The 60,948-nt window shown below is 43.2% G+C and overlaps 1 protein-coding gene across 2 annotated transcripts; it reads right to left on the reverse strand.

Moving 5' to 3' along the window:
• Positions 1-4,828: 4,828 nt before the first annotated feature.
• Positions 4,829-60,653, reverse strand: LOC133346572 (serine incorporator 5-like). 2 transcript variants are annotated; one of them, XM_061558230.1, is made up of 13 exons: positions 60,476-60,653; positions 53,206-53,373; positions 51,390-51,568; positions 49,066-49,148; positions 47,710-47,803; positions 34,805-35,016; positions 22,747-22,842; positions 18,181-18,310; positions 15,201-15,284; positions 13,102-13,171; positions 11,583-11,622; positions 9,327-9,474; positions 4,829-6,687 (listed from the first exon to the last, which is right to left on the reverse strand). In XM_061558230.1, the coding sequence occupies exons 1-13, from the start codon at positions 60,500-60,502 to the stop codon at positions 6,537-6,539; spliced, it is 1,482 nt and encodes a 493-aa protein (XP_061414214.1). In that variant the 5' UTR covers positions 60,503-60,653; the 3' UTR covers positions 4,829-6,536. The 2 variants fall into 2 exon arrangements, with proteins under 2 accessions (XP_061414214.1, XP_061414215.1); XM_061558231.1 differs by lacking the exon at positions 15,201-15,284 and having other exon boundaries at positions 60,476-60,651.
• Positions 60,654-60,948: the final 295 nt, after the last annotated feature.

Raw genomic sequence — 60,948 nt, forward strand, 5'->3', positions numbered from 1 at the left:
GCACCGAATCGTGACGATTCATCAGATCGCTGTGCCGGCATGCACCCTGAGCGTGGCGGTGTACCGTCTGTCATGCTGCAAAGAGACTCGCAAGTAGTGGCACCTGCTGCTACTGCTTTACCACATTCAGCTGCATCCTCGCCTTCATAATACAATGGTGTGGGGGGGGGGGAAGTAATATGGAAGAAATAGCTGTCGGCTGCGATTTTGGTGCACCGCGTGTCGTTTGGCACGATGTTTGTCTGTTGATTTTTTTCGCAGCGTACGTAGCCAACCCTGCTAATCGGAGGTGCGAAATAATCTGCCAATGCCCTCAACGTGCTGGGGAGCTTCAAGTCGCCTCTTCAGGAGCTCCCAGCACGTGCAGCGAAACGTCGAACACCACGCCCAGTGACAGGCCGCTTCGACCCGAACCACACATCGCAGAGCCATACGGCACAACTGTAGAAGACCTCGCGGCAGGGTGTTGGGTGCCCGCTATTTATTTATCTTTGAACATTGTGCAATGGCTGTCGGGAGTCCTCTCTTCCCTGCCGTCTCCCTGATGGATGTGACCACATAGCACGCGCTCCACAGATAATAATAGATCCATAACAAATAACATCCACGGCATACTGCGGGCAGCTATTGCTTCAATTGATTTTAAGCGATTAGGCACCGAGACCACACCGGAACAAGAGAGCCACGTAATTCACCTTTGGCGGTCAGCGTAAAATAAAAAAGCCCATAAACTAACGGGCGAGCTGCAGAGTCAGGGCTATTCATTTGAAAAAGCACTTAAACTAGTAAATAATTTTGGAGCGCGACAAATTACGAAAAAAATACGAATTGACAAACTGAAACTTTACGTGGGTGCCCGTTTCACAGCGGCGATGTGTTGTTTTGAATGGATACATTAACCACCGTCCACACTCAACTCTCAGCTAACAGTGATATATTTAACCAAAGGTTGTTGAGTTATTTTCCAAAGTTCAATCCATCTACCCAACATAGTCACGGAGGTTCGAGGTTTAGGAGATTGATGACTGCGGATGGGAAGTTGAAATAAAATCGCTTAAAATTTCATTTCAAATAATACCGAATATAAGCACAAACGGCATTAACTCAGCAGTCAAAAGCAGCCCACTGCAAATAACTAGATTGAGTACATATTTTACTTTTGTATCACAGGCTTTGGATGTAATTATTAAGATATATACATGGCAAATGTTGTCGTACAAAAATAGGAACCTGAATTTAAGCCAGATACCAAATCCGCTGGGGATGAACCAGCAGACACCGTGGTTAGGGCACAGTTCAATTCCTGGACTTGCCTAACATGAGTGACGAGTGAAATATGAAGTGGTCCTGACCCCACCGGCCCGCTTCACCAACCAGCATTGACCAACATGGTGAAGTATGGGCCAAACGACCCCCATGACTGCCACGGTGTGAAGAGGCCTTCATTCAGCAGTGGACTGATAAAGGGACTGACATATACTTTTTTTTTAAACCATGATGTCAGCTGGTCTGGTTGCTACAACGTTGAGACGTGTAGTGGTGATACGCGCTGACAGTGGGGATCGTGGGACAGCGCGTGGTGATTGGCTGTGTGCCGGTGACGCGCGCTGACGGTGAGGGATCACAGGGCAGCGCGGGGTCATGGGTTATGTGGTGGTGATTGGCTGTGTGTTGGTGACGCGCGCTGACAGGGAGTGATCGTGTGGCAGCGCGGGGCGATTGGTTGTGGAGTGGTAACACGCGCTGGGAAAACGGATCGTAGGAACAGCGCGCCGTGATTGGTCGACTAGTGGGTGCTCACATCGCGGTCCGCAAGAGGGCTATATAAGGCGGTGTGCGCGGGCGCTCGGGGAGTTGGTGACCAGCGAAGACTGAAGACGGCGGAGGAAGAGATAGGGCCCTGCGGCACCTAGTTCCGCTGTCCTTGTAAGGACCGGGGCTCTGTGTGACCCAGAGGCGGGACCCTGGGACCTGGGGCCGAACGTCCATGTGAGGGCCGGCTCGCGGGACCCAGAGGTTGTGACCCACGCCCAAGCTTGGGGTGGGTCTGTAGGCTCCATGGACGTTACGGGGCTGGAATGCAGTGTGAGCATGCAGCGTAAGCTATAGTAACTACACGTGTCAGTGGAGTGTGTAGCGGGAGAAGTAGTGACCACACGTGTCAGTGGAGTGTGTAGTGTGAGAATAGAGACCACACGTTGTATCGTAACAAGTCAAGATTTAATAAAAGAGTGTGCTACCCGTCAAGTGGTTTCCTGCCGTCATTCCGAATACTTCACATGTACAAATCTGAAAGGTGCATACATATCTTGCTGTTGAGTCAGAATGTAAACACAAAGCAGGTCATATCTTCATCTAAGAGCCACTCCGATACCACCACATCATGAACCACATCACAATCATAACCAGTGATGAATGTTGCCTGTAACGAATAACACCAGAAAAGAATGCTTTATTTAAGCTGTCAACAAACACAACAAATGCATACCTGAAACGTATAACTTCATATTTCAAAAGGCATTCGTGGACACATCAGTTGCCTCCGCACACCACTGCACCGTGATGGTGATGAGGGTCGTTATAGAGATCCACACATCACAAAGGTCAGCTGCTGTGGCGTAATTAACAGCGAAGCAGCCGATAGGATTGCGACAAATTTGACATTAGTTTCCTCTCGGGCCGCAGACAGAGGGTCAGAGTGGGCCGTCATACATCCACAGCCCTGAGCCTCAGTACCGGCTCCCCCCAGGGCTGTGTACTGAGCCCCCTGCTCTACTCCCTCTACACATATGACTGTGCCGCCGTCCACCATAGCAACACCATTGTGAAGTTTGCTGATGACACCACAGTTGTGGGGCTCATCTCTGGGGGGGATGAGTCTGCCTACAGGGACGAGGTGGAGCGGCTGACAGCATACTGCAGGGGCAACAACCTGCTCCTTAACACCGCAAAGACCAAGGAGCTCATAATAGACTACAGGAGAAAGAAAACGGACACTCCACCACTAATCATCAGCGGGGACTGTGTGGAGAGGGTGGCAGACTTCTGCTTCCTGGGAGTCAACATTGGGGAGGGCCTGACCTGGAGCGCCAACAGCACTGAGCTTCTGAAAAAGGCCCAGCAGAGACTTTACTTCCTGAGAATTCTCAGGAATAATAACATCACACAGAAACTGCTGGTGTCCTTCTACCGAGCCTCCATCGAGAGCATTCTTACATACTGCATCTGTGTATGGTACACCAGCTGCACAGTGGCTCAGAGGAAAGCGCTCCAGAGGGTCATCAACACAGCCCAAAAGATCGCCGGCTGCCATCTCCCCACACTGGAAGAACTACACAGTTCACGTTGCATCAAAAAAGCACAGAACATTATAAAGGACTCTTCTCACCCTGGACACTCACTGTTTGAGCTGTTGCCATCAGGCAGACGATTCAGATCAGTCAAAACAAGGACAAACAGATTCAAACAGAGCTTTTATCCTACAGCGATCACCACACTCAATAATGCTAATTAATTATTAAGTAATAGCGTTTACAATTGACTGTGAAATAGAGATGTGCAATGACAAAATGTAACCTTATGTGGGTATGTGGGTATACTTGGGCTGTTTTTATATATAGTATAAATTGATTATCTTTCATTTAATTTTATTTTTATTTTCTTGTTTTATTTAATTTAAATTTATGAATGAGGCCCTGACTGGTGAGCATTTTAAATTTCGTTGTACTGGTGACAATGACAATAAACGATCTATCTACATTAACCTCGTGTGCGAATTAACGATACTAAACGACACAGTATTATTCACAGTATGAAATACAATTACTGTGAATGATAAACGAAACTTTTGGTTTCCTCTGAGATCTCTTTTACGAGTGGCAAAATATAGTAGTAGGTTTTTACCCTTTTAAACTGGTACAAAACTGACATCTTTATTCAATGCATCGTGTTTTCAATAACCACAACACAAGTAGTCAAAAAAGCAAACATAAAGAAGCAACTCTGATAATGATAATAATATGCACTGTCCTATTATCATTATCAGAGTTGCTTCTTTTTGTTTGCTTTTTTGACTACTTGTGTTGTGGTTATTGCAAACATGATGCCTTGAATAAAGGTATCAGTTTTGTACCAGTTTAAAAGGGTAAAAACCTACTACTATATTTTGGTTTCCTCTACTACCATTACAATCAATAAAGGTACAAACACGCAAAATATTTTACCTCTCCAATGCATCGTCGCACTCAGTTACCGTGAATGCAGAGACCGATGTCTTCAGGCTTGTAGCGACGCATCAATTCATGACGAATGTTACGCTTTTTCTTGGTTCTTTCGGTAAAGTCACGTAGAAGGGAAGTAATAAAATAATAAAAATAAAACATAATTCTCACGACGTTTCGGCCACAACGCAAGCAGCCGTCCTCATTCTTCACCTGAGGACGGCTGCTTGCGTTGTGGCCGAAACGTCATTCTTCACCTGAGGACGGCTGCTTGCGTTGTGGCCGAAACGTCGTGAGAATGATTTTATTATGTTTTATTTTTATTATTTTATTACTTCCCTTCTACGTGACTTTACCGAAAGAACCAAGAAGATGAATCCCTGCAGTCACGAAAGCTTTAAATCGAAAAAGAATAGTACGCTTACGTCACCGTCGTTGAAAAGTTCACATCAAGATTATTTATAAGGTTCATTTATGCAAATTGAATTTATGTGAAAAGTTATTTAGATTTTTGCCAATTATTATGCTTAGGCTAAATATTGTGATCAACATTGCCACGCAAAGACATTTAAAAAAAAATGTAGAAACAATGCAAACGCGATGGTAAAAACGAGACACAAAGTTAAATATGTTTTTAATAAAATCGCGGATCATTACATGCTTGTTGGTTTTATAACGTATCTTTATAATGCAAAGCATGAAATGCACTAATGACAACAAATACATATAAGTTAAACGAGTAAAAGCATACACGCTTCTTATTTAACATATTGTACTAATAGCAATTATAATGTTAAACAATTCTATCAGGAGTGCTTGTAAGTATAGAAAATAACTTAAAAGTTCATCAGCATATTCTATGAGTGCGATGAAAATCTATGCAAGCGATTATGGGACAAGCAGTTAGGCGAAATTAACTGTGGCAAACGTATCGATATGCTGAAATCATTGTTCTGGAATATAAACCATTTGCTTACATTAAAAGATATGTGTAAATAGAAAGCTGGATAAAATGTATCAAAAAATTGCCTCCAATTGCAACATGTCACTGAAAAGTCTTTATACATTAACATCATTAACAAGAACTTTGAAGATAAGCACTGACCACGTTTTAAGTGTTTACACAGTTGTTAATTTGGTTTAATGTCAAGTTCATTTTCAGAATGTAACTACATTCACATTACTGTGTGAAGTTTCCGGTAATTTACACACAGTGTGTATCTAGTTCTCTATTTGCTCCTCAAACTTTAACCTACTTTTCTACGTGCTATGCTAGTTAATTCATAATTAAAGGGTTGACATCAATTTAATCAGTTTGCTCTTCGAAGCTATTGAATCTGTTTATTAGGACATTACCTGCAAGTTCCATATATATTTTTCTCTCCCTACTGTGGAGATACAGTTTTAATAAAACATTGGCCTTCAGTGGCAACTCTAAACCAGTGGTGGAAATTCTAAATTTACATGGCAAAAGGCCAATCTTCCCAAGGATAAGTACTGTTGACCTCCGACAAAACGGTACTTATTATTTCAACAATGGAGTGATGATAGGCCAAGTCGGTTCCTAACACGGGACTTTAACTGAGAAGTTTCCAACTTTGAGTGAAGTGCCTTAACCAGAGCGTCACCGTGGCCAATTGAAACTCAACACTGGTGCATCATAATTGTTAAACTCGGATTGCAAGAATATAATCATTATGTGTTGCCGTGATGCATTATGGGTTAACATAATTATAAGCGTAATCCATTCTGTGTCTCCACATAATAATACAAATATATTTTAGTCCATCGGCCTATTGGCAACATTTATTTAACAAAGCCTGACTCTACTCTGCTGACGAGACCGAGAATGTTGACACCAGTCCAGCATTTGGCCGCTTAAACAATTTCGCATGATACTATTTGGTCTGGAAAGCCAATACACTGATGGACTAGGAATTATTTGTATTTTTACATGCAGACCCAGAAATGAGTTCTGCTATTTCAATTATATATCAAACACCTGCATTTATTATCTAAATATGTGAAACTAGAAAACCTGAGACAGAATTTGAAGCTTCCTAAAATTATGACCCATAAACTGGTTACGTGGTCCAATTACCAGGGAGCAAACACTCAAATTTAAATCAATGTAAAACATCTCGTATAGAAGCATGCAATATTTACCTGATGGCAAAGTCAGCCATTTTACAGGGACAACAGATTCGGTGCATATAACGTGGGTCACTTAAATCGTGGTAGAGCAGAAATCTGCAACACATGGGGGCACAGCAAAGGCAGGTGGCAAGGTGGGTTGGCATTCCGGCGCGGGTGCATTTAGTCCGAAAAGTCACGACCAGGGCAGCAGAGAGGGGCAAGCAGAGTCCACGTGTAGATGGAGAGGCACACCCAGCATGAAGCCATCTTCACCCAGAAGGTGGACCAACTGCCTTGCGTGAATGCCGTGTCGAGCCGGGCGTTCTCGTAGCTGCCGGGATAAACGTTCAGGTGATGATTCCGTGGTGGGGGAGGCACACAGGGTGGGGGTGTGGTGGGATCCTTCACATTAGAGCTGTGGCCTTATTATAGCTTAGCTCTGGTGCAGTGTGTCGACAAAGGATATCTAATTATGCTTCTTACAATTTTCAAAACTAAATGGCAAGTTGCTACCACTGCAATAAAATACTGCGAGCACCAAACACAAATGTCCCAAAGGAATTTAATTATGAGAAATGTGTTTCACTAGCTATCATAGAATGAATGAAAGTTTATGCAAATAATTGCTGTGTCCCATTGTGTACTGCAGACAAATGATATCAACTTAAACACACACTTAACAGTATACTTACAGCTAAACATTTTTTTTGGACAGATAATGTAATCCTGAACATTTTTATATACATACACATTAAATTACGTTAAATTATGTTGCAACATAATTCCGGCCTCCGTAGTCTTCACCGATGGTTTCTACGACTAATACCAGATGACCAGGCAGTAGAGTTTACCACCTTGCTGAGGAGACACAGTTAAGGTGAAACTGCTATCAGGTTTGCTTTGATTTAAACAAATAAGAACGGGATACACTGATCAGGAGAATTGGCTGCTCAACGAATCATAATAACATTTTGGCAATCAAAAAACCCAACTGAGAGTCAACTTACTTATGCATAATACAAAAAGATAAGGTTAAACATTAGACCAAACGATCCTGCAAATAATCAAGCGTGTAATGATTTACCCCCGTCATAAATTTGCTGAATCATCAAGTTTTGTGGTCAACCTGATGGTAAAGTGAGACAAGTTATTTTTTTTTATCAAGTTGTCTTATTGTTTCTTGCTTTTCGGTCTCATTTGTACAGGTTTGTTGCCCTCATTAACCTGAATTAAACATTTGCGCATATTTGTATGAAGTCTAAATAAGAGATTCACGTATCTTGAGCGAAATAATAGACTTTAATAAACTAATGGGAGCATCATTACACGCCCAGTATTAGGATGGACACTCGCTGCTGAGATCTTTGAAACTGCTGAAATACACGTTAACAACTGTGACACCCCACAGCCAGCTTGCATATTACGTAACAACACCAAAGTGCTTAGGATAACACACCCTGTACTGCTGGGCTTAGTGACACAAAAGTGCTACAAAAAGCAGGCCACACCTTGCTATACAATTACCAGCTGGTGCTTATACTTTTTGAAAAAGCGTTAAAAGACAAAAAAACCCAGAACCATTATATATTCTCAATTGCTGAGACACTGGTGGGCTAAAGCAGTGAACTATTTGTCTTTTGTCAACGTGACACTTTTTTGCTGATTGGCCGTGTCGGGTGGTGGAAGGGTTACGACACATTTATAAAATAACGCAATCTAACCCAAAAACGTTTATTATGAATAATATTGGTCGCGAAAGCCTCCTACGTGTTAAACGGACATCTGTTTAAATCCGCTCGTGTGTTAAAACGCCGCTCGGCATCGATTGTTTTCTCCTCGTGGCATAAATGCAATTTTGTTTAACAATTGAATTACGCCGTGAAATTCCCGTAATGGAATTAACCCTTCTGATTGTTTTGAAAGAGAAGCTCGTCTGGCCTCTAGAGGTACTTGTAAAGGTTGTGACAAGAGGCGGCCTAAATTTGTAGTTTATTTTTAAAACAACGTTATAAGCAGCAACAGGTCCGCCCCCCCTTCCAGTGACCCAGCGGCAACTCCAAGTCAACTTATAAACCGCCGCCCCAGGTCAGTACATCCTAAAAAATCGGTATCCGCTGTGACGACTGCTGGTGATGACACAAGAGAGGAGCCAGTGTGTGGACCTGACCATGTCATCAGGGTCCGTGGCTAAGGAACAAGCATCCGCTAGCAGCGCTCTCTGTTCACAGAGCCTCCGGGATTAAAGCAACAGGGTTCTTTTATCCTTACAACCAACAAACAAAACCGAGAATGTTGTAACCCTGAAATCAGTGGATAATCTACTGCCAAAGACACAGTAAGCTTCTGTAGATTACTCCTTCTCCAGCGCACTGTGTAAGCGTGTCAGTGTCGAGGAAGTGCAACAACTGACGTGTTTTGACAGGCCTGCCTGCCCTGAATACACCCGAGTGCAGCGTGCCTCTCATACTTTTCTCAAAACGTGAGTGGCATTGTACGCCAATGTGGCAGAACGCAACAGTCGCCGTCTTGTCGCATTTAGCTGATGCAATGCGTTTCTCTTGCTGGATATATGTATGAATATAGAAAGCCTATGGGATATATAATTTATTTGACGTGATCAATGTTTTGCAAAAGCAAATTATGTTCATACTATATTAACAAACTAGATGAATAGGCACAAAAGACACCAACATCAAACACGCACACGATGGATGAATAATATTCATGTAAAAGGTAAAGTGCAGCCCTTGATTTGCTTGATCATGCCACTGCAGGCATAAGGCCTTCCTCGTCAGAGGCAGATCTCGAGTAACCCCATCTCAAGAGGGTATTTTTGCCGACTCTTCCGAACCATGTCCAATCGTGATTCCTGGATTTCCTGTCAACCTACGAGCAGCAACCGATGACACATAATGCTGCCCACCCCCCAACAGGAATAAGATGAGAATGCCCATCGGGTCGGTGACTCACCTGAACCAATTGGTGAGTGTCATCATGATGTATAGCGAGGCGAGGAAGTAAACGAAGTGGAAGAAGGAGTAGCTGTACACCACGCCGTCACGTTCGTTAAAGACCACCTTCTGTCCTCCCCCATCTTCCGGCTCTTCGTAGACCGCACCTTGCGAATGGAAACAACGATGGTGTAAGATGTAGCGTAAAACCACGAGGACAGTAATGTTGTTGTTTTTTTCTTTGATCTTACAATGTGCTATCGGTGTCAGGTCGTGTGATGAGGAATGCGTTTGGGTCAGAGCAGTGAATCGCCGTTTGAAACTAATTGTAACATACCGCTAGCAATTTTTTAAACACATAGCAATCCAATTTTTTTTCTCACAACTACAATTATTTATTGTGATTATTGTTGTAGCAGACATTGGTGACCAGGCTGAGACCATTGATTTGCTACACTTCAGAATCCAATTAAATCACAAGGAGATTGCCCAGATGAAAAGCCTGGTCTCAGGTGGTGGCAGCTAAACAATGGAACCCCTGAGTCACCTGGCCACCTCCTGTGAATGCTTAACAAGAAATACAAATACCCTGCAAGCTAACTTCAGTCATCTACTGGGATTATTAGCTCCGTTACAGCATGCTGCATACATGATGGTTTTCAATGGGTTACACAAATCCAGCTGCATTGCTAACAATGCAAAAACTTTTTAAAGACAGATCTTTCATGGATATTGAAACATTTTGGCTGCAAAACAACCGTTGTGCCATGAGTGAAATGCCATCTTGCCATTTTTCCGACATCAAAATGAGAAATGACAAAAGAACATCAATATAAATATGTTTAAACATACAACTGTGCATTAGAAAGCATTATTGCCTTGTGGGCACTGTTTTTGATCTTTATTCATAGCAGTGTGCCAGGATTTTAAATACATCCCGCAGAAGTCACATACTGTAGCCTGCTTCGCCGCATGTGTTGTGAAAGATTACAGCTTAGGGCCCTTAGCAAATGGGGTCAGCCAACTGCACGTAAGTATCGGTAATTCAAACAGATTCACATATTACATTATCCGTGACACCTCAGACATAAACTAAAGGGTTTTCATAAACATGCATTTGGTATAGAAAGGTCTTAAAACAAGGTATGTATTTGCTCCCCACCTTTTCAATTTAGAATAATTTGGGAGATTATTGGATATGTATAGACAAAGAGCACATAACTTATACATTTGGCAAATGCTATGCTATAAAATGTATAACATGTAGCCAACAGCTGTGTCACTCTCAATTGTTGCTTGCTAACACGTGAAACACAACTCATTGCTCAAGCAATCTGTTACTCGAATACAACTACAGATGACAGTATCCCTTTTGTGTACACTCAACAGTTAAAGGCAGCCACTACCGTTTTAATACATTACACATGTACAGAGTGCACTCGAAATTGCTTGGAAAATACAATGAACGCTATTTAATGGAAAAAGGTGATCCCAGACCCAGACCTGTTGCTCAGTCGATCATATTTAGTCTGCATTGTCATAACCGGTCAGGCAAGCTGCCAGCATAACTGACGTGCAAAAAGGTCCACATGGAATGTTATCTCAGAGAGAGCGAGGCATTTCATGCAAGTTGCACCTACTCCCCATCGTTTTCCCTTCCCCACAACAAAGCACACACACCAACGCCGTTGTGACTTTGTTTTGCACCTGCTACAACTGTTGTCGAGTTTCAAACGGGCTAAAAAAAATTTTGAGCGTGGAATAATTTCTCAAACGTATCATTTAAAAAAAAAAAGTAAGGTGAGGTAAAGGTGTCCCTTTGTAAAAACAAATGCAATGGTGGGTTGTAAAAAAAAACGCTGCAAAATGTGGAAGGGTAAAACATTTACAGTTAACTGTCCTTTATCAATGTGTAGATTATCTGGGGTGTGGATCAACCATGCTTGTGAAAAAAAATAAGAAAAGATATGGCATTCCACGCCCATGATAATTAGCTGCTCCTAACACGTTTGTGACTTAGTGGACAATTACTTTAAACCAAAATAAAAACCGGCGATACATTCTTGATTTTGACCCCCATCCTACATAGATGAAGGATTCATCTTATTTTTTCTATCTCTGAATATCCCTATGTTTTTCATTATCTGTGTTTTTTTTTTTATCTGGACCGACCCCCCGTCCTTGGCCTGGATAATTAAGCGTTGACTGTTGGAAACTGCCCGTGGTCTGACGGTGCACGCCTTCTTGAATGAGCGCACGAGACATGCGATCTTACCATCCTCGTCTTGGACGCAGCAAAAACAACAAGACGCCTCCTGAAACAGGACGAAGGGGACGTGTATTAGTTTGCAAAATCAACTTTCAAATGTCAGTTCTCTTGAACAAAACCATGTTTTACCAAACGCAACGGAGAAGTTAATCCTGTTCAGAATGTCTTCAGGTTGCCAGGACTGTCTGGTTTCTCTCTCGTCTTGGTCCAAAACAAGTACTTGTGGTTAATTTGTCTCACGTGCCATTTGCAAACTGTTTACACTTGATCATAAACTTACAGTGTGATCAAGTCATGTTCCTGTAACTTAAGTTTACATTCTACTCCTGCTGCATGTCACGAGACATTTAATGCTCTAATTAAAATGTAACGATAAAACTAACATTTTAACGATCAAATATGTCATCCCATGTTACATTAAATTTGGTGTACTCTAGTGAAATTCCATGTTTGACAATTTAATTTGAACGTCTGTTAAAAATAACTCACAATCATCATTGAGCTATCCACTGCTGGATGAAGGCATCTCAAAGCCGGCACCATTATTAACGGTCACATGATACAAACATCTATCTTACTAAAAACAATTTTATTTTACCAGGTAAGGTCCACTGAGCTTTATAGATCTGTTTCAGAAGTGATCTGGCCACAAATGAGAGCTCTACGAAGTGGCATTTTTCGACACGTGGAGGGAAAAACCAGAGGACTCAGAGAAAAGTCCACGCGACCACGGGGTGAACATGCAAACTCCATATATACGAGTATCAGGGGCTGGGATCGAACCCACAACCTCCCGCGAACCAGGCCAGGGAGATAACATTTCACCACCACAGCACCCCAAGCTGATCTCATCACTCTGGCCGTCTTCCCTCTTTTGATGACAATTCCGTTGCGAGTCTCAACCACTGGCCATCATCCTGTTATAGTGACATGTCGGGTCCATGCCCACTTACTCTTCTTAACCGTCAATATGAAGTCTATGCCGTGTGTATATTTCCTGATTCATGTGTTCCTTTTCTGTCTCTCAGCGCAAATATCCTCAAACTTTTATTTTAAAAATCTTGCCATCCTGGTGATGTCCCAGAAGCATTTGAAAAGTCAAGCTGAGGCTATGCTCAGTCTTAAGTGATGAGGGCTGGAAGCACCAACTAAGCGAGCAGAGGCGTGAAGGGACATCCTGGTGAAAATACACCGCACGTTAAAAGATGCTCGCTTTGTCACCGGTCTAGAATTACCAGCAAAAGCGATCAGCGCTCACAAAATCCATAAAAACATCAACAGAGTAACCAACGCCAACTCCCGTGTACCATTAAAATCCAGTAAGTTGGACTTCAATCGTTGACAATACAATGGTGTGACACCACTTTCTTTTGTTTTTCTCGCAGGTCTATTCCTTCTCACTGCCATTCTCAGGGGCAGGCCGTGACATCAAAAACGTGGCACGGTCGGCAGCCGAAGCACCGCAGGGCTCTGAGAAACGCTGACAGTCGGTCAAACAGTCGGTGCGGGGGAAGGTGTCACTCACTGTCGCAGACGGCCGTTCGTCGCTGGAAATACCCAGAGCAGCCACAGACGAGCGCACAGGGGATCCAACACTACAAGGGTAGGGTTAGGGCAGGGCAGGTGCAAGGGGCAGGGCAGGGTAGGCAATGATAGGACATTTCTATATACAGTACAAAGTCGCGTATCCGACCGTCACATATCCACACTGACAAATTAACTGCCGGCACCCCATGCAGTATTTATGCATCGCGTAACCGCTATTTTAAATACAGTAGATGTTAAAAAATTCGATATTTTCACATCGAGGATTTTTTTTCTTCATGCGGCGTACATTAATTTCCCAATTTTAAATAAATCTGTACTTTATTTTTGTCCAGTAACCTCTTTGGGCACGGTGTAACTGTCATATTTTACCGATGTTCACGTATCCGACATTTTCACATATTCACCTATACCTCAGTTCCCAGCGAGTCGGATGAGCGATGTTGTACCGTACAATACATATTTTAAAAAAAGTGCATTACACTTTCTAATCAGAGGCAATCTCTGAAGAGCTGCATCCACAAGGAGTGTATTTGTTTTCTTAGGTTTTTTCGATAAAGTCACGTAGGTAAAAAATTCAAATTAATAAAAGTAAAATAAAAGTAAAATAAAAATCACGACGTTTCGGAGGCAACACAAGATTTGTGCTCCAATTACAGAAGATGTATTAATCGGCCAGCAACGAAGAGCACCGCACTTCCTTGTAAATGAGCTCGTTAGCCAGAGAGAAAGAAAGTGGGGAAAGGTTTGTCAGGAAGTGTAGCCAGACTACAGGGGGGGAGGATTTGGATACTCGGTTGCACGCTGTGTTTTTTGCCATTATTTTTCTGTAACTCTTCAAAGCAAGCACACTTTTGGTGGCCGATATACACGTTCTCAAGGACGGTCACAGCATACCGTGCTTTCGGATGTGCGTCTGCGGCCGTCTGCAATGCTCTTCCTTCCGATATTAGGAAGCCACTGGAGCTATGCACTTAAAGCTAGACTGAAAACTATTTTTAAATCCTTTATATTAAGTTCGCTTGCTTGCTTGCGTGATTGCGTGCTTACTTGCTTGCTCACGACCGTGCAAATCTTTCGGTCGTTTTTTAACACACTTCCCGTGATCCAATCGAGCTGACATTTTCCACACAGACTCGTTGTGCGTGACAATTCATTTTCGTGAAAATTTTTCCCAAAATTTTACATTGTTTAGGGAATTTTTTAAAATATTTAATTACCAATTGCTTAATGCTGGCAGACAATCATCTGACCCATAGGTGGCAGCCATCTCAAGCCAGAGGACGAGAGGACTCTAGCCGCCACGCATATAAAGGATTTAGAGTGAAAAACTTTGTTTTTACGGGTTAATTTTTTGAACTGATTTTGTGTTTAGTTTGTTGTCCTTCCCTTCGCACCTCTTGATTAGCATGGTTGGCTGCTTATGGTGCGAAAGAACTTTTAAATACATTTACTACTGATCCATGAGAAATTTGAAAACGGCTTTGACGTAGTAGCATCAATTTGAATCGGGTGACAACGAATATGGAAATCGGCAAGACGTGGCGGAACAAGAAGCCTCCGCTGAAACGGTGGGCCTGCCTGCCTGACCTCGTGATAAAACTAGGAATGAACTTAGATGGAGATGATTGCACTTTTTATTAGTAAGGTCTAAGAATAGATTACAATAACAAATCTACGTTTTGTTACAGAAGCATCTCATTGATTGTTTTGCTTCGTTAAATAAACAAGTAGACATGTTTGATTAAATTATCGGGAAAGTTGCGACTACGAATATTCTAGCTTACTAAAACTACAGACACTGCAAGGGAAAGGCGGACTACTGCGCAGCATGGTATGCATGTGTTGATCGGAGTGCTTACTTTAAACTCATATTTATACACGTTGATCACCCAACAGGGACCAAAGGCCTGCGCTAAGTAGGATGCTTCATTACTTCCATGTCAGGCAGAAAGGGAAGCAAAGGAGGATAAATACGAAACAAAAGTCAGAAAAAAAGAAAACATCACCATGCACGTAAAAAACAATTAAACACATACTCACTAAAATAAGAATAAAGATGTAATAATAATAATTCACCCGGGTGATTTGGTTGGATTCTTGAGATTCAGGGGCCATGAGTAGATTGTTAAACATTGCAGTGAGTGGTGGCATCTCCAGCAGCTGCAGGGAAGATGTGAACCCACAACATGTAACACTTACACGAGTCTATTCTATATCCATATTCCCAAACCTCCGCTTAGCACGGGTGGCAACGTACGGTGCAAAAGAAGTGCAACATACATAGATACATTATACCCCTACTTGCAAACAAAACATAACTCATCTGATTCATTAATTTTCTCATCAACGATTCGTTTTTTTTATTATCCAGCTATCATGCAACTCGTACACTCACTATGGGGACCTCATTTGCCAGTAAAAATATGATAATTGGTTCTTTACCCTTCTATCTGGCAACAAAACTGACACCTTTTTGCAAGGAGTCATGCTTGCATAGACCGCAATACCTGCAGTCATAATACAAACAAAAGAACATAACTCTGATAATGTGCACTGTCCTTGAAGTTGATTGGTCCACACCCGAGACAGCTTTCCTTAGAGCCTAGTCTCATATGGGTTGGACCAGATGACGCCAAAAGGCGCACAACTCAAGGACAATGCACCATCAGAGTATGAGAGCTCGGGGCAAGCATCTACACTATGGGGACCTCATTTGCCAGTAAAAATATGATTATCATATTTTTGGCGTCATCTGGTCCAACCCATATGAGACTAGGCTCTAAGGAAAGCTGTCTCGGGTGTGGACCAATCAACTTCAAGGACAGTGCACATTATCAGAGTTATGTTCTTTTGTTTGTATTATGACTGCAGGTATTGCGGTCTATGCAAGCATGACTCCTTGCAAAAAGGTGTCAGTTTTGTTGCCAGATAGAAGGGTAAAGAACCAATTATCATATTTTTACTGGCAAATGAGGTCCCCATAATGTAGATGCTTGCCCCGAGCTCTCATACTCTGATGGTGCATTGTCCTTGAGTTGTGCGCCTTTTGGCGTCATCTGGTCCAACCCATATGAGACTAGGCTCTAAGGAAAGCTGTCTCGGGTGTGGACCAATCAACTTCAAGGACAGTGCACATTATCAGAGTTATGTTCTTTTGTTTGTATTATGACTGCAGGTATTGCGGTCTATGCAAGCATGACTCCTTGCAAAAAGGTGTCAGTTTTGTTGCCAGATAGAAGGGTAAAGAACCAATTATCATATTTTTACTGGCAAATGAGGTCCCCATAGTGTAGATGCTTGCCCCGAGCTCTCATACTCTGATGGTGCATTGTCCTTGAGTTGTGCGCCTTTTGGCGTCATCTGGTCCAACCCATATGAGACTAGGCTCTAAGGAAAGCTGTCTCGGGTGTGGACCAATCAACTTCAAGGACAGTGCACATTATCAGAGTTATGTTCTTTTGTTTGTATTATGACTGCAGGTATTGCGGTCTATGCAAGCATGACTCCTTGCAAAAAGGTGTCAGTTTTGTTGCCAGATAGAACTCGTACACTGTTATAGATGACGGGTTTTGGTAAAAGTGCAATAAAAATATTTATTTGCAAATGCAAAAAGGATTTTCTGTAGTGTTACTCAAAAGAGCTGCCAATTCCCTGTTAAGGATTTAATGGCACTAATCACACCTAATGATAATACTTATGTGACTTTTGTAACTTTGAATGAATGCGATTATTAGTTGCAATTTCTATCAGGTCATGACGGCTTTTCCCTTTAACATTCCTATTGCTCTATGCATCCTGTACCATTCCCGTTCTGAGGGCAACATCGGCACGTGAAATAAAGATCGATTGTTTGACTGATTGATATCAGGATGCACCCGCTACAATCTGTACAGCATGGCGTCGCTGTCTGGGCAGACGAAAGGGCATTGCGCAAGCGAGCAAAGAGTGTTTGGGGGGTTTGTGCCAAGCCAACGTGACTCTCGCCGCAGGCGAATACAGGGATGAGTATTACCACGTGGATGCACAGAAGCAAGGAGTGAAAAGCAAAATATTGTTCTAGCGACTGTGGGAGGACACACATGGAGCTCAACGTTTAAACTGGGCCTGCTGGGGGCGAGTGGTGTTTTACGTAGCATACAGGCAGGCGTGTTTGCACACATGCACGCTGCGGCATCGAAAACAAATGTCCCAAAAAAATGAGCGGTTGCATTGTAATCACTGGCCGGGGACTGTGCGGGGCATATATAATATTTATTTGGGCAGCAAGAGGCCTATGATGGAAGCTGCATTACAAGCAGATTGCTATGGAGAAATGTGGAGTTTGAGTATCTGCCCCTCGCATCTGTAGGTTTTCCCAGGGCACCCTGGTTCCTCCAGATCCACAAAAAGCAATCAGGCAAAACTCCACCACCAGAAAAAATGGTCCTGACTCATTTACTTGTGAGGGTTATTGCAGGTCCATGTGTCAAACTCCCTGGATCCCATTCCATCTTGCTCATCACTCTTCACCTCATATCACCACACTCTTGTTCTTGAGCAATTTCTTTATTATTATTATTATTTTGTGATTGTCTGCTCGTCTTGCTCAGACAGATGACAGCCGCTTCATCGGCAGTGCGGAGGGCCCTGAGACCACCTTCGAGCTCCGTTCAGAGGGGGCACTCGTCGGCAACGGGTGACATTGTGATAACGACGAGTGAAAGCGAGCGCAGTTTTGTTATTGTCCTCTCCCTTTGCTTTCCTCAACAGTGATTTTAGGTGATACCTAACAGTTATTGCAAAACCTATCCAGTTCAGTTAACTTTATCAGCTGAGAACCTCCTGAAACTGTGAGTCGCTTCTGAAAACTCTACAATCTCCGCGATGGTGAACGGTAGATTTAAAAACATCTATGGCAGAAAGGAAGCTAATGGGTGCAAGACTTGTTTGAAGGCTAGCAGCTGATCTACCTAGCTGCCTCTACATTGTTACACGAGACTGTGGTAGTGAGGGCCACTGATGGGGAGCCCTCGCGGTGATGAGGCCGGGTGTGACAGAGGTGCGGTCGGGAGCTCACCATGCGAAGAGCACGCAGCCGTACATGATGATGGAGCCCACGATGGCGACCACCGTGTCACCGATCCGCTGCCCATCCTCGCTCGAGCTTGGGAAGCAGATCGTCTGGTTCATTCCGCTCGCATTGATGACTACAGTTACACAGCAAAGGCATCATAACATGTTTTGTTCAAGACGTTCAACAAGTTTCAATATAGTTACAAAAAGTCAAAATAAACAAACAAAAAATATTCAATTCCAAATGGCATATGGATCAGAAACATGGACAAAAGACAAGGAAGATAGAACAACATCTGAAACATGTGCCAAGAAGCATGGAGAGGTAAATGCTTGAAATTAAACTGAGAGACAGAGAAAGAAGGGCACGTGGATTAGAGAACATATGCAAGTTAGAGACATGTTGACTGTGATGATTGTTTTTTTACCCTTCTATTTGGCAACAAAACTGACACCTTTTTTACAAGGAGTCATGTTTGCATCGACCACAATACCTGCAGTCATAATACAAACAAAAAACACAACTCTGATAATGTATGAACTGTCCTTGAAATTGATTGGTCCACACCCGAGACAGCTTTCCTTAGAGCCTAGTCTCACATGGTGTTGGACCAGATGACGCCAAAAGGCGCACAACTCAAAGACAGTTGTGTTTTTTGTTTGCATTATGACTGCAGGTATTGTGGTCGATGCAAACATGACTCCTTGTAAAAAAGGTGTCAGTTTTGTTGCCAGATAGAAAGGTAAAACAAACAATTATCATATTTTTTACTGGCAAATGAGGTTACACGTTGACTGTACCAAAAGTGAGTGGGCTTGGGCAGAACATGTTGCTCAAAGGTACGTTGGCTGGTGGTCAAGCCAAATGACAGAGTGGTGGTCAGAGGGAGCACGCCGAAAAGCGAACCCACAGCAGGGTTTGAGCAACATAATAATCTTGTGTGCAGGAAGTAAAAGGACTGTTACAACGCAAGGCCATGGAAGATAGAGAAGGCTTGGGGAGACGATCAAGGAAGATGATTTGCCCGTCATAAGCATATAAGAGCCATTACAATAACCTCAGAGCTGGTAGTGCTTTTTGTGAAGAAAAAAAAACTACAATAAAAAACAATTGTGTAAATTAACACAGAAAGCCATCACAAAATAAAAGCATTATGGGAAGACACAGAAGGTGTCCCGAATTGTAAGTGCCATTAGCGAGCACCTGTTAAGGTTGACATGGCATAATACAAAGGGGCTATGGGCTAGAATCACACCTTATTTACCTGTCTCCCCAGTGATAATATTTACATATTGCACCAGGTACTCATTTAAGGCCACGCCAGGACTAAATTTGGTATCGCTTGCCACCTGAGATAAAATGATAACTGAATATTTTCTGGAATCAAACTCGGCACGCCGAGCTAGCAGCTCAGTGATTTGACCACTACGTTACCACTCCCCAAACACATACACAGCAACAAATAACGATGAATGTCCCCCATGTAGCCTTACCAGGCTGTTGGGGCAAGTACTGTTAGTGAGCAACTATGAAGGCTGGCAAAGCACACGAGGGGGTGGGTGGCCAGTACCATGCACAACCGCCTTTGTCTCCCCAGTGGCGATGTTTACTATGCATCACAGCAGGTACTCATTTGAGGCTGAGTCGACCTAGGGGAGGCCCAGGACTGCTTCAAATAATTGTCACTGGTGTTGGCCGGGAGTAGGAATTTAACTTTTGTCGCCGAGTTCGTAGATCAGCACGCTAACTGCTGCACCACCGCTACACACAGCAACAAAGAAGAACAAAAACAAAGAACCCCCGTATAGCCTTTAACAGACTGTTGGGACAAGTGCTGTTAGCGAGCACCTATGAAAGCCGGAACGGTACACGAGGGGGTGGGTGGCCAGCACCACGCCCGACCGCCTTTGTCTCCCTAGTGGCAATGTTTACACACCGCACCAGGTACTCATTTGAGGCTGAGTCGACCTAGGGGAGGCCCGGGACCGGTTCAGATAATCGTCACTGGTGTTGGCCGTGAGTGGGAATCGAACTCGTGTCGCCGGGTTCATAGCGCAGCGCGCTAACTGCTGCACCACCGCTCCCCACACAGCAACACACACGCAGCCACACACCCACCTCCCTCGACAGACAGATGCTTGTGCTTGTATTTCTATTGTTTACGTTTGTGAGTTTACAAACAGCGGCAGGTCTAGGAACTGGGCCACACGTGTTGCTGTGCATTAGTCAGGGCCCTAATGGGGGCCCAGTGCCACTGGGAACAGGAAGTGTTTTGAGAAAACAACAAACAAGGTAAAACAAACCTCAGTGAAGATGCTGGGGGGGGGGGGAGGGCTAATGAGAGTTGCCGGTTCAGTCACAAGGAAACACAAACACTCTGCTGGTGGAATGTGTACGATTATGTGACCTTAACACCTGAGACCTGTAGCCTCATCACTCTTGCCTTCGAACACATTGTTTCACCAACCCTGTCCTCAAAACTCGCTATCATTGCGTGTATTCAGCAAAAAAATCTTCTAAATATTTAAAACAAAAAAACAAGACCCTGATGGGTAAAAATGTATTATCTATTCTGTCGGTGAGTTTAACCAAAGCGATCAAAGTGTTTGGTGTCCATTTTATAATTCATTTAGTGTTTTTAAATGTTCATTTATGATGAAAACATTAAACTACTTTCAAAATGAAATTTAAAAAAATAATATTGTCATATAATTGGGGAAAAAATATGATGATACTGTGTACGCTTGCAGTTATAAACAAAGTTCAATACAGTTGTATACTACCACGATTTAGTTTTGAGGAACAAATTGGGATAAATGTTTTACGGTACATTCAGGCCATGCCTGGTTGCAAAGGAAATGAGATGTGAAGAGAAGGGAACTGCACTGCCTGTCCGAGTCAATACTCCCTGCTGGGGCTTCTTTTAAGTGTTGCCAGAAGCCCCAAGCCCTCCCTAATGGATTTAGTGGGGAAATATGATCGGGCTTTGATCATGCAGACTTTAGGATTTCTGCTATCTGTGCTGGGCATTTACAGCAAATTACAACAACCGCCTTAATCCGGGCCTTCTGTCTTTAATAGCGCTATTTTGCAGTCGGTCTGACATAAGTGGACATCTAGAAGACAATGATGGCATGGTGAAACTTTCCAATTATGTCTAATTCATCGTAGGATCAGCTGTAAATGAGTTACACTGGCGATGTAAGACATACCCAGCATGGCAACGAATTGTCCTAAACGAATTAACAGCGATTAGAACTGGAGGTAGCGGAGTTAATGTGCACACAGAAGTCAACTGGAGCTGTAAGTGACAAAGATTTCAAAGGGATTTGTGCCGGTACATTGCTCTGCTGCCATGCATATGGAAGGCTTCCCCTTGCCTACTGGAAGTGGAACTAATTTCTATCACGATTGCTAAGCACAGGCCCCAAAGGCCCAAACACCAAATGACGAGCAACAAACAGCACTACTGATGGCTTGATATGTAAAACAAGGTTTCTTGAATTGACAAAAAGAGGCGTGCTTGACCTGCAGCATGGCATGGATGAGGCGGTATATAGATACCCGCTTGCTACTAAATTATTGCCTCTTCTTCTTGGTTCTTTCGGTAAAGTCACGTAGAAGGGAAATAATAAAATAATAAAAATAAAACATAATAAAATACAATTCTCACTGTGAGAAAATAATAAAAATAAAACATAATAAAATACAATTCTCACTGTGAGAAAATAATAAAAATAAAACATAATAAAATAATTCTCACGACGTTTCGGCCACAATGCAAGCAGCCGTCCTCAGGTGTTCTTCACCTACGTGACTTTACCGAAAGAACCAAGAAGATGAATCCCTGCATTCACGAAAGCTTTAAATCGAAATTTATTGTCACTTCATCCTGCTACTTGTAGACCTACGTTTTACCTGCATGTGCAGGTTACATTAAAATTAATGTAAATTGAGGGCAGAAATACAATGAATGAGATGTGACTGATGGGCCCTGATCAATGGCTTACTTACCTCTAAACACCATGCATGTGTAACACCCCAACCCCTGCTTTGTCTTCCACCTTCTCTCATTCAAGTTTGTTTTGTTAAAATGCTCATCTTGATAAAGATTTGCATTCTGCGGTCTCAGATATAAAATCTGACGAATATGCAGAATCTCTTAAGTTTCGGTATGTTTGGTTTATATTCACTATTTTACTAAGGAAATTACACGTGTTGTATTTAAACTATATAATAAAAAGGAATCACAGCTGTGCTTACTGTTCAACAGTGGCTGGCTATCCGTTGGGAAGGCTGGCCCCTGCCATAGTAATGTAAACTTTCCACCGCTGGCTTTCAGCCACCAATGAAGATGACCACCCCTGCCCCCCCCACCATTGCATCTTGGAGACACACACAAGTGGAGAAACACTCAATTGTGCGTTTTTTTACTATGCTTTTGCTGACCATCTGTGTGGTCATTTCACGTGTCTTTGGCGTGCAATGTGAAAGGGACGGACCTCCGCAAGGCCCACGAGTGACATTTGGCCGACGCAGGGCACCGCGTGCGTGCACGCAAGCACTCACCGGTCTCAGCAGGGCGGCTTGTCACGGCGGAGAACGTCAGGTACATGACATAACAGCTGATGATGGATGCCTGCAGCAGTCCGGACCGTGGTTGCCCTGAAAGAACAAGATCGTAACTCGATTACGACAAACGTGCCAATATGCAGTGGGCTTTATGAAACATGCCCGCTGTACTCCATTTATGACTTCATCTGTGTTGAAGCAAACGGTAACGAAATACGTCCTGCGATATTTTTAAGATCACAGTGAACTCCAGCGAAGACACAATGGCATGTGGCGTGCGTATGAATGTTAGGATATTGTAGAAATGCCCTAGGGCTCAGGCAGCAAACCCATAATAAACTCTGAGTGAACTCTTACAGATGAAAAAATGTGGCCAATGCTCATCAAGCAAATGAAAGTCACATCACCAAACAAAACATGAGAAAACATATTTACACTTGATTTGGAGCTTTCGTGACTGCAGGAATTACTATTTGGTTCTTTCGGTAAAGTCACATAGAAAGAAAAAAAAAAGAATATTTACACTTGAGAGCCAATATTGCAGAATATCTTAGCAATAAAAAGTTGTGATGCATGGCAATGAAATTGTGCAAAAAAAAAACATTAGAATAAAGTTTATTTTGAAATGTCCGAAGATATTTATTTTAAAACATAATAAAAAATCTATATATATAAAATCGCGAATCTGTCTGTCTGTCTGTGTGTGTGTCTGTGTATCGGACCATACGCAGTTTCATTGGATGGCGGTTGCCCCTAGCAACGGGTAGCGACGCCTTCGCCGCTTTCATTGGACGGCGGTTGCCCCTGGCAACGGGTAGCGACGCCTTCGCCGCGGGGTGGACGCCATTTTTAATTCCCGTTAAAAATATGCGCACGCATTAACACGCGACTCTGAGGTAAATTCATCAAAGTTTCACGTCCTCTTCACTCCCCCCCCCACCACAATGTGTGCAATTACTATTATAGGGTCGGTAGATTATAAAATTATAGCGATTAGACAGTATTATTGTAGCGTGGGGGGGGGGGGGGGGAACGGCACCCGTACCCAGCCTCAGCCGGGTGGGAAAATCAGGCGAGGCCGGAGGCTCTGCACGGTGCTAGGCCTCGACACTCACCACGAGACTCTGAGGTAAATTCATCAAAGTTTCACCGTCCTCTACAGAGTGGTGAGGGAGGAGAGTGGTGAGGGAGGGGAGAGTGGTTGAGGGAGGGAGAGTGCTGAGGGAGGGAGAGTGCTGAGGGAGGGAGAGTGGTGAGGGAGGGAGAGTGGTGAGGGAGGGAGAGTGGTGAGGGAGGGAGAGTGGTGAGGGAGGGAGAGTGGTGAGGGAGGGAGAGTGGTGAGCGAGGGGAGAGTGGGTGAGGGAGGGAGAGTGGTGAGGGAGTGGAGAGTGGTGAGGGAGGGAGAGTGGTGAGCGAGGGAGAGTGGTGAGGGGATGGAGAGTGGTGAGGGAGGGAGAGTGGTGAGGGAGGGAGAGTGCTGAGGGAGGGAGAGTGCTGAGGGAGGGAGAGTGCTGAGGGAGGAGAGTGGTGAGGGAGGAGAGTGGTGAGGGAGGGAGAGTGGTGAGGCAGGGACAGTGGTGAGGGAGGGAGAGTGGTGAGGGCAGGGACGTGTGAGGGAGGGAGAGTGGTGAGGGAGGGAGAGTGGTGAGGGAGGGAGAGTGGTGAGGGAGGAGAGTGGTGAGGGAGGGAGAGTGGTGAGGGAGGGAGAGTGGTGAGGGAGGGAGAGTGGTGAGGGAGGGAGAGTGGTGAGGGAGGGAGAGTGAGGAGGGAGGGAGAGTGAGTGAGGGAGGGAGAGTGGTGAGGGAGGGAGAGTGGTGAGGGAGGGAGAGTGGTGAGGGAGGAGTGTGGTGAGGGAGGGAGAGCGGTGAGGGAGGGAGAGCGGTGAGGGAGGGAGAGCGGTGAGGGAGGGAGAGGGTGAGGGAGGGGAGAGTGGTGAGGGGGAGAGGGTGAGGGAGGGGAGAGGTGGTAGGGAGGGAGAGGGTGAGTGGGGAGGGAGGGAGAGGTGGGAGGGGGGAGAGTGGTGAGGGAGGGAGAGTGGTGAGGGAGGAGAGTGGTGAGGGAGGGAGAGTGTGAGGGAGGGAGAGTGGTGAGGGAGGGGAGAGTGGTGAGGGAGGAGAGTGGTGAGGGAGGGAGAGTGGTGAGGGAGGGGAGAGTGGTGAGGGGAGGGGGGAGGTGGTGAGGGAGGGAGAGTGGTGAGGGAGGGAGAGTGGTGAGGGAGGGAGAGTGGTGAGGAGGGAGTGGTGAGGGAGGGAGGGAGAGTGGTGAGGAGGGGAGAGTGGTGAGGGAGGGAGAGTGGTGAGGGAGGGAGAGTGGTGGGGAGGGAGAGTGGTGAGGGAGGGGGAGAGTGGTGAGGGAGGGAGAGAGTGGTGAGGGAGGGAGGAGGGAGAGTGGTGAGGGAGGAGATGGTGAGGAGGGAGGGAGTGGTGAGGGGGAGAGTGGTGAGGGAGGGAGAGTGGTGAGGGAGGGAGAGTGGTGAGGGGGGAGAGTGGTGAGGAGGGAGAGTGGTGAGGGAGGGGGAGGGAGTGGTGAGGGAGGGAGAGGGTGAGGGAGGGAGAGCGGTGAGGGAGGGAGAGTGGTGAGGGAGGGAGAGGTGAGGGAGGGAGAGTGGTGAGGGAGGGGGAGAGAGGTGAGGGAGGGAGGGGTAGGGAGGGAGAGTGGTGAGGGAGGGAGAGGGTGGGGGGGAGAGTGGTGAGGGAGGAGAGGTGAGGGGGGGGGGAGAGAGAGTGTGAGGGAGGGAGAGTGTGAGGGAGGGAGAGTGGTGAGGAGGGAGAGTGGTGAGGGGGAGAGTGGTGAGGGAGAGGGAGAGTGGTGAGGGAGGGAGTGGTGAGGGAGGGGGAGAGTGGTGAGGGAGGGAGAGTGGTGAGGGAGGGAGAGTGGTGAGGGAGGGAGAGTGGTGAGGAGGGAGAGTGGTGAGGGAGGGAGAGTGGTGAGGGAGGGAGAGTTGTGAGGGAGGGAGAGTGGTGAGGGAGGGAGAGTGGTGAGGGAGGAGAGTGGTGAGGGAGGGAGTGTGGTGAGGGAGGGGAGAGTGGTGAGGGAGGAGAGCGTTTTGAGGAGGGATCAGCCTCAAAAACGAAGTAACTTGTGTGGCGTAATTAACATCGCCACTGGGGAGACAAAGGCGGCCGGGCGTGGTGGATACAAGTCCCGGGCGAAGCCGGGTAGTACAGCTAGTATATATATATCGGTCATTCTAATTTGACTTACCAAATTAACAATAATTTATTGTTGTGACTTTCTGACTGTTGTTGTAACTTTCTGACCTACCCCTTCTGGACATTTGTAAAAAAAAGCTCCAGGGCTCATCGGATTTCTTCATCATAAATGAAGATTGTGATTATGAATTGAGAACAACCCTGTGAATAACAACACTATGATACACGATATTGGAACAAAAATAGAGAATGGCAGTCATGTTATAAATATTTATTGTGTTTCGTTTTTTATGACTATACGTTAAATGTAAGTGTTTAATTGGATAAAGGCCTCACGGAGCCAAAGTGTTCACTGGACTTGTTTGACCATATTTCACCACACTGGTCAGTACGAGTTGCTGAAGGAGAGGGTCACAAGACCGGTTCAGATATCACTCACCACCAACGTTAACCGTGGCCGGGAATCCAACGCCAACCCTGGGGTTCATGTTGCAGTGCACAAACCAACACACCATCCATGCACTGCTGCTACACTGCTGCACCGCTGCACTTTTAATTTAATTAACAGTAAAATTAACACTTACATTGGGTACATAAGGGAATGTTTGTTTACATACCTGTAGAAATTATCCAAATACAGGCCTATCGGAAACAAAAGAAAATGCCTGGATGTGTAAATCATTGGGCCTAAACAATACTGCCAATGACGACGGTGGTCATCGTGGTCACTTTTAAGAAACCTAATTCACTGTGACTAACAGGATTTAGTACAATAGGGTGCACAGGGCAAAGTGTTCCTGGTGTGAGTCAACCCTCCTGTAATTAAAGCACTCGAGCGGCTAGGGAACAATTTTCTCTCTTTCATTCTTACCCATTGAGGCCACGGAGAGAGACAATTCCTGCAGTTCCGTACCATGTGGCGCTGCGATTATAAAGTGCATTGTTATTTTCCCCATCTCACCATCCCTGCACATTAACATCTAAACTGCGAGACTTCAACAAAGGATGCTGGGGTTAATGGTCTCTGTATTTCACTCCCCTCCCTCCCGACATTTGGGGGGTGGGGGAGGGGAGTGAGATACACAGCCGCTGAGCTCGTCCTTAATTTTGCTTCAAATACAATCGCCCGCCAAGTGTCGCACAGGCAAAGCTTGAACAGGCAGTTGGTATTTTTAAACAAAGTAACCCATAATTGCACGCGATGTAAAAATATACAAAAATAAATTAGTGGCATGACAAATATCTACAAGGCTCTTTGTGAGAAGCACCTCTCAAAGGACCAATGTTAATTTGTTACAGGAAAGACTTAAATGAAATACAGCGGTTCCAACAACAATTCGCTTTCCCCGAGAGGTTCAGTACTTAGAAGGCTCTAAAGAAAAACGGGGAAATGAATAATTACGCATCGGAAAGGATTAAACTCGAGGAGATTAAAGAAAAAAGAGTTTTATGCTGAATCACCATTTTCGCGGCTCATTCACAAACGTGGATTTTGTGCAGGCTTTTCTTACATGTCCCATTGTAGAGACTAACACAGGGTTTTTTTTTTAAACACTACTGCTGTGGAGATTTATGGGAGTTTTATGTCATACCCCACACTCTAGCTTAATTACCTTTTGTACCTAATTTCTATGTGCACAGTATATACAAACTCTGCTAGTGTCCCATATCTTTGGAATTAGGGGTTGAGTTTAATGACAGGGGGTGAAGGACTTTAACCTTTTCATCAAAATCAGTAGAGAAGACAGTCTTCTGCTCATTAGTCACATTGGATGGTCTTTTGATAAACAAACTAAACTGAAACAAAGCAATTTGGACACTATTTGTCAATGTCTGTGAACTGAAACTCCAATTATGAAAGTGTCTGCTTACTGACATGTGATGCTGGTGCTACTCAACTACTTTGCTGTGGTTTTAATCAATGCGGAAGCTTTATGGGTGAATGACCATTTGATGTCTTTTTTGTATGCATATAGAATACGGTAAACATTTGTGAACACTTTCGAACACAATTCAAACAAAGCAAGACATACAAAATTGTCCCACAAAATATCTATACTAAGCATTGCGTAAAGATGACATTTTATTTAAAGACGCAACATAGTCATACATGTATCCGCTGCTGGGTTTTAAAGGGAATCTTAAAATAAGGGACCCAAGTTACATTTAGTGAGAAGTCAGACGGATGACAATTTACTTAAATGTTTATAGAGAGACCCCCGGAATGTGTGTCTTGTCTAGCGGGTAAATGAATGAGAAAGTATATGGGTGTGTAAGTTTGCATATAGCCTGTTGGTTGGTGGAAGGGGATGGGAAGAGATTCCAAATAAATTAAATAAATATATGCACCTGATTAAACCAAACTACAGGTCACCTCCTGGTCGCAAAGGGTCAGACCACACAGGGTCAAAGTGTATTCATCACAGAGGGGCTGTCACTATCCATTGTGCCGCATGGACCCACTAGACGGAGCAGCCAGCCAGTAGTAGTGAAGATGTCAGTGAAGATAGTCGCCGTACATTGAAGTTATAAAGTGTCTAAATACGACGTGCAAGCGCAAACAGTACAAACTCAATAAGACGATGCAATTTATTCAACAAAACTACTTGCGAGGAGTCAATTAATCATTTCACACAGCTGCTGGAAGATTTTTTTGTGTGCTAATTTGGTAATAAACTGATGAAATTGAATGGAAAAAAAAATCACGTGATGTCACTGGTTAGAGTAAGTCATTGTTTGCCAGTGTCACAGCCAAATCCCCACACGATGTCAGTCTGGGGATTGCAGGTCTCACATACACAATACATTAATTTGACAATACACCTGAACGACCAAAGATGATTTCGATTTAAAGCTTTCGTGACTGCAGGGATTCATCTTCTTGGTTCTTTCGGTAAAGTCACGTAGAAGGGAAATAATAAAATAATAAAAATAAAACATAATAAAATTATTCTCACAAAGTGAGAATTATTTTATTATGTTTTATTTTTATGGTTTATTTTTATTGTTTTACGTGACTTTACCGAAAGAACCAAGAAGACGAAAGATGAGTCCAGTTTTCCTTCTACATTTGCACGTATCATTATCGTTTGCCACAGCTCAACAGCAGTAAACGCGAGCAGTACGCACGCTCACTTTCTCTCTTTCTCAGATGTATTTTTGCATGCAATACTCTCCGTAGCCTTTCCGTGTGAAACATACACTATGAAGCCGGAGATGTTATTTTTACAAGTAATAAAACTTTGAGCTGCAGAATTATTTAAAATGAAGTATGGCCCTCTGCAGAGTGGTACAACTCGTGCACCTAAAAGTGGTGGTGACATGGCCCAGCAGCGCCAGTGAGTTTGCCGCTTGTTGGAGGTTCACGGTTCAATACCACTGGCTGCCCTGATTAATACTACAGTTACATTCATCGTAAAAATATACGCCGTCTGCTTCAAAGCAGACAATGAAGATCGTTCGCAAGAGTACGTCATAATGTGCTGGTGTCAAGGTCCAAATGAAAAAAATACCAACATATTGCTCAAATGGAATTACACAAAGTAACCATCGCACCCACCGCAAAAAACTTAGAGGAACCCTCCTGAATGAAGAGTAATGGAGACTCAGTGAGGCTCTCCTAAACATTCAAAAAAATAAAAACCTGAAATGGAAGACACTTTCATGAATATTCCCGAGAAGAATGCTATTTGTTCAACGCTCCCAAACTCCTGCCTCTATGGGGGGCTGTGCAACTGTATCTGGAATGTAACTCGTAACAACGCACAGGGGTATGAATGACACTGCTGATAAAGCAAACAAAATATTGCGGGCTGAAATTCTATATTCAAGAATGTCAACATAATAACACCACATTAATTTTCTCGAATTTAATACTCCATCTATTTACGGTAATTACACACGCTTCAGCGGCGTGTTCCATTTAAATTTTACACGGCCGATAATGGCCGTGTACGGCAGACCATACCAGGGTCCTTCCGGCTCCGCTCCGCGAGCGAGCGCGGCCCCATGCAGCGAGGACGGCGCACGGCCACCGCGCAGATGAAAGTGCAGGTGTTGGGTATCACGTGCATTAGGCCGAAAAGTGGCAGCGGCGGCGGCAGCAGCGGCGGTGCTGAAAGACAGCAATTTGTCCGAAGTCCCGGCAGAACAAGAGGTGATTGTGGTTCGGAGTGGGCTTGTCTAACAAACGCCATAAATCCATCTTTATGTTACGCATCAAGGAGAGTTGCTCAGTCGGACGGGCCAAGGCACAGAAAGGGACTTCTCCAGTGAGAGCCGCCGGGCGGGGTTGAAAGGAGGAACGTCACTGTTGGGTGATCTGCTAATGACGGCCTCGCCATCAGTGGGGAGAACAATGCCACCCTCTGTCTACAGGTCTGCGCTCAGAATAATAAAATTGACATTCCAAAAGCTAACCTGAAGGTATGCACTATAAATATCGCTTGTGCTTTTATAAACACTTTAATCATTCATACAACTTTGTAAAAAGTCAACAACAGTTGTATGAGCTCCTGCCATAGAGTGGGAAATGTGTACCTCTGGTCACTGAAGGAGATCAGCACTGTCGGCAGTACTCTTTGAGCGGTGTGACTCTTTAGCTTGACTTCGGACTACTTTGTTTTTAAACCCATTTTTCAATATACTGCTAAATGAAGTCCTCCTCACCATACCAGTCATTAGGGTTTGTATTATCACACTTCACCACACTGGTTAGTACAATGTTGGTGAAGAGATTGAGGAGCCCAGGACCGGTGCAGATATTACTCATCACTGATGTTAGCCATGGCAAGGAATTGGACTCGGGTCGCCGGGTTCATGGTGCAGCGTGCTAACCACCGTGCCATCACCGGTCTACCCCGCATATGGTGTATACAAATGTAAATGCAAGCGTATATTAAAACACAAATAAACAAATGCACATTTATTTTGGCACCCCCGTGGAGTGAGCAGTGATTGACATGGACATTTCAACAAAATATCAAACAAACAGAAAACACTCCTGAGTTGGGCAGTGGAGCTGTGCCGCTTCTTGCAAACGCAGGCTCGTGTCACGTGCAGAAGCACTCAACATAAACAACAGGAAAAGACGGGGCCAACGCTGGTCACACTGCGCCAACGCTTATGGATTATTTATGACGGTGTCCAGTGAGGCCTGCGCATGGCTAAAATTGTAAGGCACTACATAAACTTTCCACCATTAAATGGAAAACACTGATACGCCATAGATTTATTCGGGACACCTCCTTCAAGTGGTAATGTGTTGGGAGAAGCATTTACAGCTTCGGCACATCGGTCATGTGGGTGGATATGCCATGTGTGCATTAAACATTTCAAGATTTGCGAGAGTGCGTAAAACATTCCAGGCACACACATCTTGTGCTATATATAATTTCAGCCAATCCAGCAAGGATATACTGACTCATTCTGTATGTTGCATTTCTGAGTGTGGCATATCATATACATTTTGTAAATAGATACTCTTTAAAGTACATTTGATTCACTGCCAGTTTAACATTAGTGTAGTAAATTCAATTGTTTGACAATTGTGTTTGACCTGAAGCCATTAACATTTTAACAGTAATCCAACAAGCTAACAGCTGGATAAAGATGCATTTGTTCTGGTTATAAATTAACAGATTTACAAATGTGAACTCACTGAGTTAAAATCTCAGCTTTAAAAACTTCAGTCTGTGAAAGTTGCCCAAACCTTAATGACACATTCTTCTGGGCCTTGATAAGGAGATAATGTAGATTGTGGTGATGTTTTTTTTTTACCAGGTAAGGCCCACTGAGCTATACAGCTCTTTTTCAGAAACGACCTGGCTATAAATGAGAGCACTTGCAGAAGTGGCTTATCATGTGTAAATTTATAACAGCCAAATACAGTAGAACCCCTCTTAATGACCACCCCTGTTAATGACTAATCACTTAACGACGGCCTCCATAGAGCCCAATTTGTTCGCTTAACAACCATTACCCGAAATTTTGATTTAAAGCTTTCGTGACTGCAGGGATTCATATTCTTGGTTCTTTCGGTAAAGTCACATGGAAGGGAAATAATATAAAATAAAACAATAAAAATTCTCACGACGTTTCGACTGCAACATAAGCAATCATCATCATCAGGTGTGAAATCCACAGCAAGAAAATTTGAAAAAAAATAATTATTGCTGTGGATGTCACACCTGATGATGATTGCTTGTGTTGCAGTCGAAACGTCGTGAGAATGTTATTGTTTTATATTTATATTATTTTATTATTTCCCTTCTACGTGACTTTACCGAAAGAACCAAGAATATAACCATTCCCCTGTTAACGACGGACTGTTGTAGGTACAGTAAATATGAATTAATGCATTAATTAACCATGCTTCTTTTAACAGTATGTGTTTATAATGTTGTTAGTATCTTTATGTATTAATATCCATTGTTAAATATTATAAGGTATGTTTTTGGGTGAAAAATGGAAAATGTTGATGCTATAGAAACGACTTAAGCCTTTAACATGTATTTCCAAATCACTTGACAACCGGTTTCGTGGAACCAATTACCGTTGTTAAGAGGGATGCTACTGTACTCTAAATGCATCTATTATAAAATTTTAAGAGCCTTTCAGAAGGCCTGAATAAAAAAAAGTTAAAGAAAATGGACCCCCCACCTCCCCCCCAAAATGTGGCGGTAAAAAGTTGATCCAACAGGTTTACAAAAATTGTCGACTTACCCCAAAAAAAAAAATCACCCCCCACCAAAATATGTATTATTTTGTAGGTATGCATGCCTACACTCTACATACAATATAGTCAGTAGTATCTGCACATATTGGGGGGGGGGGGGGAAGAAGACAACATCAGTGGGAGTGACAAGCGAGACGCAAAGCGTCAAGAAGCCCTCCGCAAGAGCTAGAATGAGATGGATATCGGCCGCCGAAATTCTACAGTTTCTCAATGTGGAGGGAAAAACCGGAGGATTCGGAGAAAAATCCACGCGACCACGGGGAGAACATGTTGCTGGGCTGTACCTATAGAGGTCAGGCAGAGGGATTAAAGGGAAGGTTCCACAGCAATGCTGGACAATTTCAAGCAGCAAGTGATCAAAGCGGGATTACAGCATTGCACCTCCACTAAGAGATGCTGCCCCGTGGGCTCCCGTGGATGGTCGCACACCATTCGCACGCAGGTTTCAAATACAAGCGAGTGCGTACCATGAGCACGTGGAGACACATGCTATATTATATGAACGCAGACATACAAGCTTACATTGTACATTCGTGGGGGAGGGGGGGGGGATAAATGTTGCAGTGTTTAGTTCATCGTGCTATGAACCTTCGATTGCCAGCCGTGGCTAACATCAGTGCTGAGTGATATCCGAACTAGTCCTGTCCTCCCCACCAACCCATACTGACCAGGGTAGTGAGGAATGGTCAAACAACTACCATGGGGTGAAGGTGGCATTCATTCAGCAGCGGATTGACAAAGGGCTGTGATTATTATTACACAACCCATTCACATGGAACAACTTTCAACCTGGCAGCACTATGCACAAAAATATAATATGAACAGAACAAAACTATTTGCCTTAAGTGTCACACTATTTGAGGGTGTGATGATAGCAAGTTATGAAAGACACAGTTATGCAGTTCAAGTGATAAAAATATTAGATCTGGTTGTGAGTTTTGAATGCGTTTATGTAAAATGCACAGAGCATTCACCCACAACAGGTATGGAATAAGTTATAAGATTACCAAAACCCACTGGTCTCTTTCACACTCAGAAATGCAGTGAGGTTTTTTTGTACATAATAGATAGATAAGGCATGAGTCAGAAAAATCCCCAGACCACCAGCAAACATAAATCAACTTGGCACATCCCTGCACATATGTGCTATACGTTATCTCCTAGATGAAACAAGCAGAGAGGCACTTCGAGCCCATCCTTCGTGCAGAGTGACTCACTACAAAAAGTGATGCATCTGCCTAAGAGCACTGTGCACGTGAGTAATTACACTGGATTGTGGGGTGCGTGAATTTACGAGGAAATGGATGGAGGGATTTTTTTTTACAACAGAGCAATTGCTTTACTAATGAAGTGTTTACACTTGACAGAATGCCCTTTGTCACGTCGGCCTCTGAGTGCCTTCTTCATACTTGCCATTTTTCGCCTGTCATGCTGAAGCAACACACAAATATTTGTGCGTGGTCTCTGCAGCCACGTGGCAGTCAATGGCAAGCCTGTCAGGTAAGCGACCTTGCTCCTGAAGTGAGCTTGGAAGAGACCATCGCCAATTCTGTGACAGCACTAGTGGTGCTCGAGTATAAATGCGTTACTTCGTTCTTAAGCAGCCAAGAATGGTTAAGCAGGCCTCAACAGAACAACTTCGGCTCAACTGTGATATCTTCCAAGTATAAATGCTCTGTATTAGAGGTAGCAATTAAAAATATACGTGGAACGCCATTGTATTTCCACATACAAGTAAAATATTTTAGTCCAATGCTCTGTTAGCTTTCAAGACCAATATTATCCAGCAGCAGTTGTTTACACAAGCAAACTCTAGACCGGTTTCTACCTTCTGAGTTTCATCAGCAGTCAGGCTAATTGAACAGATTGTTCTGGGTTTCCAAATGTTATTTGGAAAGAACACTCCCTTTACAGTGTTCAAATTTTGCTTGCTTAAACAAATTCTGCTGGATAATATTGGATTGGAAAGCCAATTGGCCAATGGACTAAAACATACTATATTTATATGTGGAGACAAGACACAAAACAGAGTTCGGTTTATATATGCCATTACCCAGAATGCTCCACAACAACACAATAGTTTTGTCGAAAAATTAAACATCTCTACCATCACTTCACTGCACACACCCCCCCCCCCACACCAAGCATGATATTGCGAGGAACTCACGCTTCTGCACGCAGGGTGAGATGGCGAGCAGCGAGACGACCACGCAGAGGACGAGGTTGAGAGACAGGAGGCCCTTGTTGAGGGCGCAGCCCAACGGGTTCGTGTAGAACACGATCATGAGGGCGAAGGCGGCGATGGCCGCCGCGTAGAAAATCAGCGTGACGGTGATGAGCGCCGCGTACCAGGCCTTGTTCTGCTCGGCACCGGTGAGCCTGGCGAAAGGGCGCAACGGACACACCGATCAGGTCGGTCGGCAAGTCAGGAGGCGAGTTGGTAGGCAGGCAGGTGAGTGGGTAGGCAGGTAGGTAAATATGTAGGAAAATGTCTAGGGGTAGGTAGGTGAGTAGAGATCGACAGCTCGGCAAGTGGGTAGGTAGGTAGAGAGGTGGGTAAATGGGTAGGTGGTAGGGATAGGTAGGCAGGAAGGTGAGTAGTTAGGTCAGTAGATGGGTAGGGAGTTAGGTTTGTATGGATGGTAGGCAGGTAGGGGATTAGGTAGGTACGTGGGTCGAGGTAGACAGGTTAGTAGGTGGAGTTAGTCTAACAAGTACAGCCAGAAAAAAAACATGCAACCTTAGGCCAACGTAGCACATTTACTTGGGAGATCTTTGCAACAAGTAAAAACTATTAAGAATACAATTCAAGTTTTTTTTGTTCATGAGAAACTAGCGCATGCATGTTCTCACAGTATAGGGATAATTTTAACTGACAAGTAAAATTACAAATTACACTAATTATATTTTGGATCAGTGACAATTTTATTGTAACAAGCAGCGGGAAGACAAACAAATCTGGAAGAAAATCAGTTATATTACCTACATAATATGGTAATAATACACGTTAAAAATATTTCACAGAAGCTTCAATAGCACAGCACTCCATGCCAAAGCCGAGAATTAATTACAAGAGGACATCTGGGATTCTCAAAAGGCAAAGTAAAAACATGTTTCGCAACAACTGTACGAATCGAAACGAACAGAAAAAAATGTATACGCCTATGTTTACCTCAAAGCTACTGACCACTCAACTTAATATTGATATTCAATTTCCAACTGCCACAGGACAGAAGACAAAGTGGTGGTTTTTCTGCATTAATAGTTTGCTGCTTCATGGGATAATCAATCATGACGGAAGGATATCCTACTCTCAGACAATGTCTCATGTCTGAACCGCAGAATTGCCAAATTCAAAGCCCTAACATTGGAAGGCTGGCCATTGACAGTGTTTAATGTTTTCTGAACAAAGTAATTGAGTTTTTCTTTTGTACAGAAAACACATTCCTGCGGAGGGAGCTGGTAGGAACGTTGGGTTGCTCGGTCAATGGCGGCGTGGTGTATTCCGCAAATATGTCCGACTGTGAGGGCGGGCACAAGCCGGCGTGAGTAGGTGAAACGTTGAGTTTTATAAGGGCACCACGGGGTGACCAGCCCCTCCCCACCCAGCCCCACCCCTCCCACCCCCCACCCTCCCCACCCTCTACACCCAGCCCATCCCCACCCTCCCCACCCAGCCCATTCCCACCCTCCCCACCCAGCCCCTCCCCACCCTCCCCTCCCCACCCAGCTCCACCCTCCCCACCCAGCCCCTCCCAACCCTCCCCTCCCCACCCAGCCCCTACCTCCCCACCCAGCCCTTCCCCACCCTCCCCTCTCCACCCAGCCCCACCCCTCCCATTTTTGGATGCACGATGGACGGACACAATACTCCCCTGTGGGCTGGTGGAACCCGGTGGTTCCCACCAGTATAAACGTGTAAATAGCTTGTGCTTTACATCCCTTTGTGCGTCCACTGCTGGATAAAGGCCTCCCCGGGTCACGTCAGCCATGGCAATGATGTGACCATACTTGACCATGCTGTTCAGTGTGGTGAAAGTATGGTGTTGTGAAGTAGGATGGAGGGGGAGTCCAGGATGAGTTCAGATATCACTGGCCACTTACATTAGCCATGGCTGGGAATCAACTCAGGAGGCTAGGTTTCTAGTGGAGTGTGCCAACTATTACTCCATTGCTCCATTACATGTCATTTAAAAATATATTTTTTTAATACTGTATCATAATACAGGATCTAGTACAGCAACTTCTTATAGATTTTATTTGTGTGGAGAGCCACTTTTATGCACTCATAGGCAAGGGTATTTCCAGACAATTGCAGTGTTATACCCAGTTCATGCTTGGAAATGCGACTATCCTGGTCTCTTGAGTACTTACTTGATTAAGCAAGTAAACTTGGCTTATCGTATCAGAAAAACAGGCAAGAAGTTGGACAAATATCTGAAGCAGATCGCTCCTAACATATATCTTGAGACTCAAGTCCGAATCTCCTAGGCACATTCTATTTGAGTAAACATTACGGTTAATTTAAGACGTACTGGGAGACAGTAGCCTTCGAGGCCCACCTGTTTCGTGTTTTTATGTCACCTTAAACCCAACTAATACTCTCCTCTATGTGAAATGCACATCATTAATTTGAATTTCCTAGGTAAATTATGTAAAAATGTGTTCATTTAAGATGTACTGTGCATGTCTTATAATGTGCAAACGTTGTAATTTGTTATGTCATTATTCATTAATAAATCTGGTCCAGTAATGCAAACACTGGCTATTTAAGACAGCTTAAAAGATAACAATAATTATGAAATAAACGAATGTAATACCTTAGGTGATATCAGTCTTAGAAACACACAGCAGCAGGCTGTGCATAGAGGTAAGGTTTGGACTTCAACAATAACTCCACGCTTGCACTGGATTTTTCCTGGGTCTGCTTTTCGTCATGCTCCCCGTTTACATTTTAAAGACGGCGTCAAGTATAACACGGCTTGACCACAAGCTCTTAGCTGACAGAAACTCGGTGCAAATGCAGGTTCATGCAACAGATTCCAAGATTCCACTTTTATTTAAAAGCTCGTTCCACAAACAGGTAACAACTGTGCCAACCCAGCATGCCAATCGCACTGGAAATGTTCTCCTACCTTTAGTTGAACCTCAAAAAGCACCTCAACAGAACGTACCCTGTTATTAAATGCTGTTAACGATGCCAAAGTAGAAACACTTAATGCTAACTCTCTGCTTCTCTTATGCAATCATAACACCCACAATGGCCGACTGGCAGTTTTAATGATGGAATGGTCACTTTACGTTTTATTCAACAGAAAAAAGGACAACATATTGTAAAACGTTAAGTGTTTCCACTACAGAAAAACGATTGCGAGGTCATTTTCACAGACATCACAAGTTCCCACTGCCCTGCAAAAGTCAGAAAACAAATAAAATGGGTTGCTTGTTTATGAATTCTTCTCCAAAAATTTGACAAAGCATGATGCGATGACTTTTTAAAGTTGGGATGTACCCACTATATTATTAAACAGGAACAAGTCCAGAAATACCAGTCAAGAGTTGAGAAAACTTGACATGCCAGTCGATCATTATTCTTTTTTACTTGTATTTTATATATACAACAAAGGCCACAATGGATCATTTGTGAGTGACTTTTTAAAGCTCTGTGCCAACATAAAAAGCCTATAGTACTACTGGGATGTTATCTATTCCTCTCTTAGAGGTTTAACCTTTACTGATAACACAAAACAAAGCCAATCAAGCCATCTGGTGTGTTCTATACATTTTATGACTCAAGCTACCAGTCTCAAGTTAATTTGGGCTTCTATCCAAAGAAAATCAAAACAGGGCTTTAAAAAAATGCCTAAACACTTTGGCTACCAATGTTGTGTCGCCCGTGTTTGGATGGACAGCAGTAAACACTGCACTGCTATTCGTGCCAGAGTCGGAATGCAATCTACAAACACTGCATTTAAGCACATGTCACCACTGCCTCTGCCACCATACTGGTTACAGGCAACTTGTTCTGAGCTTTGCTGATCCTTTCAACACAAACTACAAAGAATGCAGGAACAATACACTGGCTTGTGGAATCCATTACATAACCGCATGTGTAGTATCTATTCATATTTATGTTGTATAATATAGTAGACATAAAGTAATTTGGCTTGGATCCCTCAGAAGGCCAATGCCTTTCCAAGTACTGAGCAGCACTGCTGGGCTGAAATCTGGTTCAACAAAAGGTACTCTGGTATTGGGAGTTGATGAGCTCAAATTACAAATAATTGCTCACAAAAATATATTATAGTACATTATGAAAAGGTACAATTTAGGACCATGATAAATGGCAACAGCATGGCGAGGCCTTAATCCAGCAGTGGATTGATATTGTCTGATTATGATTAGCCCATGTTGGTTAATAAGGATGTGTTTTATTCCAAAATAATTTCTGTGGTGACACCGTCTGGAGCCATTTTGACATGATGCAATGCTCAGCAGACTGAGGAAGTTTCAGAAGGGTGTCCTCTGCACCTTGTGAAACGACGAACATGAACATTTCATTCACTAAAAATCTAAATGTGTATATGTATTCATTCAAAACATCATGTAGCCAAATGTTGCCCCTCATCAACCATAAATGTATGCACTGCTGAATGAAGGCCTTTCCACGTCGTCACCATCTCTCTCAGTACTGTGCCTGAGCCGATTAAATGTCTCCATCATTTGGCTGTCATTGAATCTCCAGTCTAGTTCATTGGTTATGATTACTTGTTGCGATACGGCCTGGTCAAGCCCACTTACTTTTGAAAGTAAAACATCTCTCAATTGCATTTGTTTTCTGTGAACAGTAAACCTCAATCACTGTACATTTTGGCTAATTTCCACCGATGGGAAATTATTGGTTGGCTATGCACATGAGCAGGCACAACAGCATTTTTATTAATCCTGGACGGACCTCAAAGAGGCCCTCACAGGGCAGAGATCAAACAAAATTGCAGCAAAGTATGTCACTTCATTACAAGTGATTGCAACATGTTGGTACACAAGCACAGATTAGTTAGTACAAGTAATACACAATTAGTAGACTCAATGTTGCTAACCGAAACATAAAATAACAAGATATGTAAATAAAATGTCCACATAGCATTGTGCAAATGTTGCTAAAAGCAAGGTGACTGCATACATCAAACTTGTGTGTTTTTTATTGCTGTAATTTACTTGTGGCAAACATCTCCTTTTGGATTGGTTTCAAATGTGTCAGAGCATTATTACTTTTAAAAAACGTCGGTATTAATTTAAAATTTCTGTTATGTAATCACACAAAGTGAAGTAGAAGGATGGGGTAGAACGTGTAAATGTGACGTTCAACATTTTAAAGATGTATAGAAAAAATATATACTATAAGAACATTTTGAAGCAAACAAATGCGGTGCTCATCTAGAATGGCCGATTATATATTTTAAAAAAAAATCATAAAATACATGCTGCCAATGGCGATGAACAATTATACGTTATGTTTCAAATACAGTCTAGTGTAACCCGGATGGTGTCAAGGCATTGGGCCATCAATAGCAGACTGCCTAGTGAGTCTGGCAATGGTCCTCTAAGAAATTATAAAAAACCATCTCACTAACCTACTGCTGCACTCAACTGAACAGCCTCGCCACATTGCAAGCCAGACAGGCAAGCCACAAAACCCACCACCCAAAGTCAACCTCACCAAGCCACTCAGTCTCCCCACCAAACCACAAAGTGCAACCATACTGTGTGCATTTTCCTGTAAAAGGCACCCCACTATTATTGTTAAAAATAAGACCTGCAGAAACAGGCTTTTTGTTTTACTCGATGGGTTTTCGCCATTGTGTTTTCGAGTTGCACTGCGTGTTGTTCAGCACAATCGTCCCCCATTTCGCTCAACGTGCCGAGAGCTCCTTCAGGAATTGAATTGCTCCGAGCACGTGGGGCAAAACGTCGGACATCATGGTACAACGTCAAAAGCGCATCTAACAACCAGACTTGTTTAGTACACAGTTCTGTATGTTACATAGGCACATGTACACACATGAGAGAATTGCCTATGCCATAGAAATGTGGATATTTTTTTACTCCTGGATTGGGATCACCAAGAGATGATGTCAAGACAGTAATATGCTAGTTGTAAAAGGAGATTCTTGACTCGCAGGAGATCTGTTTCTGTAAAGGATATATATGTGAATTAGGTCCAGGAAGACCCTGGCACCATGCAGAGTAGCTTGCTTATGACATTTGTGCAAGGTGAAATGGAGCCCGGGGTGTGATCATCTCCCAGTATCACTGAAATTACTGCAAGAGTATTATTATTATCATGGCTGGTAGAGTGAAACCATTATAGCAGCAAGCTCATCCTCCTCAGGTATTGAAAGGGTCCTAGTCAACAGTCACTCCAAACATAATCCTAATGGGATCACAATGAGTAGTGGCTGGTCGACAACAATTTTGGAAAGTCAAGAGTGGCTAGACTATGGAATTTAGTATTCCGTCCTATAGGATTATGGAATTTGTTACTGGTTTAAAACTGACAACAAATACAAAACGTAATTCATGTTCAAAATTGCACATTCAAGCAGTGACATTTACATTCATAATTATTTTTTATTCATGCATACATAAGCATGTTCTTACTGGAATGACAATAATGTGCCAGAATTTCTTGAATCTCAGCTAGTCGCATTTGACATGAAACACTGTCACCTGGAGCAGATGTCCCATTGACTGCGCTGAATTGTATTATTTGTTTAGGAAATGTTGTATTTCCATTTTTGCTGCAGATGTGTCTATGATTCCCGCATGCATGCAAACATGTTATTTTGGTATAAAGCTAGTTCACAACTTCTATACATTTACAAAGATTGAATAAAGTAGAGGACCCTCACTGGCCACGATAAGAGATTTAGTTACAAATTGATTTTTACATGTATATCAAAATACAATGTACTAAAACCAGGTAAGTATGTATGTTGAACTTCTTTCGCACTGTACGTAGCCAACCGTCCCCCCGGAAAATTCGTTGAAACGTTGTTATTTAAGGTCGCGATTCATTAGAAAATTTGAATTAATGTCATAGCCTCCAGTGGATTAACGGGTCACGTGAACTCAATCCATGCTACATGAATGATAAAACACATAACATCTTAAAAATACGATTTGATGCATATTTCGTGAGCTGAAGAATCAATAACATGCGATAATCATTGCGCAGTCCATGTGGACAATAAATGTAATAATATACACGAGCAGACGTAATGCCTCCTTCCCACATTGGTCTCTTCGCATCAAAAATGTCAGTATACTTTTTGCACGTAAAATAAACCTTATTTAATCCAAAGCATGTTAAACTACCTAAAGAGTTTTAGCAACTTCATTGCACAAAGTAAGGCTCTCAAATAAACACCAAGAAGAGAGATCCGGATGAGCTTGGCTCTTCGATACCTATTGTGGTCAATTAAATATCCGTAGCAACGGGTAGAGGGATGTGGTTTTTCAAGATAAAAATAAATAAAACTCCATGGACCATACTGACATCGATTATATTTAAAGGTGTGGCTGAAGTTAAACAGAGCTGAAGTTGGACAAAAACGGAATGGTTACATCATGTGCGAGAACAAGACTGGTGGGACGTGAACGCAGCGTATAAGTGACTTGGGAAAGCATATTCTCTAAAGTGATTAGCAGAACTTACCATCCTCCAGCTAATGACGGGAGGTACTGAATGAATGGATCAGGTGGACTTAGTTCTGGGTACCAAACAATGGATCCTGCTGTTGAAGAGTAAAATGCATGGCCTCAGATAATGTACATGGCATAAGCAGCCACTGCCCAAATTATCACCACTGGTAAAATGTGATCAGCCACACCAGTAAAACGCGATCAACTACAAATGGAAGCATTCCATCACTTCTTGGTCATGGTAGCAAGACATTTTATTCAAATAAATATATACCTCTGTATAGCCTTTAATTTGACAAGTCAATTGCAGCATTACCTGGCTCATCATCCTTCTGTTATTTTGGGATATTGTAATTGCAGGATTAGCAACAAAGACAGGGATGAAAGCTTACTGCCGACATAATGCCAAATGACATTTGCCATTGTGAAGGTGGGTAACATTTTTCGATTTAAAGCTTTCGTGACTGCAGGGATTAATCTTCTTGGTTCTTTCGGTGAAGTCACGTAGAAGGGAAATAATAAAATAATACAAATAAAACATAATAAAATAAAATTATCACGACGTTTCGGCCACAACTTCATCACAGGTCTGGACATTTTGTAATATGGTGGGGAGGGCAGCAAAGAAAAGCAGAACTTTGGTCACACGACAGTCAAATCCTACTCCTGAACTAAAAATTCCATTCATTCATTTCGATTTAAAGCTTTGCGGACTGCAGGGATTCATCTTCTTGGTTCTTTTGGTAAAGTCACGTAGAAGGGAACAAATAAAATAATAAAAATAAAACATAATAAATGTTTGATTTTTATTATTTTATTTCTTCCCTTCTACGTTGATGTAGAGTTGTACAATTTCGTAAACGTGATTAAATATATTAGGTCTGATAAAGCAGTACCATGTTTTCCTCAATGAAGCAGTACCTAATTGTAAGCAACATTTGGTGGAAAGCCCTCTAAGTAGTACACACTTGGCATGAAGTCAACAGAAATTGTTCTGTGGAGAGACTAGTTTTTGCCATAGAAAAACTTAATTTCCACAATCGGTACCAGCTGACACATGTTTGAGAATGGAGAGACTGCATCACACATAGCAATTTGGCGATGTATTTGAACCCACGACATTTGACAAGCTAGCATTGTTACACGTTTGGTAACATAATACCAAAACGGTACAAAGTACCATGATCATAATGCTCAATTTAAATAAATAAAATCGTGCATTAGAACATCGCAGGTCAAACACCAGACATTCCTGTGCACGGCACTGACAGGAGTGCAGAAAACTCCGCTGTCAGTTCCCGTGTGAATGCAGCCTCCTCTACCGATTCTCCTGAGGAATCTGTAAAGGGAAAGTCAGCTCTGCGGTGGGTGAATGCGAGCAGACATAAGGTCACGTTCAGGATTGCTGGTGATCCGTTTCGAAGCGGCCAACATGGGTTGTGTTTCCAATTAAAATAGTATCGTAACAACTCGAACAATCACACCTACAACTGACTGCGATGGGGATTAGACAGCATGAATGTAACCGGGTGCCCTCATTGTCAGGCAGCGGAGTTGCTCACGACAGGGCTGCTTGCCCTCGAGCCCACCTACGGCGGCGAGAGGCGCCTGTGTGTGGCATGGCGCCTGTGATGCAGTGACGGTGTGGAGAAAAAAAAATCTGAAATGACAGACTAATTTCTTGGCCTTAGTTCATAAACCACAAATATTTTTTAAAGTACAGGGTGGCCTTTCTCACGCGGCAAGCCTACGTTCCACAGTTGGTCACGTATATAATTGAGATTTATTTTTTAGCAATGTTTAAAATAAAAACCCACAATCAACACAACAAAGCAGCACGTTTTGGCAGTGCTAAAGCTAATATTCTGTGGATTTGTAGGAGTGCTTTTTGAAAATTTCCCTATTTGCTGAGCCAATGCTTCAGTGCAATGCCTTATGGGCTGATGGTGATCTGTACTGATAAATGCACAACCCTGAGATGGTATCACAAACAACATTGTGGGTTGCGCAGGCACATTTTTGGCATCATAAAACACTTTTGACTGGATATTTTTTCTTTTTTTTGTTTACCATCTTGTTTTGTTTAAAGCACAGTAACTATATTTTCAGCGAAGGAAATAATACTTTTCTTTGAATTTCAGAGAACATTTTCACTTTACCATTGAGATGTTCAGCCAATTCCATTAATGGGTGTTTTTGGCATGTGGGTGGAAACTGGAGTTGACTGGAGAAGACCCACACACACGCATTAAGGCTGTCACACTCAAAGCACTGCACAGATAGATTAATTAATCCATTTCTAGACTGCCATTCTCTGGGAACCTCAATGCCTATTTTGTTTATTACTGAATACATGTATGTTTTTACTGTTAATGTGATTAAAAGTACCTGACCATATGCCTTGTGTTAATTTTTGGAATAATGGAGGTTGGCTTTGAAGATACCGCTTCCCAGCTTGGCATGCATTTTAAAAAGTCTAAGCATTGTATGTTGGACAAAATGCAGAACAGAATTCATCCTCTATCTGCATATTTAGAGGGAAGAGTTAAATATTTTTCAAGTATTTTTCAGAGGCCACTGAAAAACAATGCAAGTGAAGCCACAACTGTAATTTTCCCCACGCATTATGACAGTACACAAAGATCTTCCTTTTGTTGGAGATGAAGCAGTCAAATGTCTCTAAACAAGCACCCCAACATAGACTAATGGCATTATTGCAATCACGCGAGACAAAATATATTTTAAGCTCACGTTTGCATGCTAATAGAAGACAGATTTTGGAGGGCTATTAGAAGTGACCTTTGCCCCCTGCATTTTAAGCAGGAACTTTGTTTTGCAGGATTATGGTTTAGAACACTTCACAGAGTGCCTTCTGCCGATTAAGGCAGATTTCGGCCCCCTTCTTTAGCAAGCCTAAAGCAGATTTGTACACGAAGGTGGAGCCAAGCTGGCAGTATGTTTGGAAAATCCATAGCTTGTATCATTCCTTAAAACACCTCCATGCTGTCAATAATGATGGTAATGTACTTCTTACTGTACATTTTTCTGTCATCTAGACTCAAACCCTTTTGTGTTTTGCACATTCCCGGATGACTAAAAAATACATATACTATTTAAGAACCAGTATGCTTTGAAAATCAAAACACACCGTGCAAATACTGTACAATCATTCGGTGTTAAGCCTACAATGGTCCACACCTTACAAACATTTCAAGAAATAAGGCAGGAAATATAATCGATCAGATTACACTAGCGGAATATCACAATCACTCTAAAGAAAAATAAATAGACTCGGGATGGAATATGGCATTGTAATGGAACAGCAGGCAACAAAAGGGGAGCACGATTTCAGGAGGAAACAGATATTGATGCCAGGGGTCTATGGAAGTGAATTTAACAGCAGCTCCATAGGACTAAGGGTAGTGGCAAGTTTGGCTCCACACATGGCCTAAAGCAGGTGGCCTTTATCTTTAAATTATCTATTTAGACATGAATAGTATTTATATCACCACATTTATTTAAATGTAAAGACATTGACTACCGTTAAACAGCAGGGGCACAGTTTACTGCAGGTGCATGTTGGAAGCACCTTCAAGAGCCATAAATTACAAAGAACCCTTAATACTTAAATAAACTATAATGAAAAGGTAACACCTCCATGCTGCGGCATCTATAATCCCAGAAAGAACACTGGAATTATTCCGATGAATTACGGAGAAATGTAAGCACTCAAGACATAAAGCACCAGAAAAATATTTAAAGCATCTTTATAGCTAATTTGTTTATTTACCAACCGGTTTCAATTGCTTTAACCAGGTGGCTTTGGTGCATGCACAGCTGAGATATCACAATTGATCTCATTACCAATTACGTGTCTGTTATTTTAGCCCATATGCTTTCTCATCACATAAATGCAGTCCAGAGGGTCGTGCAGTTTCATTTTATTAACTTTAATAACGTCGTAGTGTGTTCTGGTGTTCTTTATAAAGAGGCCAGTTTATTCGTTGTTTTTATTCCACTTGGTCAATGTGGACAGCACCTTCACTAACAAAGGCCTGCTCTTGTAAGGAGCGCGGACGGCTCATGAGAGAAAGCACAAGGCACTCTCTACGTTGTGTGATCCAATGCCTGGAATGCATTATCACAGCGAGCAGAGTCACACTTATGAACCCCAGACTCCAAACAGAGCCACGTAACCTCTGGACCAGTAAGCGCGAGCAAGTATCTCACTGTGGAGAGCCCATTAACAAAAAAAACCATTAGGGAATAATTCTCGGAACGTGCGGTCATCAGGAAGGCCAGGCGTGTGCAGAGGAAAGGCACCGTGCAGGGGTGCGAGCACTGAGCCTGTGCGCCCGAACCGGAACCTAAATTTCTAGTTTAGTGACGGACTTGTGTGGCAGGAACTGTAATTTAGACCAGGTGGGCCCTGTACCTTTACCTTCAACTTGGGGCGTACGCCGCTAATTAAGAGTTCAGTCGCTTTTTTAGTTGGACAAGAAACAAATCAGCAGTGTGACAGCGACAAGTGTTCCGTTTATTTATAAATGTCTCGTGTCAGCGGTAATGTCTAAATTGAGTAAGTAATGAAAAAAAGAGGTGACGAGAGTCACTGGAAATGACCCGCAGAGGCTCAATCACGAACCCAGTTCTCATTTCATATCAGAGTATCATCCACACTCGATCTTACACAGGTCACACACCATTTCACATCAAGCGAGGCAACCTTGAACCAATTTTGTACTTCACCAAGTGTCAATGGTATCGAGTGGCGTGGTTAACCCAATACTATCGGATAGCCCAGCGCTGTTGTCAGGGTCTGTCACACAGATGAGCTACTGCAAAATGCATAGTTTACACTTCAAAGAGGCTTTTGTGCTATATTACTGAAGACCCAGTTTAGTTTAATCCAGTCTAAGGTTTAAATACAGGAACCTGGCCTTCCATTAATCTGCAAGGCACATTGGCTGACGGATTAAATGTTATTTTCCTGGTCACATTTTACAAGTAGCTTGGTATTATTACATTGGCCACACCTAACATTGGCATTCTCAAATGCCTTGCTAAGCTGCAGAATACCAGATTTTCAAGCCCCAGCTTGGATACCGGTTTGGAATGTTGTCTCCGACAAACACGGGTTATATCTATTAAAGCTTCTGTCCGATTTTGTTGTTGGATATCGGTTTTGATGAACTAGTTCCATCTTGCTGTCACTTTCTCAGTGAGTAACAGTGTATCTTTACATTGTTTATTCCGATGAATAGATGTACATGGAAATAATAAAGACAGGTCTTGAAAATATATTCACCATACCATTTTTGTGCGTGTTTTTTGAAAGTTACATTATTGCCGTCGAAAATTACTCACCAGTTTTTGTTCCAGGAGTGAGCAAACTCGATGAGAAGAATGAGCTGAATGAGGATGAACAGGAAACCTCCAACCATCCCAATATACTGCCACACTGTCAACACACAACAAATAAACCAGCTTTTAATTTGATGTACACTGCATTGGTAGTATAAGACAACGACGACTCATGCATTACAGCCTTTTGTCAATCCGATGCTGGAGGAAAGCCTCCCCACAATGTTGGTGGTTGTTTAACCATACTTCACCACACTGCTCAGTGCCAGTTGGTTAAGATGTGGTATAGGGTGGGGGGGGAGACGGGGGGCAGGTCGTGCCCAAGACCAGATTCAGATATCATTCGTAGGTGATGCTTGCGATGGCTGGGTATTGAACTAAGCTCGGCAGGTTCATAGGTCAGTGTGCCGCCCGATGCCACCATCGCTACGCCCAACAAATGTGTACAGTACTGTAAAAAAACAACACTATAATTCCGCATGTAAAGTAAATGCAAGATTCGACACATTACGAGCAAAAGACAATGATTGTAAAACTTTCTATCAATGTGTATATGGTAAATGTACCTTAAACTGTACAGTACCAAGTTATTGGCAGAAAACGCTAATAATTTAAGGAACACCAATTCGAATCACTCTACTTTAGTTACAGAACTAGAATCTTTTCAAATGAAAAAAAATTGTATTTTCAGTCTCCAGTAGCATATATCCATCATCAGTAAACAGGTAACAATGAATCCATTCACTCTTACGCTTATAATACCTGGATTGAATAATACATTTTAACTATTGAACATATACGCTTTATGCCGATTATATGCAAATTACGAATTATATACTATACATTGAGGCTAATGATGAGATTAAGTGATTTCAGAAGGAGTTCTGTGATATCTCGTTTCACTGGACCGTTCTTGAACATGTGGCAATGCACTGCTCGGCAAGTTTACATTTGTTTGGCTGTATAAGGTGACGCTTATAGTGCAAATGGGATAACATTCGGATTTTTTGTTTGTTTCAATTGCTATGGTGGAATGAATAGTTACATGTCAAATTAAAGTTATTCCTGCACGACGTACAGTCGCAAACCACGTGTAAATGCATTCTGCAATGAAATCAGTTTTCTTTGTTACAACACTGCCATCTATAGGCCCAATAGTACAATTACACCACTGCGAATGAATAATTCGTGGAGTTGTGAAATAAACGAAAATGTGAACACGTTTAGTCTGCTTATTAATTATGTTCTTCAATTCAACTACTTCACGCAACAATCGTTGCTGAGGAAACTAATACAGGAAATTAAGTGTGGTGCTTGCTGCTGATTCAACCTCATTTTGGGGTGCGATTTTCTCCTTACCTTTTAGAAAGGTGTTCTGATCTGGAATAAAGAATGCCCCTGCACAAAATCCTGCCAGCATGAGGAACTTCAAAAACCAAAACCTAGGAAAAGGACACGCGTTTATCCATGTTAATTAATTACTGTACAGGCAATACACAATAATTTTTACTCACATATGCTGTTGAAAATACCAGTTACAACACTTGTAAATTCATGTTCTCATTCATGTCAACTCTTTTTTCAACCACAACAAAAAAGCATAGCTCCCAAATACATGACAATTTGTTTTCTCTGTTCAAACTGAATAATGTCTCGTATATTATTAGCCTTCTGTATACTTTTCACTTTATACATGTGTAGTGACATGGAATTAATCACTATGGCGTGTTGCGCTGGTTGCTGGCAGAGAAGGGGATCTGCTGTTGTAGTAGCCCTGTCTGCCAGCAGGTCACGTGATAAGCCGGAGAAAGGGATGTGGGGCAAAGGTGACAGAGGGGGCACGTGAGGTAAAGCCCAGGAACCTTCTAGTAGGTTCTAGAAGGGGGGCATGGCCGAAGCCGGAGCGAGGCCACGCTGGGTGGATATAAGTATAACCCGTAAAAACAAAGTTTTTCACTCTAAATCCTTTATATGCGTGGCGGCTAGAGTCCTCTCGTCCTCTGGCTTGAGATGGCTGCCACCTATGGGTCAGATGATTGTCTGCAGTATTAAACAATTGGTAATTAAATATTTAATTTGTTTTCCCTAAACAGTGTAACATTTTGGAAAAAAATTTCACGAACATTAATTGTCTCGCACAACGAGTCTGTGTGCAAAATGTCAGCTCGATTGGATCAAGGGAAGTGGGTTAAAAAACGACCGAAAGGTTTGCACGGTCGTAAGCAAGCAAGCAAGTGAACTTAATATAAAGGATTTAAAAAGGGGGATCCCTGAGCAAGAACCGTCGTGCTGCTGGAGTCTTGACCGTCTTCACCTCCTCGGCATTGTTAGTCAGGTAGCCTGTTAGCTGTCCTGACCATAGTGTAGTTACTCCTTGTACCTGTGAAGGCTATAATAAATAGAGTGCCTCCTACTATTAGTGTCTCTCAGTGACTCACTACACATGTCAATGGTCAGTATATTTTCACAGTAACGTTGATATTATGTTCTACACCAGCTGCAATAAAGTTACTCCCGCTTGGCTGGCAATGCAAGAGTCGGTTAATAACAAAACAGACACACTGTTGTGGCTTAAATGAGTCACCTACATTTTTACCAAAGAAAAGCAGTTTGGTTGTCAGAATTCACATGAATGACCTGCAAATGTGTTCAAGTAGTAATATAATGCCCACAATTCACTGCATTTTAAAAAGGTATTTTTAAATAATACATTTTCGTGACGTGTGCTACCCAAGCTCGTTTACTTTTCTTAAGTCAATATAAATATAATGGTGTATGTTCTCTCATCAATGTGTTCATCTTTCCGTCTCAGTCTAGCTCCCAAGCATGTACATTTCCATGCTAATTACACACTTTTCAGGTCTTTGTTCCATTAAAATGTTCAGTGTCCATGTTTATTATCCACGTGTCATAGCAGGTATTATGCACTGGGTGCTTAAAATATCTGGTATTCTGCAGCTTATTAAGGGATTTTAGAATGCCAATTACCAGTCTAATTCTAATGATGATCACTGGTCACTACTGCATCAGACTCAGGTGTACACCATATGCAAGGCTGGTCATCAAGATCAGCTACATTTACTCTCGTAAGCAACTTATTTCAGGGTTCATAACGGGGCAAGAAAAAAAACCTGGCAGCACATGTGCATGCCCCAGTTCCACGTGCAGTAGTATTACTCTGGTGACCACACACCGCTGTCGGCATCCTGTATTGGCCAAGTTTCACTCCATGTGGTTTGCATTCAATGTTGATTATTAATTAGATGCAGTGCTATCGTGTACTCCATGTGGAGCGCTGCATGTACCAGTGTTCAGCAATAAACATGGTTGAACATATTGGATGCATTTCCTAGCTGCATGTAACTTTTTAAGCAATGACTAAAACGCTACCTATACCGCAGATCATTAACCGTAGAAGAGTTCAATTACATATGTATTTTATTTGCATGGGAAACTGGGAAAGTGCAAAAAATACAAGCACTACAGAAGAAAAGGCTAATAGCAAAGCACATATACAGTACAAGAAAAATAATTACATGCAACAGTGACAAAATACCTAAAACACATATGGGCAAACTGGTTCATGATTTAAAAAAAACACCTTATACAGTATTATGAATTTGTATGAACAGAAAATTATCATTAATTTGTTAACAATCATTAATGGTCACACAAGCACAAACCCGTTGTGTATGTAGGAGCGGCAGTCTTTGCTCGTCTTCACGTTGATGAGAATGATGGCGAAAAGGAAGAAGAAGGCCGACATCCCAAAGCAGACTTTGTACACCGCCGAGTAGCCAACCAGCTTCTCACAGTCCACGCCGGCCTGGATGGCGTTGCAGAAGTCCGAGTAAAAGGGCACCTTTTGGAAATAAAGGGAGATATACAGAATGAAGGACGAAATGTGTGGTGCACTTATTCACACTCATGAATACAGTATATATCATAGAGCCTGGCTTACACAGTGAAATAATCCTAGCCAGTTCAAAGAGAGTTGTGCGTGCCACTTGGTTCTATAAATGAGGCAGGCTCTTCTGCTTGAGCAGCTTTAATACAGCCATGTGCAAAGTAAAAAATAACCCGTAAAACAAAGCTTTTCACTATAAATCCTTTATATGCGTGGCGGCTAGAGTCCTCTCGTCCTCTGGCTTGAGATGGCTGCCACCTATGGGTCAGATGATTGCCTGCCACCATTAAGCAATTGGTAATTCAATATAAAAAAAAATTCCTAAAATGTAGAAAATTTAGGAAAAAAAATTTCACGAAAATAAATTGTCACGCACAACGAGTCTGTGTGCAAAATATCAGCTCGATTGGATCACGGGAAGTGGGTTAAAAAACGACCGAAAGATTTGCACGGTCGTAAGTGCGCAAGCAAGTGAACTTAATATAAAGGATTTAAAAAGGAACCATGTTTTAGTCATCAACAGGCATTCATAGTTATCATTAGATATGACAAAATCCACTGCTGAAGGACCCCCCCCCCCAAGCTGTTGCCATCTCTCACGATCCTGCGATACAATAAACCACCTAAGCACCTGCACATGAGCTGAATTGATTGATGTCTCACCGGTGGATGTCAGAGGGCAAGTTTCACGTTCCTATTTCTCCGTGTTATTTCAAGCACATGGCTATCCATGTTTCTTTGTGCACTAATATAAATCTTCTCCATCATGAGCCTCTCAACCTAATCAATTTGAGTCTGATCTACTTCAATAGCAGTACTATGTATACATATTGTGCTATTTTCCAGTTCAGTCCCTCCAACAGATATCTTACTTTATGGGTTTTATAATATATAACAAGACTTTCAAATAGGTGCCTATGACTACAACACCATTTGTCTTCACATGGAAAATACTTGCAAAATAAATTATTGATGAAATAAGGACATATGTAGAGTTTAGAATTTTCCAAATATTAGTTATATTATCGTATGCAAGCACTGTATTAATAATTTTAAAAAATGTAAATAAACAGGTGAAAGTTCTACAAAGGGGAAATGAGTGTCACCACTGAAGTACATTGTACCACATTTTCAATCCATCAAAAAAACTGTTAAAATGACCAACTCTTAAGTCCAAAATCAAATTAAGTGCTATAGAGCATTGGATGTTGCTGTAATGTAATGGTTATCACACTAAACTTGCACTTAATCCCCTGGCGTGGCAGTTGAAACAATGGCCGCGTTTCTTAAATTTCTCCATCCGCCTTTGTCCATCCAGCAATATATTTGGATTCACCACAGCTAGTCGAACTGCAGGTCGCGTGTGGTGGGGTAAAGTGTGGGCACTCCCACTTCTTCGAAGACCTCTGGTTGGTGTGGAAGAGTAGGTCCTATAGAGAGGCTCTCTCGAGCTCCCTCTAGTGGAGGCCCTTCCACCAGCAGTGGCATAAACAAGAAATTGCAGGGTGGGACCTTTACATATTTAAATTTTACCGCAGGATATAACGTAACTTTACACGCCAGTGACCGAAAAGTCAAAGCGCCGAACGCACATTGTTTTTCAGCGACTCGGAGATGGTTGGGGCCAGCATGAGACAGCAGACGATGGTGCCCAAGATGTGGTAGAATGTGTACATGATGCGCGAGCCCGTCGACTCCTTGATGGTGGGGCAGCATGCGCAGCATAGCGAGCAGGCGGTCGATCCGAAGCAACATGCCACCTGCACGCCAATACGAATGAAGGGCAGGAAGATGTACAATAACACGAGTTAGCATAAGTACATGACACCAAGCAGGCACAAAAATAACGTTGAAAAAGGAGTTGGTTATCATCATCCACGATCATGATCATTCATATACGTGTGATAAGAACAAAATTATTAGACCTATTTACTAAAAACATTTTTACAGAAATGAAGTACATCGCACCTCCGATTAGCACGGTGGGCTACGTACAGTGCAAAAGAAGTTCAACATACATACATGACCTCAATCTCCATATATATAAAAGGCAAAGTTGTGAATATGTGTGTCTGTTCAACATGTTTAGCGTACTTCCCGACATGCAATAAACTTGAAATTTGCCATGTGGGTACTTTCCAGACTGGACACCGTGCAAAAATTATGAAAATATATTTTTTTTTTGGGGGGGGGGGGGGGTCGGGCTCAATAATGCATATATTTTTTGCAAGGCAATTGAGCTGTGACGTCAAATCTGTCACGTGACCCGCGCACGTGGAAGCGTAACGCATTGTAGTGTAGCGGGTAGCGCACTGCGCTATGAACCCGGTGACACGAGTTCGATTCCCGCTCACAGCCACCACCGGTGACGATTATTTGAACCGGTCCTGGGCCTCCCCTAGGTCGACTCAGCCTCAAAACGAGTAACTGCTGTGGTGTGAACATCGCCACTGGGGAGACAAAGGTGGCCGGGCGTGGTGGATCCAAGTCCCGGGCGAAGCCAGGTAGTACAGCTAGTTTTACTTCTATAATGAGCCAAGAATGTCTGTGTGTCCAGCGCGTGACGTCACTCCACGTCGACCAGCCCCCCTCATTAATAATCATGAGCAGGTGACGTCACTCCACATGGTGGGGTGAGGCGCCTCCTCGCCCCTCCTCGGCGTCAACTCACAACCCTCACTACAAAGGCAGAACCCTCACGTCACGCGATCTCCGTAACGCTGTTGATACGTAAAAAGGACATCATGATGAACAAGGGATTATAACTTTTAAATGAAATAAGTCTTACAAATTGCACGCGAATTGATGCAATGAACATCACGTCGCGGTCTGCTTTTTGCTTGCAAGTTTCCAATTTACTGAAATACACCCGTCCTTGGACGGGCAAAAGGCTAGGTATAAATCAATTCCTTTTACCTGGGGACCTATAACCCACAACTGCTATTATCCATGCTCCCAATTGATCTGGAGAAACTCCAGCTATTTCCACATACATTAGAATAGGAAGAATCAATCAGGAATTATTTTCAGATGGGCTTGGAAAGTAGGATCTGTCATAACTTCTCCCTCGCATCAAGACAATTGGGAGGTCACCATGTATGAATTTAGAATTTTTGTAATGACTGTCATAATACATTGCATTACAAGAACAACATGCCTATTTGCTCAAACCAGCATTGGGTGGCACTAATCTTAGTTGATCAACCCTAAGCAGTGGTGACACATGTCTGCATTATTACAGTAGGAGTCAGTCCACAGTTCTGTGCTTCACAGCTAGTGTGCCATGGCAGTCCCAGGTGTGCCGAGCGGTATTTTCAGAATTATGGGAAGAAATGTCAAAAGCCTCCACCCCCACCTCTCGCCATCCCCTCTGCATTGGTCATGCATAAAGAAGTATGGCAGACAGCCGTCAGCCCCCACTCCCAGCCCTCAACTCACAGACATGGAGACACACACAGACATGCAGAGACACGCAGAGACACGCACACGGAGATGGGCACACACAAACAGAAACACATGGAGACACACACACACGGAGACATTCAAACAACAAGAACAACCGTTTACCACTAAGTGCCAGTGAAGTCACCATGGTGCTTGTGCCATGCTAGGTGCACTTTGAGGCCACATGAAGTGTCGAAGGCCTGCTGGTAGGAGGTCAAAGAATAGATCCAGGTGTTAGGGGGTTGACCGACTGAGTCATCTCTGTGACCATCGTTGCTGGAGGGTGACTGCCTCTAACTCCCCAGCAGCATCCTTCACGAACTTCCTTCCACAGAGGCCAATCTTGACACTGCTGGTACCAGTCATCAGGAAGTCCAATCATCTCCACATCCTTATGTACCACTTCAGTCTATCTCTTCTCTAGCCTGTGCCACGCCCATTCAGCCCCATCTATCCAGACAGACAAAAGTTGTTTTGCTATGTAATCTTCATCACAGTCCACCTTAAATAGGTGTGCATATATTGATGTTCATTCTAGTTGTCTCAAAAAAATATTTGTTTAACTATTTATCAAACCTGTTATACACGACTACAGTACTAAGCTTTAATGTACTCAAGGTTCTAGGCCAGGGGTCGGCAACCAAAATAACAAGAAGAGCCATTTCTTTCCAATTCGGTACAAAATTCAGTGTTTCAAGAGCCGCAATGCATCTGAGTACGTACTCATCGTCAAGAAGCAGCCCGTAAAGAGCCGCATGCGGCTCCGGAGCCGTAGGTTGCCGACCCCTGTTCTAGGAAATTATATGTTTAATGCACGCTAGGTACATAGCTACTGCATGCTCTACTACAATACTGTGCCGTATTACCCGATTCAAAATAGATATAATTGTGGTGACATTTGATTGTTAATTGGCTTCTGTTCTCTGGCCTATCCAGGGTCAGGTACAAGTGGATTGTATGCACTCTGTGCGATTCAATTAATAATTACGACAGTGTAAATAAATCCGTTGCAGTTCCCCCTACACCTGATCTATTTTTAAAAAATGATCACAAACTGCTTTAACACCTCCGATTATCACGGTTGGCTACGTAGGGTGCGAAATAAGTTCAACATACATACCGTAGTTGGATGGGTGTGACAACTTCATACTTAAAATCATTATACAACCTCTATGGATTATTTCTAGATTTGAAGTTTTCGTGACTGCAAGGATCCATACTCTTTGTTTTTTTCGGTAAAGTCACGTAGGTGCTTCCGAAACGTCATGATTTATTTAATTTCATTAATTTATTTTATTTTTTATGTACTTGACTTTACCGAAAAAAAACAAAGAGTATCTACGGATTATTTTTTTTCCTTCCTAGAGCAAAAAAGCAGGACTTGGTTATTTCAAAAATAGAAAACAAAGTGGATGGCTGTTCATACCTGTCAACCCCTTATCAGTGGCTACCTTATTACAAACCAATTCAGACCTTATTGGTCACCCCGTGCCCTTGTAAATCTCAAAGTTCATCCTACAAAATCCCATCACAGGAGAGAAACACAATCAAACAATGGTTTCGTTGTTGCCCGTGTTGAAACGGTTGTACGCCGTATGGATCTGAAAACTCGAATTTCCCTGTACAAGAATACGGATAAACCGTATGGGTTGACAGCAATGGCTTTTGTTGAATTGGTGGGAAGGGGTTGGGGGCATACAACCCCAATGTGTATCCTCTGTTGCTCCTGTGATGCCACCAAAGCCTCGATCTGTTCCCGACTTATCCTCGGCTTATTACCGCTTCTGCCAAGCTGCACCAAGTCGCCCTCCCAACACCACCCCACACGGAACCGCCGTGCTCTTCTTAAGGATGTCACTTTTTCCGTGTAAGGTAAATAGGATTGTTGATCGTAATCCAACTACGCTGGAAGAGGCTGGAAGGGGGGGGGGGGCACATCTGCTTGGTCGAGCACATCACTTAGTGGCAGGTTGCGCAATATCTCGGCGAGCACGTTGGGAGGCAATGTTGCAGAGACTGGGCTCAAGAGGGGTGTGGGTGGCTGTGGTTGAACCGCATGGCAACACAAAGTCACATACCGTGTCAACACAGTTTAACACGTAGGCTTTCGCAACCAATATCATCCATGATAGAGGTTTTTTTTGGGTTGGATCGCGTAAATGTGTCGTTAAACCCGCCACCACCCGACACAGCCAACTTGTGAGGGTTGTCACGTAAACAGAACGTGGCCAATTCGTCACTAGTACAGCACACCGGTGTAGTGTATAGTTTAGTGTAGAATGGAGTATACTAGTACAGCACACCGGTGTAGTGTAGTGTATAGTGTAGTGTATAATAGTGTAGTGTGTAGTGTATTGTGTATAGTAGTGTATAGTGTAGTGTATAGTGGAGTATACTAGTACAGCACACCGGTGTGTTGGAGAGCCAAGCCACAACATTTACAATCTGAGTACGACGTTTCGCCAGTAATTACAACTAGCTTCATCAGGCGACAGCCAGATTTGTGGAGAAGTCTAACTATAAATATAAGGAACGAAACCAGTTGACGTCTCCACATATCTGGCTGTCGCCTGATGAAGCTAGTTGTAATTACTGGCGAAACGTCGTACTCGGATTGTAAATGTTGTGGCTTGGCTCTCTAACACACCGGTGTGCTGTACTAGTATACTCCACTATACACTACACTCCACTATACACTACACTATACACTACTATAAACAATGCACTACACTATACACTACACTATACACTAGACTACACCGGTGTGCTGTACTAGTGACGAATTGGGCACGTTCTGTTTACGTGACAACCCTTACTAGTTGTCTGTGTCGGGTGGTGGCGGGTTTTAACGACACATTTATATATTTACGCGATCTAACCCAAAAAAAACTCTTATCGTGTCAACCCACACGGTTTAGCCCGTGTTGTTGTACAGGGAAATAGAGTTTTCGGGTCCATACGGCATACAGCCGTTTCAATACGGGCAAATTTTATTTCTTTGTCTGTTTGTGTTTCTCCCTTGTGATGGGACTTTGTAGGATGAACGTTGAGACTTCTAAGGGGCACGGGGTGACCAATACGGTCTGAATCGGTCTATAATAAGGTCAGGAGGGCATTGCTCAGGGGTTGACGGCTATGAATGAAGTCATGGGGCCCACTCGATGCAAGATGACTCAACTCTTCCACCGCACCCACATGCTTGCTTGGCATGCTGTCGTCACACAAACGCACACACATTGTCACACAAACACACACACATCGTGGCATTTGATGACCGATTACACTTGGAAGAGAAAAAATAACTCGCATTCGTCAAGAACACTGTGGCCTTCAAAGGGTACGAATGTATAATGGGCGACGTTTCGGGGCAACAAGCCCTTCTTCATGGCACATACAACTTATTAAAGGCCACTGTTGCTGTGGACAAATGTATTGAGTTGGTTTTGTTGTTGTTAATTGTGCATCACCCAGTGCCAACGCAGCAGCAGCAGCATCAACCAAACAATGTGTTCATACTTGCTTGGGAGGCTGACGTATGGTATGAATGATTAACTAAAGGTGGCAGTAGTAGTAGTGGTGTGTTATTATGGTACAGAATGCCCAAAGGCAGATACTGTATCCAATTGTTGGGTGATGCTGACGTACAATACCGAACTGTACAGGCTGGTCCAGATGTCTTGTGGCCCCACCTTCCCCACTTAATTCTCAAAACAATTTCAAGTAAGGTTTATTTAAAACATTAATTAATATGCCGAAGGAAAAACAATGTTAGGAGCCAATTAAATTGGGGGTGGGTGGGGGGGGGGTCACAAGACAACTGGACCACCCTGTACACACCACCACCACCTGCCTAAGGAGGACATTGACAATGACTCTCTACTTACAGTCTTTCACAATCCCCAGATCGCATTACAACAATGACAGTCACTGCCACTTGTACAGACATTTGCAGAGTACAGTACTTTATCGATACACGTAGAGTACGATTTCTATCCGTGCACAAACACCTACAGCCCTTTAAATCACACGCCAGACCACCACACACAGGCCCCCCCCTTGTGCAATGGGAGACGGGTAACAACAATCATTCGTGATCTCATGCAATGTTGGTATAAGTTAGCGCATGCACACATGTGAAATGTGCATGCACACATGTGAAATGTGCACACGGTGTACTCGTAAGGTGTGTGATAATCAGGTGAAGGTGTGAGGTGTGCATTAAGACAGCACTGCAGCGAGGAGAGTGCAGTGTTGTACTCTACTCCTATGCTCCCGCATCTATGCTGCCGGCGTGGTGAAGCATGGGGAGGGGGGGGCATCTTCCTCTTCCTCGCCATCCAGCAGTGGATATGCCGAGGAGGGCCGTGTATTGCCATCATTAGTTACGACTTGTACATAATTACACTTCAAAAAACGAACTCGGTACGTGCCTTTTTTGGCAATAAAATAGATGTTAAGATGATCAAACACCAAACACAAACCTCACATCACTTGTGCATCAGCCACGCACGGACTCATTAGGGTGAAACATGCGACACCGTCAGTTTAATTAACACAGGAGGATTTCGCGACTAATATCATCCATGATGAGAGGTTTTTGGGTTAGATCGTGTACATGTATGTGTCGTTAAAACCACAAAGCGTGGTCAACACATCTACGCCTCCACGCATGGACAGAAACCAGGTGGACTTCTCCACAAATCTGGCTGTCGCCTGATGAAGCTGGTTGTAATTACTGGCGAAACGTCGTACTCAAGATTGTAAATGTTGTGGCTTGGCTCTCCAACACACCGGTGTGCTGTACTAGTATACTACTATACACAATACACTACTACACACTACACTATTATACACTACATTATACACTACACTGGTGTGCTGTACTAGTATACAGTACTCCACTATATACTACACTATACACAACTATACACAATACACTACTATACACTACACTATACACTACTATGCACTACACTATACACAACTATACACAATACACTACTATACACTACTATACACTACACTATACATAATACACTACACTACTACACACTGCACTACTATACACAATACACTACACTACTACACTATTATACACTACACTATACACTACTATACACACTACACTACTATACACTACACTACTATACACTACACTACACTACTACACACTACACTATACACTACTATACACACTACACTACTATACACAATACACTACACTACTATACACTATACACTACACCGGTGTGCTGTACTAGTGACGAATTAGCCACGCTCTGTTTACGTGACAACCCTTACCAGTTGGCTGTGTCGGGTGGTGGCGGGGTTTAACAACACATTTATATATTTATCTAACCCCCCATCCCCAAATGAAACCTCTAAGAAGGTTTCCCGTGTTTGTCCCGGAGCACTCACCTGGGCGAGGAGGCACGGCAGACACATGGCTCTTCTTCTCGTCGGCGGGGTCCCACGGACTCCACCACCGCCTTGAAAGGGTCGAGCCCAAAGTAATCCACCAGCAGACTCCCAAAGTAATCCACCAGCCCACTCCCCCCTAACTCCCAAAGTAATCCACCAGCCCACTCTCCCTAACTCCCAAAGTAATCCACTACAATACTCCCCCTAACTCCCAAAGTAATCCACCAGCCCACTCCCCCCTAACTCCCAAAGTAATCCACCAGCCCACTCCCCCTAACTCCCAAAGTAATCCACTACAATACTCCCCCTAACTCCAAAAGCAATCCACCAGCCTGCCCCTAACTCCCAAAGTAATCCACCAGACTCCCCTTACTTCCAAAGTAATCCACCACCAGCCTCCCCTAACTCCCAAAGCAATCCACCACCAGCCTCCCCTAACTCCCAAAGTAATCCACCACCAGCCTCCCTCT

The sequence above is a fragment of the Lethenteron reissneri genome, chromosome 24, assembly GCF_015708825.2.
Source record: "Lethenteron reissneri isolate LAM-NWPU_2019-01 chromosome 24, ASM1570882v1, whole genome shotgun sequence".
NCBI lineage: Eukaryota > Metazoa > Chordata > Hyperoartia > Petromyzontiformes > Petromyzontidae > Lethenteron > Lethenteron reissneri.

What these genes read in the sequence shown, in the direction of transcription:
- LOC133346572 (XM_061558230.1), bottom strand. Translation starts at nt 60,502, where the DNA reads ATGTGTCTGCCGTGCCTCCTCGCCCAG. An exon ending in CGCTCCTACATACACAACGG is followed by an intron (nt 49,149 to 51,389) that starts GTTTGTGCTTGT and finishes TCCTTTTCCTAG; the next exon opens with GTTTTGGTTTTTGAAGTTCC. An exon ending in AATCCAACCAAATCACCCGG is followed by an intron (nt 13,172 to 15,200) that starts GTGAATTATTAT and finishes CTACCCTTGTAG; the next exon opens with TGTTGGATCCCCTGTGCGCT.